Source organism: Bos indicus, chromosome 7 (assembly GCF_029378745.1).
Source record: "Bos indicus isolate NIAB-ARS_2022 breed Sahiwal x Tharparkar chromosome 7, NIAB-ARS_B.indTharparkar_mat_pri_1.0, whole genome shotgun sequence".
Lineage (NCBI taxonomy): Eukaryota > Metazoa > Chordata > Mammalia > Artiodactyla > Bovidae > Bos > Bos indicus.
Genome location: NC_091766.1, coordinates 68,218,347 through 68,290,435, shown reverse-complemented (window position 1 = coordinate 68,290,435; position 72,089 = coordinate 68,218,347). Strand labels below are relative to the sequence as shown.

Here is a 72,089-nt window from a genome sequence, read left to right as displayed (position 1 = left end):
GGGTTTGGTGTGACTTTGGGCAGCCTGTATATTGAAGCTCAGGGCTATGTTCCTGTGTTGCTAGAGAATTTGTTTGGTATGTATTTCTCTGGAGCTGTTGGCCCTTGGGTGGTGCTTGGTTTCAGTTTAGGTATGGAGGCTTTTGATGAGCTCTTATTGATTAATGTTCCCTGGAGTCAGGAGTTCTCTGGTGTCTCAGGATTTGTACCTAAGCCTCCTGCCTCTGGTTTTCAGTCTTTTTCTTACAGTAGCCTCAAGACTCCTCCATCTATACAGCACCAATGATAAAACGTCTAGGTTCATGATGAAAAGTTTCTCCACAGTGAGGGACACCATAGAGGTTCACAGAGTTACATGGAGAAGAGAAGATGGAAGAGGGAGATAGAGGTGACTGGGAGGAGAAAAGGGGGAATCAAAAGGGGAGAGAGCAAGCTAGCCAGTAATCATTTCCTATGTGCTCTCCACAGTCTGGATCCCTCAGAGATGTTATGGAGTTACACAGAGAAGAGAAGAGTGAGTAGGAGACAGAGGTGGCCAGGAGGATAAAAGGGGGAATCAAAAACAGAGACAGATCCAGCCAGTAATAAGTTCCTTAAGTGTTCTCCACAGTCTGGAACACAGAGGTTCACAGAGTTAGGTAGAGAAGAGAAGGGGGAGGGAGGAGATAGAGGTGACCTGGTGGAAAAAAAGGAGAGTCAAAAGAGGGAGAGAGCGATCAGGCCAGTAATCTCACTCACAAGTAAAAAATAGGTACTGAAGATTGGATTCTTAAAGGTACAAAATTGATAACAAATACCAAAAAGCAAAGATTAGAAATCTAGAGTAGAGGTTAGATTCTCAAAAATACAATATTTAAAAAAAAAAAAAAACAGTAACAAAAATTATAAAATACATGTATATGAAGTTTGCTTTAAAAATAGGGTCTTTTTTTTTGCAAGGTAATAGTAGGTTATAAAAATGAAAATTAAAGGAGTAATAGAGGACTTTAAAATAAAAAAAAATTAAGAAAATTTATAAAATGATAATAGTAAAAAGTATATCTAGGACTTTCTCTGGAGCTGTTGGGGACAGTGTGGGGTCAGTTCATTTTCAGATAGTTCCTTCATCCAGCTTATACTTCTGAAGATTTATAGACCCCCTCCTAAGCAGTTGGTGCTAACTACAGGGTTTTAATCTATTGCACCTGTCACTTCCAAAGCAGTTCCCTCTGTTTATTTTAGCTTCTTCTGTTTGCTGGCCTCTTCAGTGTCTAATTTCTGCCCTGACACAAGGGGCCGGTGGAGGTCACTTTTTTTAGGCTCACTTGTTCAGTCGTGCTGTGGGGAGGGAGGAACACTGCAAAGAAATATCACTGGCATGTGTGGGGTGTGCTCACAGTGTCTCGGCCACACTGGGTTTGCCCCTGCTCACAGCGTGTGTGCTTTTCCAGTCTACACTGCTCGGGCTCTAGGTTGCTATGTGGGGAACTGTCTGTGGCAGGCCCTGGGTTGCAAGCACTTCCCAGGTCTAAGCCACTCAGGTTCTCGGGTAGTCCACAAAGGCTCAGACTTGGTTGGGCCTGCGTTTTGTGCCCTTCCCAGGTCCGAGCAGCTCAGGTGACCAGGTGTTTGTTGAGCTCAGTTCCCACCCCACCCCGCCACGGCCCCGCCATTGGAGGCTGCGTCTTATCACCTCCCCTGTCCCAGTCGCTCAGTTTTCTGGATGTACAAAGGCTGCACCTTCTCAGGTATGCTATCTGTGTCTTCTGGGAAGCTGATCTCCGGTTGTGACCCTCCCAGTGGATGTCAACCACCCAGAATCCCAAGAAGTCTTGGAATGCAGTGAAGCTTGCTTGCAGTTTGGTAGAGGATGCATCTCTGGGATCGCAATTGCCCTCTTCCGGCTCTGCCTGCCCTCGCCTGCTTGTCTCCAGTGGGGGATGGGCCAGTCCACAGCTGGCTAGTACTGCTCAGTCCTTTGTTCTTGAGTGGTGGTGTCTTAGGTTAGGGCTTTTTGCAGGATAGCTATCCCACAGTCTGATTTGCTATCTCAAGCTAGATCCCTCAGATTGCCCTCAAGGCATTCAGGCCCATTCCTTACCCAAAGCAATGCAGCCTGAGCTTCCCTGTCCAGCACCTGCTTGCTGTGGCCAATGCGAGCATCTGGGTTGCTTTTCTGCTGGGAGTTGCCGTTAGGCACGTAATCTCCTTCCAAAGAAAATGGGCTGCCTTTCTGGGTGCTTGATGTCCTCTGCCAGCAATCAGAAGTTTTGTGGAATTTGCTCAGTATTCAAATGTTCTTTTGATGAATTTGTGGGGGAGAAAGTGGTCTCCCTGTCCTATTCTTCTGCCATCTTAGGACCACCTCCCAAATTTTTTTTCCTGGCTCTGATTCTTAACTCTGGTGGTTTAATTCTCAAATGAAAGTTATTTGATGGTGCTTCTTTCTCCCTATGATAAGGAGCTGTTAATATAGGAACCAACCCAAAACTAGGTATTATAATTATTAGGTTTAATGATTAGAATGAATACTCTTTAGTCCTTTCAAACCACAGGATTAATAATAGCTCGTTTTTATTCAGTGCTTACTATGTAACAAGCATGTTTTTATATTTATCATCGTCACCATCTTATAAGGTAAGTAGTACTGTTATCCCCATTTTTTACAGCAGAGGAGAGTAACACTTAGAGACGGTAAACTATCAAGGTTTACGGAAGGTTTCAGAATCAGTAAGTGGCAAAGCTGGAATTCAGAGTCAGGCAGGTTGATTCTAGTACCTGTTTTCTTATTTTGTAAAAAACATAAATCTTTTAAATTCATGAATCAACAATCACTTCTTTCTATGCATTTTCTATCTTATTTATTTCTTAAGTGTGGTTCTTTAAAGATAGGTAGCAGGTTCCTTTAACCCTGGGTCATGGTCAAGGTTGCAGTATTTGTTATTTTCCTCCATTGTGGCACTCAAAAAACTTTTTGCTTCTAAGTTGCTTATGTTTATTAAAAAAAAAGTATAATTTATATGTGATAAACTGTATATTTAAAATGTGTCCAATTTAATGAACTTTTGTAGATAATTTCACTTAGGAAACCATCACCAAAATCAAAGACCAAACACTTCCATCACTCCAAAAACCTCACATACTTTAATAATTGTAATATACTCTCTTCTCTTTGGGGCAGAGGCCAAGGCCTTATACTGCTATTATTTTAGTAGCCTTTCTTACTCATCTGTAAACATTAACTGTGTGTAGCATTACAAACTATTACAAAATTTCCCAGGACTGAAGGGGATGGGGGTCTGAATATGTGGGTTTTCAGTGCTAAAACTGGGACAGTCCAGGGAAAACTGGGATGAGCTGCTCATCCTGTGTGGCTTATGTGCATTATGCTTCCAAGTGCTTTATGTGCATTAACCCTCGTAATTACCCGGTTGAGAAAGATACTGATATTGTTCTCATTTACCAGTTGGAGAGCCATTGTGTTGAAAAGTTAAGTAACTTTTAGTCCAACGTGACACTGTTAATTGATAGAGGATTTGAAACCAGGGCTATCCTGCTTACCTTTTTGTTATTCTGCCTTTAATGGTAAATGAATTGCTCAGAGGAAGAAGCTACTCACTCCCACTTACCCAAGTTTATGGAGAGGTAGCAGTGGAGTTTGAGAATTGACCACACAAATATGGAGTCTACAGGTTGATAAGGAGCAATGATAACACCCACTTTTTGAGTTCTGCCAAAGCCTGGATATTAGGGACCATTATGGTTTGTTTAAAAGGGTGTGGAAAGAGGTTGATGAGGAATAGAAGTCATGTTTTGTACACACATATGATTACTGCCAAAACTCAAAACATGACTACTTAGAAGAATAGATGGGAAAGTTGTGTACAATTTGCAGTCTTTCCCCTAGAAGCTGCTAGAGAAAATCACACAACGAGGGTAACAGGTTCTTAATCATGACATCAAAGCCATAAATTGGCACTCAGAAATGTGCAGCAATCTTGTATCTTCCTAGTGCAGTGTCTGAGATGAGCATCACATATTTCACTGCTGCTCAAACCTCTCTCTCTTCTCGCTGCACTGATGAATTATTAAAAGCCTGTTTCACCTACTTTGCCATAGCCATGACTTCTTTCTTCCTTTGATCGCTTTCTCCAGAATCATCTCTTTCTCCATTCCTATTTATGCTTTTTTATTAGCATAAAAATAAGATCTAGTTCACACATTTCTCTCCAGCTACTCCCGTTTCTCTCCTCTTCTTCACAGGCATATTTCAGATGAGTTATTCCTACATTTCATTCCTCTGTACTCTTCAAACACCCCCAGCCCCATTTAGCTTCTACACCTGAATTGCCATGGAAGTAGTTTTAGTTCAAGCTCAGTGATCTCCATTTTGATAAACCCAATAGATACCTCTGTCTTCATTGCAGTACATCCATCTTTCAGTAATATTCAACTAAGTTGACCCTCACTCATTCCAAAAAAGTCTTCCTTCTCTTGACTTCTGAAACACCACTCTCACTTTGGCCGCTCCTTTTCAGTCATTTTTATAATTTTCTCTCCTTCAGCATGATCTTTAGGTGTTGAGATTCCCCAGAGCTGGTGTTTTTCCTCTCTCCATACCCTCTGGATGATGATAACCTATATTTCCATAGACTTAAATGTCATCCTTAGTTTCTGTCTTCAGCCCTCAAGGGTGTTGGTACTGACTGTACAGCTGTTCAGGTGTTATCTCCACTGATTTGTCTCCCACCTTACCGTGTCCTAAAAGGAACTCTGGAGTCTATATTCCACCTTTTTAAAACCGTACCTCCCCTCGCTGGGTCTTCATCATAATGTTTCACTACCACCCAACTAGTTGCCTGAGCTAGAAGCCCTCCTTGAATTCTCTTCTTCTTCACTCCTAACACACAATCACAACTACACACAATCCAGCTTCACTTCCTGCACTTTTCCCAAAACATATCTAAAATCCATTCATGATCTGTGCCTCTCTGTCACTACCTTACTCTGAGGCGGTTCATGCCTTACCCAGTCTCTTTTTCATACCTCCTTTTAGTTCATTCTGCACATAGCAACCAAAGTGATTTTCTTGAAACCCAGTTATATCATATTTCTGGCCTTCAATTATTTCTTATGTCTTAGAATAAAACCCAAGCTCCTGATTATGACTTCTAGGGTCCTATAGTATCTAGCCCAGCCTCCATTTCAGATCTTATCTTGTGCCACTCTTTTATTCCAGTCATGCTTTCAGTCTCAGCCACTTATCACCATCTTTACCAGGGCTTTACTCGATCCAGATGCTCACCCTGGTTCTTCATTTGGCTGACTCATTCTCTTCTTCCAGAACTGAGCTTAAAGATCATCTTAGTGGTATGTATCTGTTCATTCCATACTCCTAATTCATCTCTGCTCCCCTCTCCCCTTTGGCAACCATAATTTTGTTTTCTGTGTCTGTGAGTCTGTTTCTGTTTTGTAAAGCTATTTGTAATGTTTTTAGTTTTCGCATATAAATGATACCATATTTGTTTTTCTCTGTCTTATTTCACTCAGTATGATAATCTCTAGGTTAATCCATTTTGCTGCAGTACTTTTCCTTCTGTCACATCACAGTCTGAACTTATTTTATTTTTTCTATTTAATTTTTTTTCTTAAGTGCCTCCCCACTGGAAGACAAGCTTAATGATGTCAGGGCTCATAATTCATTTTTTGTGTCCCTGGTGCTTAACATACTACCAGATATGTAGTACGCACTCCCTATATTTGTTAAATATGAAAATACATCTTTATTACTTTCTACCACAGTTTATGTAATAAACCAAGACACACATCAGTGGTTTGATGTAATTCAATCTTAACTGGTAGACCAGATTTCCCTAAACAATCTTGCCTCCCGTTAGCCTGTTTTGTTTTTTACCTCATTTATTTTATTAAAGCATTTTAAATGGACTTTTCTTTGCCTTTCTACTTAGGGTATTCTGATAGAAAAGAGAAGATACAAAATTCAAGGTAAGAATCATGAGTAGGGTAGGATAAGGTGGGGATCTTGAGTGACCCTACAGCTGATTTAGCACCTACTCCACCCAGGTTCTAGGAGGCTGTTGGTTACAGAATTGAACGAGAAGCTCAGCATCTACTCTCAGAGCTTTTCATAACCCAGCCTGGTTCTCCTGAACTCTGTCTGTTAGAATCATCTAGGGCACTTAAACATATTTGTCTACCCCAGAGCAAATACTTTAGAATCTTTGGGGATGAGATCTCATCATAGTGAAAAAGTGAAAGAGTTAGTTGCTCAGTTGTGTCCAACTCTTTGTGACCCCATGAACTGTAGCCCGCCGGGCTCCTCTGTGCATGGAATTCTCCAGGAAGGAATACTGGAGTGGGTGTCAATTCCCTTCTCCAGGGGATCTTCCCGACTCAGGTATCAAACTCAGGTCTCTTGCATTGCAGGTGGATTCTTTACTATCTGAGCCACCAGGGAAGCCTTTATTGTTCAAGAAACTTTCTAGGTAATTGTACAAACAGAGCTGAAAACTGCTTGTCTTTCATATTGCAGAATTAGTCTCCATTCCTAATTACACTACACTACACACACACAAAGGTTATATAACTTTTACTGGGTTACTATGACATTTGGGACATGGGCAGAATGAAATATATTTTAAGAAAAAAATGATTCTGTCCACTGAATACTATCTGAACCACTAATAATTTTAGACTAAGTCTAGGTGGTGCTAGTGGTGAAGAACCTGCCTGCCAGTGCAGGAGACATAAGAGATGCAGGTTCACTCCGTGGGTCAGGAAGATCCCCTGGAAGAGGGCATGGCAACCCACTCTTGCTTGGAGAATCCCATGGACAGAGGAGCCTGGAAGGCTACAGTCCCTAGGATCGTAAAAAGTTGGACACGACTGAAGTGATTTAGCATTCTCACACACTAGATGTTGTAATTATGAAGACAAAGTAGTCTGCAGTAAAAAAGTCAAATAAGACCAAATAGAACATCTAATCATCATGGCTCTATATGATCTATAACCAGTATTTATTAGAGCTGAAACCTGAAATATTATAACATCAATAGGTAATATTTACATTTACATTTACTACTAGTTCATTCTTTATGAAATTATTGGCTTAGTGTTTTATCTCTACTTATAAATGTAAACTCCATAGAAAATTAGGAACTTATCAGCCACATTAACAACTGTATCCCCTAGTGCACACCTGATTCTTCATACACACTTCATAAATATTTGAGGATTGCAGCCTTACAGCAATCCTCACAGCAGCCCTGTGAGAGAAGAGTACTTATTCCCATTGTATAGGTGAGGACCCTAACACCCTGAGTTTACTAATATACAGCCTCCAGGAGCTTTTTGTGTTTTGTTCACTGTTACATCTCTTGATGCATGGGCTCAGTGTGTAACACACTAAATAGTTTTTGAATGAATAAATGGAAAAGGCAAATCTGACTTAGCCTAGATCATATGGGTGGTAAGCAACAGAGGTAGAATTCAAACTCAAGTCTCACTGGATCCATAACACATTCCTTTTACTTTTTGGAATTGTTTAAACCCACATAATAATTTAAATAACAATGCAATTTGTGCATGTTATTTGATATTTTGTCACATTTACTTTGTTTCTCTCTTTACATATACAATTTTGTTTTTTTCTGAACCATTTGTATAGGTGTTTCAGACATCTTGACACTTCACATAAACACTTTAGTCTGTACTTACTCAGAATAAGTATATTCTCGCAGATAACACAATTCCACTTTATACCTAAGAAATTTCAGATTAATTTGAATTTGTACAGAATATTCCCCACATTATTTCATTGCTATTTTATGTTTTCCCTTCCTATTCAGGACCTGATCAAGGATCGTATACTGCCTTGGTTGCTAACTCTTCAGCAAAGCCCGTTCTCTCCATTCTATTACATGTTGTCCAGAAAATGCTTAACTGCAATACTTTATTTCCACAGCCTCATCACTTTGACCAACCTTTCTCCTTCAGGGTAGGCAAATACAGCAGCAGAGGGGATGCACCCAGAGGAAGACATCTATATCAATGAGGAAAATGTATATGAAGTGGAGGATCCATATGAGTATTACTGCTCCATCAACAGGGGGCAGCAATCCTAACAACCTCTGGGCTGCTGTCACCTTTCAATGCCACCAGATTCAACCACTTCATTTAGGGGCTTGGTGTTGTCTTTGAAAACATGAGATGGCTCAGCTGACTGATTTGAGAAATTCTGTGCTTGGCCACCGAGCAGAGGTTTTCCATATTTTAAAGATAACTAGCTCACTCGAGGATTGAGCTGGGACCTGTGTGGTAATACACAGGCATTACATTGCCTCTGCGTTCCATCCACTCAACTCAGAGACTGCTAACTGGGACATTAGAGCTCCAGTGGGCTTTTACAGAGAGTAAGAATTCTTAATATGGGATCTCTGGAAATCCAGATATTCAATTACATGGTGTGTCCATGAAAGTCCTGAAAATACAGGGGAAATTATGTGCTGAGATACATGTGTATATATTACACATATTATATATGTGTGTATATATTACTCTTTTTCAACACAGGAAGTTTAAAGGAGTCAGTGATTCTCAAAGAGCTCGGTGATCCATGGAATGGGTTAGGAAACTACTGGAGTAGGACTAGATGGTCTTGATTCCCTCAAAGCCTCAAGGTTTATACTTCTTTGAATGTTGACTCTCCAACAGTAAGTGCCAATGCACATCTCTCCTTGGCCTCAGTTAGGAAGATGACCCAGCAAGGCCTGTGGTGTGGCAGATGATCCTGGAGAAAAAGGAAGTACGCTCAGTGTGTGTTGACCAGTTTTGCTTGGGGGGTACTCAAAGGGGAAGATCTCTAACTGACCTCTCCATTCATGGAGAGAAATGGAGCAGTGTTTTTCATAAAAGAAGGAGCAGTGACTGGGCCACAAGTTCTGTTCCCTGGTGCAAAGTAGGTGAGGGTCTCTAGCCATCTTTATTTGTCAGAGTCAGACCCCTTCATGCTTTGACAATGGTCCTTAAGCTTCAGTGCCAAGATGGTGGAGAGTAGGTCCATCTTGCCTGTTCTTTTCCTCCCCAGTTATGGCACAACTCTGACACATAATAGAGATTTACTTAATATCTTTGCAGTGAAAAAATTAAATAAGTAGAAAGGTAAATTCCTGGAAAAACTTTTCCATTGGAGAGTTCAGATAGAGCTCTGTGCCTTCACTTGTGGGGAACTCAAAAATACTCTTAATCCTCTGTTTCTGGTCTTGTCCAGCTCTTAGTTTTTCAGCATCTTCTTCCACCTCACACCCTGGAAGTCTATTACTCTCCTGTCTTCTTTCTCTTTTCTGCTGAATGAATCAACAGTAGAGACCTGCCTGAAAACGGCCTTCTCGGGGTGATGACTAAAGTGCTACTGTGTTGCATACAGGAGCTGTTGGTCACCAAGGATGCAGGCCTCCTGTTGGTTACAGTGTTCAGGCTGCATCCAGATAGGATTGGGAAGCATTCCTTTTCTACTGGAGATCATTTTGCAGAGTTCCAGGCAGTGGCTTTTAAACAAGTTGGAAAATTAATCTTAAGTGTTTTTAATTTATGAAATTCTGGAGGGAATCAGTTTCAGAACGTATTTATACCAAGTCAATGACTGCACCACAAAAGGGATTCTTATCCTAAAAAAATCTTTAAACAAGTATATATATATATAAACAACTATTGCAACAGTGTTTGTGAGAGACTTTTTCCATGAATTGGGGAATAGCTGATTATTATGGTATTGCCAACACATTGGAACAGTTAAAAAAAAATTAGGTGGTTTCATCACTGAGTTGTTTTGCTAGTTCAACAGATACAAGTGCTTACCTTGTGGCAGGTACTCTGGTGCTGGGATCACAGAGACCAAATAGACACATCTCTGACCCCATGGAACTTCTGACTGATCTGACAGGAAGGAGGATCTCATTCATTTATTCAGTGAACATTTTTTGACACCTAAAATATGCCAGCAAATTTGGAAAACTCAGCAGTGGCCACAGGACTGGAAAAGGTCAGTTTTCATTCCAATCCCAAAGAAAGGCAATGCCAAAGAATGCTCAAACAATGCCACATAATTGCATTCATCTCACATGCTAGTAAAGTAATGCTCAAAATTCTCCTAGCCAGGCTTCAGCAATATGTGAACCATGAACTTCCTGATGTTCAAGCTGATTTTAGAAAAGGCAGAGGAACCAGAGATCAAATTGCCAACATCTGCTGGATCATGGAAAAAGCAAGAGAGTTCCAGAAAAGCATCTATTTCTGCTTTATTGACTATGCCAAAGCCTTTGCCTGTGTGGATCACAATAAACTGTGGAAAATTCTGAAAGAGATGGGAATACCAGACCACCTGATCTGCCTCTTGAGAAATTTATATGCAGGTCAGGAAGCAACAGTTAGAACTGGACATGGAACAACAGACTGGTTCCAAATAGGAAAAGGAGTACATCAAGGCTGTATATGGTCACCCTGCTTATTTAACTTCTATGCAGAGTACATCATGAGAAACACTGGACTAGAAGAAACACAAACTGGAATCAAGATTGCTGGGAGAAATATCAATAACCTCAGATATGCAGATGACACCACCCTTATGGCAGAAAGTGAAGAGGAACTCAAAAGCCTCTTGATGAAAGTGAAAGTGGAGAGTGAAAAAGTTGGCTTAAAGCTCAACATTCAGAAAATGAAGATCATGGCATCCGATCCCACCGCTTCATTGGAAATAGATGGGGAAACAGTGGAAACAGTGGAAACAGTGTCAGACTTTATTTTTCTGGGCTCCAAAATCACTACTGATGGTGACTGCAGCCATGAAATTAAAAGACGCTTACTCCTTGGAAGGAAAGTTATGACCAACCTAGATAGCATATTCAAAAGCAGAGACATTACTTTGCCAACAAAGGTTCATTTAGTCACGGCTATGGTTTTTCCTGTGGTCATGTATGGATGTGAGAGTTGGACTGTGAAGAAGGCTGAGCACCGAAGAATTGATGCTTTTGAACTGTGGTGTTGGAGAAGACTCTTGAGAGTCCCTTGGACTGCAAGGAGATCCAACCAGTCCATTCTGAAGGAGATCAGCCCTGGGATTTCTTTGGAAGGAATGATGCTAAAGCTGAAGCTCCAGTACTTTGGCCACCTCATGCGAAGAGCTGACTCATTGGCAAAGACTCTGCTGCTGGGAGGGATTGGGGGCAGGAGGAGAAAGGGACGACAGAGGATGAGATGGCTGGATGGCATCACTGACTCGATGGACGTGAGTCTGAGTGAACTCCCGGAGTTGTTGATGGACAGGGAGGCCTGGCGTGCTGCGATTCATGAGGTCGCAAAGAGTCAGACACGACTGACCAACTGATCTGATCTGATCTGATCTTGTGCCAGACAGTGTTTTAGTTCCTAGAAATATAGCAGTGAAGGAAACAGAGAAAATCCCTAGTTTCACAGAGCTTGTGTTACTTATCAAAGGAGAAATCTATATTGCTAATAAAAAGAAAAAGATTCTAAAATAGTATAGGTAATTCTATTTTTTTCTTTTACTGTAAAATATTCCAGAAGCATATTCCAAAGTTAATATGGTTATTCCACAGGGGCAAATAGTCAAGAGTTTCACTTTTTCATTTTATGTGCTTCTATAACTGTTTGAATCATTTTTTCCATTTTTTTGTAACAAAGAGATTGATTTAAGTATGATCACAACGTTTTCCTGTCCACCCTCCTCCTCACAGAAAGAAATGAAGACTTTGGATAAGCTCAGGTCACAGCCAGCGGTAGTGTGCAGCATCACTCTGGACGTGTCAAGAGTGGTTCCAGCAGGGATTGGGACCCTGGTTTTCATGGTAGGATCAACTCTGAATCATTGATTTGTAATGAGGAAGATGGCAGAAAGATAACAAACTATCAAGGAACCCCCAAAGGGTCTGGGTGATGACAAGTGGTAACTTAATTAAAAACAACATACAAAGATTGATTGTGTGGGTTTTCTCTTAGAAGTGCCTTAGAAATTTTTCTTCTAGATCTCTGAGCCCAAAGAGGCTCCCTGATCTTTTCAGACTGAAAATTTAAGATCTTGCCATGTTTTATCTGCCTATCACTTTTAGTGTTAGAATTTCCAAGGCAGAAATTCCAAGCGGTTTGACTTGTCATTCATTTATTTGGGAACATCCCCTTATGCTTATTTCCATTTAAATTTAATTTTCACATAAGTTTTTTTGAACTGAATACAAATTAATTTTTTCTCCAGATTTCTACTGAGAAAGTCTTTCCAGAGATAAGTAGAGATGCCCTAGATCTGTAATTTTAAAGATTTTCATCATTCTTTTCTGGAACTCAGCTGGAAAGGGGAAAAGGAGAGAGAGGCAGCTAGGACACTTGGTTAGAGATTTCTCAAGCTTAAGGGGAGCTCAGATTTTAACCAGTTTTCAGTGGAAAAGCTGTGCAGTAGAGAATGCATCAGAAATGTGACTTTCAAGATTTTAGATCCTCTACATCTTTTTTTCAGTTGTATTGCCTGTAATTATAAAGGTCACTCATTTACATAGTAGCATTTTTCTTTCATAATTCTTAGTTAAGCTCCTTCTGCTTATGGTGTGACTCTTTTTCCAGAGAAAGTAGTGATGTTTTAAAAAATGATTTAAGCTCTGCAGGTGTGGTTGTGGTAGTAGAATGTCTGTTTAAATACCCACATTATTTTTAATATACTTGTTTTGTCGGTGGGTCACCTTTGGAAAATATTTTGTTGCAGCTTTATACTTAACAACATGCCTTATGACAATCTGACATGTTGTCCTTTGTAATTTCTACATTTCATGCTTTTTAAACCTACTTCATGTAAAATGAAAGTATTTTACACTCCAATGCAGTGTTTAAAATTATCTTCATTTGGCCAGTTCTGAAATAGCCATGTATCTATATATCTATATCAAATCTGTTTTAAATTTTGTTATCCAGTTTTACCTGCCATTCCTACTCATTTGCATGCTGAGTTTAGTTCTTGTTCTGGAAACCTTTAAGTAAGTAGTAACACCTGCACAAATATAGGTGAAGGTTGTTATACTAATAATATTGATTTTTGATTCATTTTTTTAATCTCAAAGTTCACGATGAGATCTTAGCAAAAACCTCTTGACCTTAGTGTTGGTTTAGTCTGAGGGCTGAAGCAAGGAGCCGATGAGGGAGCAAGGAGCAAGTGAAGGGGCTTTGAAAACTTCTAGCTGCCCAGGCCTCAGTGAAGTCCTTGGAGAGGTGGAAGCTTTCCTCTTCTCTGAGCAAGCCTCCTACTCCAGCAAAAATCCCTGGTACCTAAGCAGCAGCCAGGCAGCTTCTAATCACCAAGCGAGAAGGGAGTTTTCTGAATTGATGGAATTTCAGGTGGGAGCTAAGGAATATGATATTTAGTAATCCTAGCTGCCTTGTTTCAAGCAAACGTGTTTACAAGGAACTGTGGGTAGGTGAGTTACTTTACAGTAAGTACTTTGAGACTCCAAGTAAGAATCTCTAAGCAGAAGATACATCTTGTTAGAGTGCTTGTTTCCCTCAGTGTTGTTTTTTTTAGGTTTTTATTTTTAAATACTTTGAGATTTGCAGAAAAATTGCAATGATAGTACAGAGTTCCTGTATTCAGCAGATTTTTTTGGTTTTATTTTGGTTAACAGCTTACATAACCATGGTACCATTTGTGAAAACTAAGACATTAAGACTGACACATAATATTAACTAAATGATAAATTTTGCTTGGATTCCTACTCTGATTTTTAAAATTTTAAATTAAGTGCTTTCTGAAAAATAATTAAAAGTGGAAATCCCCATTCCCTGTCCTCTTCATCAAAAAATTTCCCCAGTCCCACTCCCCAGGAACAGTCCTAGGTCAGTACTGTCCAGTAGAAATGCAGTGTTTTTGTTTTTCCTTAGTGTTGTTATATTTTTTTTTTCTTCATTATGTCTTTACAGTTCAGTGAGTATTTTCCATTTAGAGGACATCTCCATTGTGACTAGTCACTTTTTAAGTGCTCAATAGCCACATGTGGCTAGTGGCTCTAGAGTTAGTAAAGTTCTGGGCTATTCTCTTGTTTTCTCTCTCTCTTTTTCACTCACACACACAGACACACAGTAACCTAATTTTTCCACTACTTACAAAAGCTCATCATTCCCCGTGAGAATGGGACAACAGCCTTTACTTAGACAGCTATGTAGTACTAAGTATAACAAATGTGCTTAATCTATTAAATCACTTCCCCACAGATAGATGTTTAGGTTTTTTTATTTTTTCCCCCATTTCAAATATACAAAAACCTATGTGCATTTGTATACTTCCAACATTTATGCTTGTGGACATGGAATTGTTGTGTCAAAGGATGTGATTGTATTTGAACTCTCATGACAATAGAACAGTAGTATATTTTTAAAGAAATATACCATTCAGTGTATTACTAAATGTATGTTTTTTTCTCAAGGCAGTCAGTTTGGAAAGCAATTTATTTTGGTAGTATTCCTTTCACTAGAAATAATTCATTTTTGATTTTTGACGTTTGAAGTTTTGAAATTTTAAAATGTCAACATTCTTTAGCAACATAGCTAGTTAACAGAGGGTTCTGTTATCAGTGTGCTAAGTCCCAATGCTCACTACAAATGCAGTGCCTTGACAAAACTTTTGACAAAGCTCAGCATACATTTTGAATAACTTCTGCTAGCACAGGAGTTCAACTGGTGCCCAAGTCTTGCAGTGGGCTTGGTTTGGAAGAGTACTGAGTCCTTCAGAAGATTCCCTTAACCTTATCTGATGAAAGCCAAGTGCTATCATGCTTTTTTTTTTTTTTTTCTGATCCAATCATCTTCCCTCAAATGGATGCAGAGGAAATGACTTACAATCATGTGACAATGCAGCAAGGCACATAGCTAAAAGTGAAAGTTTTCATCCCCAAACAAATCTCTGATGTCAGTGTTTTTAAGTAGAAAACATTGTTTTGGTTTTGGGGATGAAGAAAAAGGACCCATCGTTTCATAAATTGGGGAGATGTTCTGTTTTACACTAGGCAGTGCCCTCTAGCTGTGTGAACAGGAGCTCACTTAGCTCACATTCCATTTTCTGACATCCTCTCACTCACAGCTTCGAAACCTGGAACATCAATGGATGTGGTATTACATGTGAGAGAGGTATATAAATTATATTGGAGCACAGTGTAACTCGACTCCTTTATTTTAAATTGAAGTGCAGTTGATTTACAGTATTATGTTAGTTTAAGGTTTATAGCAAAGTGATTCACATGTGTGTGTGTGGGGGTGTATTTCTGATTATTTTCCATTATAGTTTATTGCAAGATAATGAATATAGTTCCCTATAGTGTGAAATGTAAGTCACTGAGTCTTGTCTGCCTCTTTGAAGCTCCATGGACTGTGGCCTGACAGGATCTTCTGTCCATGGGAAGAATACTGAGAGTGGGTAGCCATTCCCTTTTCCAAGGAATCTTCTCAACACAGGGATCTGCCCTGGTTCTCTTCCTTGCAGGCAAATTCTTTACCATCTGAGTCACCAGTTTCCTATGCTATACAGTAAATCTTTGTTGCTTGTTTATATTATATATCAATTGAACTGTATCACTTCAGTCGGCCAGTCGTGTCTGACTCTTCAACCCCATGAAGTGCAGCATGCCAGGCCTCCCTGTCCATCACCAACTCCCAAAGTTCACTCAGACTCACGTCCATCGAGTCAGTGATGCCATCCAACCATCTCATTCTCTGTCTTCCCCTTCTCCTCTTGCCCCCAAACCCTCCCAGCATCAGAGTCTTTTCCAATGAGTCAACTCTTTGCATGAGGTGGCCAAAGTACTGGAGTTTCAGCTTTAGCATCATTCCTTCCAAAGAAATCCCAGGGCAGATCTCCTTTAGAATGGACTGGTTGGACTTCCTTGCAGTCCAAGGGACTCTCAAGAGTCTTCTCCAACACCACAGTTCAAAAGCATCAATTCTTTGGTGCTCATCTGTCTTCACAGTCCAACTCTCACATCCATACATGACTACTGGAAAAACCATAGCCTTGACTAGATGGACCTTTGTTGGCAAAGTAATGTCTCTGCTTTTGAATATGCTATCTAGGTTGGTCATAACTTTCCTTCCAAGGAGTAAGCGTCTTTTAATTTCATGGCTGAAGTCACCATCTGCAGTGATTTTGGAGCCCCCCAAAATAAAGTCTGACACTGTTTCCACTATTTCCCCATCTATTTCCTTTGAAGTGATGGGCCCAGATGCCATGATCTTAGTTTTCTGTATACTCCTACTTTTTCTCCCACCTTCCCCTTTGATAACCATAAGCTTGTTTGCTATGATGACTTCCTTCATACTGAAAGTGGTGGCTTGTTTTCCTAAACTTTCAAGGGTGGAGACTGTGGGTTTGCTTTATCTACTAAAATGTTCCATTGCTTAGTATGGGATGCTTGATGAATATTTGGTGAAATAAATGGGAATTCCCTGGCAGTCCACTGGTTAGGACTCTGAGCTTTGATTGCAGAGGCTGTGTGTTTATATCCCTGGTTGGGGAACTAAGATCCCACAAGCTGAGTGTTGCAAAGAACAACAACAAAAAACATCGGTGAAATACTGTTTCTTGAGGAAAAGGAACAGTAGAATAGGGGTAGGTGAACCTGGCTTTCACTTCTGCATTGGTTGAGTGACTTCTGTGGGTCCTCTCGTCTATTTCTCTCTGGTCCTCAGTTTATTCACATAAAAATCAAGAGGTTTGGCCCCAGGTAATTAAAGTCCCTTCTTGTATAAAGAGTCTCAAAATTCATATGACTTTTCAGGCCTAAAGTCTGACCCTAAATCAAGACCTGTACTGAGTTTTTAAAAACAGCCTACCTCAAAAAGAAAAATTTCCTAGAATAAAACTGCCTAAGGAGGCGAGAGACCTGTACTTGGAAAACTACTGAAGATAATATGGATGGAAAATTATACCATGTTCTTGGATTGGAAGAATTAATATTGTTTAAATGACTGTTAAAATAATTAATATTTTTAAATATTAAATTTAATATTTACTAATATTTATATAAATTTACATTTTAAAATTTATATAAATATATCAATATTCATATATTTTATATATTATATAATATACATATAATGTCGTATGTCAGATCAGATCAGTCGCTCAGTGGTGTCCAACTCTTTGCGACCCCATGAATCGCAGCACGCCAGGCCTCCCTGTCCATCACCAACTCAAGGAGTTCACTCAGACTCACGTCCATCGAGTCAGTGATGCCATCCAGCCATCTCATCCTCTGTTGTCCCCTTCTCCTCCTGCCCACAATCCCTCCCAGCATCAGAGTCTTTTCCAATGACTCAACTCTTCACATGAGATGGCCAAAGTACTGGAGTTTCAGCTTTAGCATCATTCCTTCCAAAGAAATCCCAGGGCTGATCTCCTTCAGAATGGACTGGTTGGATCTCCTTGCAATCCAAGGGACTCTCAAGAGTCTTCTCCAACACCACAGTTCAAAAGCATCAATTCTTTGGCGCTCAGCCTTCTTCACAGTCCAACTCTCACATCCATACATGACCACAGGAAAAACCATAGCCTTGACTAGACGAACCTTTGTTGGCAAAGTAATGTCTCTGCTTTTGAATATGCTATCTAGGTTGGTCATAACTTTCCTTCCAAGGAGTAAGCGTCTTTTAATTTTGTGGCTGCAGTCACCACCAGTAGTGATTTTGGAGCCCAGAAAAATAAAGTCTGACACTGTTTCCACTGTTTCCCCATCTATTTCCCATGAAGTGGTGGGACTGGATGCCATGATCTTCTTTTTCTGAATGTTGAGTTTTAAGCCAACTTTTTCACTCTCCACTTTCACTTTCATCAAGAGGCTTTTGAAATCCTCTTCACTTTCTTCCATAAGGGTGGTGTCATCTGCATATCTGAGGTTATTGATATTTTTCCTGGCAATCTTGATTCCACCTTGTGTTTCTTCCAGTCCAGTGTTTCTCATGATGTACTCTGCATATCAAATTTTATATTAATAAATTATTATTACTAAAACATTTTATTAATATTTAACAATAATTAATATTGTTAAAATTACCCAAGGCAATTTATTGATTCAATACAATCCCTATCAAAATACCAATAGTATCTTTCAAAGAACTAGGAACAATTTTAAAATTTATATGGAAATACAAAAGACCCAAAAGGCCAAAACAATATTGAGAAAGAGAACAAAGGTGAGGAATTCACACTCCCCAACTTTAGACTATATTACAAAGCTATGGTAATCAAAACATTGTGGTACTGGCTCACCAGACACACAGATCAATGGAAGAGGATGGGGAATTCAGAATCATATACTTTTGGTCAATTAATCAATGACAAAAGAGGCAAGAATAGACAATGGAGAAAAGACAGTCAAAAAAAGCGGTGCTGGAAAACTGAACAGCTACCGGTAGAAGAATGATAGCTCAGCAGGTAAAGAATCCGCCTGCAATGTGGGAGACCTGGGTTTGATCCCTGGGTTGGGAAGATCCCCTAGAGAAGGGAAAGGTTTCCCACTCCAGTATTCTGGCTTGGAGAATTCCATGGACTGTATAGTCTACGGGATCGCAAAGAGTCGGACACGAATGAGTGACTTTCACTCCCGCACTTAATATCACATACAAAAATAAAATGGGTTAAAGATATAAATAGACCAGAAACCATAGAACTGCCGGAGGAAAACATGGGCAGAGCACTCTTTGATATAAAAAGTAGCAGTGTTCTTGTTCAAGAACCATGACCACCTAGAACAGCTGAGTGATGACTGAGGTTGCAAGACAGTCTACGAAAAGTTCCTGATGCAGCTTCTGGCCATCAAGGGCATGCTACAGAAGTTCATGGATGCCTTCTTCCAAACCATCTTCAGCATCACTGGGGCTCAGCCCTGCTGATGGCCATCGAGTACATGTTTGATTTCCTGGATGAGCAGGCCGATCGGCACCAGGTACATGATGCAGATATGCATCACACCTGGAAGAAAAACTCCCTGTTCCCGTGCTCCTGGTTGAACATGATCAAGAACTGACAGGTTCTATTCAACATCTACAAGAGCAGCAGCACTGATGTCTGGCTGTCAGTGGTAGCCTAGGCCTTCATGGATTCCTGCTCTACATCTGAGCACAAGCTGGGCAAGGACTTTTCCTCCCAGAAGCTGCTCTACACCAAGGACATCCTTAGCTACAAGAACTAGGTGGAGATTAACTATGCCTACATCACCAAGATGGCCTGCCATCAGCTACCAGGACACAAGTGCATATCTCATGTTGGACCTGAGTCAATTCAATAGCACGAGTGTCCTGCATGAGATCTACTCTTACATCACCAAGTACAAGGGAGAGGCCCCAACACAGCCCTGGAGAAGGATAAGCAGACCTGGTGGCAGCTGCTTTGGAGCAAGCTGGAGCGAGTAGTACACACCATACCCCTGAGTAGCTGAGTCATTGGCCTATGACCATCTGACCAGGGGGACTTGAGTGAATTTGGGGCCGGCCCTTATTTAGCAGCCAGAGCTGGGAGATCTGTAGAAGAGGCTTGGTCCGAACTGTGCCAGGTGCCCTTTGCTGGGGGCCATGTGTCCAGTCCCTGTCTGCTTGGCACTAACCTTCCCCTTGGAGCCTACCAAGGTGCCAGTTCTTAATTGGTGTGGATGAGACAATGCCTGAAGCACCCTTCATGCCCAGAATTGCTTGCCATGGAGTTGGGGAATCCAGGTATGATCAGGGTCCTTCTTGGGACAATAAGGTGACTGTTAAGGCCCTGGAGGTGAGGCTGGACCCTCTGGAAGGGAGAGACCAGTTTGCCAAGGACAGGACTATGCCCAGGGGCTGGGAGGGTTCAGCTGTGCCTGGCTTCCTGGCAGTGTCTGAGGACGGGGATCTGGCTGATGGCCCACGTTGGGAGAGTGAATGCCCAGGGTTCAGTCATGAGGAGCTAAAGTCTGTCTAGGCCATCACCACACACCTGCTATGTTTCAGCACCCCTATGCTCACTACTACACACCCACAACCACCATCCTCTTGATTCACCACATGCTGTCCATGGCTGAGGTTGGAGTGACACATCGACCTCACCCAGAGAGAGGCCCTGGGTCCATCCTATGGAGGGGTTGCAGGATGGTTCCACCCAGGGCCCAAGTGACTTCCTGTTCTGTCTTCAGGGCTGTGCCTCTGGGAGCTTTGGGGGCCTAGGGCTCCTGGTCATGAGTGTAAGTTTATCTCATTTATTCCCCCTCACCATGCCCACCATCCCCCACACCCTGCCTCAGGCTGAGCTCTCAGCTGTAGAGGTCCAGGAGTAGTCATGACCACACTCCTCCCCACTCCCTGACCTGCCACCAACCTTTCAGAGGCTTCAGTCTGGCTCCCCAACAGCATGCTGGCCCCTTGCAGCAAGGGAACATCTGGGGGCCATTGTTCATTTTTTAGGGGAACAATGGACTCCTGCTTACTTTGTTCAGGCACCTGGCAGTGTTGAGGTCTCAGGTCACACCCAATGGCCTGGTTGGCATCAGGATGCAGTGACCAGAGGGTCTGGAGGTTGGGTTTTACCATGTTGCAGTCAGCCAGCAAGAGAATACATGTTGAATTACAAAACCTGTACATTAAAAAAAAAAAAAAAAGTAGCTATGTTTTCTGGCATCTGCTCCTTTTAAAGCAAGAGAAATAAAAACAAAAGTAAATGGGAACTAATTAAACTTAAAAGCTTTTGCACAACAAAGGAAACCATCACAAAACAAAAAGGCAACATAATGAAAGGTAGAAATTACTTGCAAATGATATGACTAATAAAAGGCTAATATCTCAAATATACAAATAGTTCATACAACTCAATGTTAAAAAAACAACCATGTTACAAGATGGACAGAAGACATGAGTAGACATTTTTCCAAAGGGGTCATGCAGATGGCCAACAGGCACATGTTTGACATTGCTTCTCTTCAGGGAAATGCAAATCAAAATGTCAAAACCACAATGAGGTATCACCTCACAGCTGTCAGAATGGCTTTCATAAAAAAGAACACAAAACCAATTGTTGGCAAGGAAATGGAGAAAAGAGAACCCTTGTACACTGTTGGTGGGAATTTAATTTAGTGCAGCCTTAGTGGAGAACAGTATGGAGGTTCATAAGAAAACTAAAAATGGGACTATGACTCAACAATTCCACTCCTGGTTATATATCCCCCCCCCGCCCCCCGCCAAAAGCAATAATTCAAAAAGATACATGCACCCCAATACTCACAGAAGCCTTATTTACAGTTGTCAAGATAGGAAAGCAACCTAATTGTCCATAAACATGAATGGATAAAGAAGTTACAGTGTGTATACATACATGCACAATGTTGCCATTTGCAACAGCTTGGGTGGGTCTGTAGGGTATTATGCTTAGTGAAATAAGTCAGAGAAAGACAAATCCTGCATTACTCAAATCACTTATATGTGGAATCTAAAAGATAAAACAGACTAGTCAGTATAATTGATGAGGAAATAGACTCACAAATATAGAGAACAAGCTAGTGATTACCAGTGGGAGAGGGAATGGGGGAAAGGAAACAATGGTAGGGGGTTAAAAGGTATTAACCACTAGGTATAAAATAAGCTACAAGGATATACTGTACAACACATATTGTACAACAGCCAAACTTTATAATAGCTGTAAATGGAGCATAGCCGTTAAAAATTGTGAATCACTACATTATACACCTGTAACTTCTTTTTTTGTTTTTTTTGTAACTTCTATAATATTGTACATCCACTGTACTTCAATTAAAAAGTAAAAGCAGCCTGCTGCTGCTGCTAAGTCGCTTCAGTCGTGTCCGACTCTGTGCGACCCCTAGATGGCAGCCCATCAGGCTCCACCATCCCTGGGATTCTCCAGGCAAGAACACTGGAATGGGTTGCCATTTCCTTCACCAATGCATGAAAGTGAAAAGTGAAAGTGAAGCCACTCAGTCGTGTCCGACTCTTAGCGACCCCATGGACTGCAGCCTACCAAGCTCCTCTGTCCATGGGATTTTCCAGGCAAGAGTACTGGAGTGGGGTGCCATTGCCTTCAGAGAGCAAATTCTATTCCAGCTCACTAAAATCTCCCGGTAATCTATTTAGTGACTGGATTAAACCCAGCAAAAAGACTGGCAGACTAGAGAAGTTTAAAGAGACACAGATGTACAGAACAGTCTTTTGGATTCTGTGGGAGAGGGAGAAGGTGGGATGATTTGGGAGAATGGCATTGAAACATGTATAATATCATATAAGAAATGAATTGCCAGTCCAGGTTTGATGCAGGATACAAGATGCTTGGGGCTGATGCACTGGGATGACCCAGAGGGGTGGTATGGGGAGGGAGGCGGGATGGGGGTTCAGGATGGGGAACATGTGTACATCCGTGGTAGATTCATGTTGATGTATGGCAAAACCAATACAATATTGGCTTGGGATAGAAGGAAGGGTGTGGCTATCTTGGGAAGTCTCTTTTGGGCAGTTTTTAGAGTTTCAACTTTGGTCTTAGAAAATGCCTGAATGCTTTAAGAAGGGGAAGATAATTGATGGGATTATTTAAATACTGGAGAAGATTTAAAAAATAGCTATCCTCTGATGTGGGTTCTTCCTCATAGTTGGCAATTGCAGACAGCTGGAGAGCATTGGCCTCCTGGGCTTTGCTTTCATGACCCCTTGGTTTCCAGTGGCACCTCAGCACTTCCAAATGGTCATGTTTGAGTCCCTCGTCCGTTTGCTCTCCAAGATGTGCTATCCCCAGTCATGTCTCGGTAGAATCCCCTAATTGGACAGTGAATTCTGTCCCTCTATTGCTCCATGCATTTTTTCCTTGCCCAAATCAATTCTTCCACTCAGTCATCTCCAGATCATACAAACATGCTGTTATTTTATCATCTGTCTCTTAACCCTACTTCCAAACTCTCCCTTCATTTTATTTTTTGTTACAAAATTCCTTGAAAGAGTTCTCTGACTTCAATTTTTAATTCTCTTTTGATTTTCCCTTTCCTTGTAAACCCTTTTCTTGAGATGTAACATAGATTGGGAAAGTGAACAGTCATTCAACTATTCTTTACTGAAGCTGCTTTTATTAAGGTCATTAATGATCTGCAGGTTGCTCTGTCCTACAGGCAAATCTCATTCCTTGCCTTTGTGGCGTTTGATTCATGATCATTGCCTCTTTGTTAATGCATTTGTTTCACTTGGCTGCAGTAGGATCCCATTTACTTTTACCTTTCCTCCTGCTTCATTGGCTTGTTTCTATGTGTGTGATGGTGCCTCTTCCACCTCCTACATTTGCACAAGGCCCCAGGGCCTAGTCTATAAACCAAGGACATTCCCTGAGCATCAACTCTAGTTCATGGCTTTAAAATCCCATTTGTATGCTGATGTCTCTGAAATAAGTATTTTCAGTGCAGATCCCCTCTCCTGAAAAATTTTCACTTGGGTGTCTGAGAAATCTGAAACTCAATGTGTCTGAAGTCCACAATATTTCCTCCAAAACTGTTACACACAGCTACCCCTTTCTCAGTTGGTGGCATCTCCACCTTTATGGTCCAACTCTCACAGGACTACTGGAAAAACCACAGCTTTGACTCTATGGACCTATGGTAGCAAAGGGATGTCTCTGCTTTTTAATACACTGTCTAGGTTGGTCATAGCTTTTCTTCCAAAGAGCAAGTGTCTTTTAATTTCATGGCTGCAGTCACCGTCCACAATGATTTTGGTACTCAAGAAAAGAAAATCTATCACTGCTTCCACTTTGCCCCCTTCTATTTGCCATAAAGTGACGGGACTGGATGCCACGATCTTCGGTTCAGTGTCTCAGTTGTGTCTGACTCCTTGAAACCCCATGGACTGCAGCACACCAGGCTTCCCTGTCCATCACCAATTCCCAAAGCTTGCTCAAATGCATGTCCATCAAGTCTGTGATACCATCCAACCATCTCATCCTCTGTTGTCCCCTTCTCCTCCAGTCCTCAATCTTTCCTATCATCAGTCTTTTCTATTGAGTCAGTTCTTTACATCAGGTGGCCAAAGTATTGGAGATTTAGCTTCAGCATGAGTCCCTCGATTGAATATTCAGGACTGAATATTCATTTCTTTAGGATGGACTGGTTGGATCTCCTTGAAGTTCAAGGGACTCTCAAGTGTCTTCTCCAACACTACATTTAAAAAGCATCAATTCTTCTGCACTCAACTTTCTTTATGGCCCAACTGTCACATCCATACATTACTACTGGAAAAACCATAGCTTTGACTAGTTGGTCCTTTGTTGGCAAAGTAATGTCTCTGTTTTTTAATATGCTGTCTAGGTTGGTTATAGCTTTTCTTCCAAGGAACCAGTGTCTTATAATTTCATGGCTGCAGTCACCATCTGCAGTGATTTTGGAGCCTAAGAAAATAAAGTCTGTCACTGTTTCCATTGTTTCCCCCAACTATTTGCCAGGAAGTGATTGGACTGGATGCCATGATCTTCATTTTTTGAACATTCAGTTTTAAGCCAGCTTTTTCACTCTCCTCTTTCACCTTCATCAAGAGGCTCTTTAGTTTCTCTTTGCTTTATGCCATAAGGGTGGTGGTGTCTGCATATCTGAGGTTATTGATATTTCTCCCAGCAATCTGGATTCCAGCTTGTGCTTCATCCAGACCAGCATTTCACATGATGTACTCTGCATGTAAGTTAAATAAGCAGGGTGACAATATACAGCCTTGATGTACTCCTTTCCCAATTTTGACAATCTTAGTTTTTTCATGTTGAGTTTTTATTAATAGTATTTTAAGTTTGCCAATCTATGGGATGCTAATGTAAAAGACAGTATGTAATTGCTTGCTTCTCAGTTTTCACTAGAGATTAAGATTTTTGAAAGTTGATAATTCAGGACTTCTCTGGTAGTTCAGTGATTAAGACTCTGAGGTTTCAATGCAGGGGCCTGGGTTTGATCCCTGGTCAGGAAACTAGACCCCATGTGCCCCAACTAAGAGTTTACATGCTGTGACTAAAGATCCTGCATGCCCCAATGAAGACACAATGCTGTCAAATAAATAAATATTTTTTAAAAATTGATAATTCTAAGTAGTTAGACTATAAAGTTAATATGGAAAATATATTTGTATGCAAGTAAGAAGAAGATATAAGAAATAAAAATGCATTTTTTAAGGAAAAAGAAAATAATTTTGTTCTGATGCTAGTTATTTCTAAATATGAAAGAAGAGACAGATTATTATAAGTATAGAAAACTGTAGGTTTGAGAGGAAAAAGAATCTTTAGAAAGGATTTTATGTTTGGGCAGAACTAAGGTTAGAATTAATTTAATTGAGCAAATGAATTCCAATATTTTACCTTTTATAAAGGTAAAATGGTACAAAACCTGAATTTGGTTTCTCTCTATTAAGAGGGGAGAGTTTTCTTAAGAATATTGATCAACTTTTTGTAACAGATTGTTAATTTTTTTTGTATTTTAAGTAATTTTTTATAACTTTCTGTATTTGCCTTTGAAATACTTTATTGTTTCTTGGTTAAGTCAATAAGTATTGTTTCACAGTGACCTGTAATGCCACCTGACCAAGTGTTTTTTTAAAGCCTTTTGATATTTTTGGCAAACTTGCCAGAGACCAAATTCTACTTGAAGTTCATTTGACCTTTAGCTTACTTTGAGATTTTCCAAAAGGTCCTGAAACACCTAAGGGAATCATTTTCTCTCTTTATCAAAGATAAAAATATTAAACTAACTAGGCTTATGTTAAACTGCATGGGAAACATTTCAAAGGGATGGTGATAAACATCCTTAGGCTATATCGTTTTAGATACTCTAGAAATTATTGGAATTCCTAAGAATCTGGTATGTCATAGTAAAATGTTATCAGTCTTAATTCTGATTATCTTAAAATGTTCTGTCACAGCAGTAAAGAAGTTTCTTTGTCAATTGCATCACAATCGGATCTTTAATCATGTCTTTAATAATCTTTGTTGTTCACAGACAGTTATTGTTTGATCCTGATGCCTTTGCAAAAATGCTTCATTATCAAGAAGTTTCACAGAAAGGATTTTTGACAAGTGCAGGTTTTTAAAAGCTTTATAAAACTGTTACAAAAGATCAAAGATTAGTTACATAGGAATGAGTGAACTGATGAACATGGTTATAGATTTTATGGTTTTTCTGGTTTGAAATATTACTGCTTTTTAATCTGTTTTCCAGATATAAGGAAACCTTTCCCCTTAAACTAATTATGACTTACAGCAATTTGGATAGTGCTACAATTGTAAGCAAAATTGAAACATGTATCTTTTCTTTCTACCTGATCCCTCCAATATTGTAAACCCTTAGGTTGCTAGCAGACTTATCAAGTAAATAAGAAAGTCCACATCTTGACAGTTGTGGGAATCTGAAGACACTTTGGAACACTGAGAAGAGAGAAATTAATCCAGATCTTTAGGTATCACAGGTGGGATCTGATGGCATGCCCTTGGGATGACTTTTCTCACTTTCAGAAAGAAGCCTTTTAAAAATTCAATCTGAGATTCTTTATAAAAAGGTCTACCTAAACCAATATTTTAAAGGATTGTATGTTCAATTACACTTATATAAGTAATCAGGCCAAGTTTACTGAAAGCAGACTTATTTTTGCAAACAAATTACTCTTAATTTGATAGAAGTCAGCATAATTTTAGAGAGAAAAATTATATATATGGATATTAAATTCTAGTATTGTTAATTTAGGTCTGTATTTACTGCCCAAGACTCACTTCTGAGATAGACCCCTGTTGTTAGGTTACATTATTGTAGAGTTTAATTGAATTACTAAAAGGACACTCTAAGTTTGTCTGTGAAGCTTATTTCTGTATATTCGATGCCCCATGACCTATAACCAGAAGATTATGCATTTTGGAAAGACATCATTTAAAGAACTGTCTCCAACCTACATCAAAGGGCACTTGTCAGATAATCTTGATTAGCTCATGCACAGAACAAACAAAAGAAATTGACTTTCGGATTTGTATTTTCCACTTAGAAAGAATTCTTGCACTGGAGCCCTTAGCCTCACCTTAAAACAAAGTTCAAACAGAGGAGAAACTACACTCCCACCAAGACAAAGAGAAGACAACATCAGAAGTGGACAGCTATCCCTAGATTCTCGATGTGACCTGTATGATTAGTTATACTACTTTCAGTATAATAGTTACATTAGATAATAATGTCATATTATATAATTATAATTATAGAAATATGGATATAATTATAATTATTTTTGATAATTTCTTGGACTTTTTCATAAATCCAAGTTTTTCTGTCATGGTGTAAATCTTACACAGAATTTAAAAATTAATCCAATTGTTAGGCATATGATTAGTTACCTACATCTAGTACTTCTGGGTTACCTTGGTGGATTTCTCCTCTCCACGGGTCTAATTGGATGACCCTTAGGAAATTTATTCCAGAAGAGAGCTATAGTTCTGTTTGAGCAACTATTGATATTATTAGTCTTGACTCCCTCACTTGGCCAATTAATGGTGCTTTCTCTGCCCATGGCTATAGCATGAATTTTCTTTTAAAGTTACTCAAGCTCGATGATAACAAACAAAATTTCAGTCAGCAAATCTAACTTCCTGATTATTAGGAGGGAGCCTCCTTCAGTTACAGGGTGGATTTATATGACTCCCACCAGATTATTTGAATCATTTAAGTTTAAAAGCTCCCTTACATTGGGAACAGTTAAGCTAAGGATTATCAGCCTAATAACACTAGAGAATTAGGCTGGATTCCTTTGTGAACAATACAAGTATTTCATTACCTTTGAGATAGTGATTTGTACAGGACAGATTGAGTCAGATGAGCTGGTAATATACTGGATCACATCTAATTAAAACTCTTGGCCTAAATATTTACTTATGACCCTATTAATGCTACTAGCTATGTTACTTGCATTTGACCTATTTTACAAGATTGTGATTTCTGGCATTACTAAGTGTGTGACTAAGCCTCTGATAAAAATGATGACTAAGCAACTTGCACATATATATTTATTTAAGAGCTGTACATGTATATATTTATTTATGAACTCAAGATTGTAATAGTGTAGCTCTACATATGGGAAGAAATAGCACAGAGTATTTTGCTTGGGTCAAAACAGATTTGAAAGACATGTGGTCCAAGACTTTTGGCTACTATTAGCAGTGCCTAGGATGTGGAAAAACAGACTGGTTCTAAATAGGAAAAGGAGTACATCAAGGCTGTATATTGTCACCCTGCTAATTGAACTTATATGCAGAGTACATCATGAGAAACGATGGGCTGGAAGAACCACAAGCTGGAATCAAGATTGTGGGGAGAAATATCAATAATCTCAGATATGCAGATGACACCACCCTTATGACAGAAGGTGAAGAGGAACTAAAAAGCCTCTGGATGAAAGTGAAAAAGGAAAGGGAAAAGTTGGTTTAAAGCTCAACATTCAGAAAACTAAGATCATGACATCTGGTCCCATTACTTCATGGCAAATAGATGGGGCAACAGTGGAAACAGTGGCTGACCTTATTTTGGGGAGCTCCAAAATCAATGCAGGTGGTGATTGCAGCCATGAAATTAAAAGACGCTTACTCCTTGGAAGGAAAGTTATGACCAATCTAGATAGCATATTGAAAAGCCAAGACATTACTTTGCCAACAAAGGTCTTTCTAGTCAAGGCTATGGTTTTTCCAGTAGTCATGTAAGAATGTGAGAGTTGGTCTGTGAAGAATGCTGAGCGCCGAAGAATTGATGCTTTTGAACTGTGGTGTTGGAGAAGATTCTTGAGAATCCCTTGGACTGCAAGGAGATCCAACCAGTCCGTTCTGAAGGAGATCAGTCCTGGGTGTTCTTTGGAAGCAATAATGCTAAAGCTGAAACTCCAGTACTTTGGCCACCTCATGCGAAGAGTTGACTCATTGGCAAAGACTCTGATGCTGGGAGGGATTGGGGACAGGAGGAGAAGGGGATGACAGAGGATGAGATGGCTGAATGGCATCACTGACTCGATGGATGTGAGTCTGAGTGAACTCCGGGAGTTGGTGATGGACAGGGAGGCCTGGCGTGCTACAATTCATGGGGTTGCAAAGAATCGGACATGACTGAGTGACTGAACTGAGCAGAGTCCAGTAAGAACACACTGAAGATTATCAAAATACTGGCCCGACTGAGAAAAAGGTATTCTCTACATTATGGGATCGGAGAAGGCGATGGCACCCCCCACTCCAGTACTCTTGCCTGGAAAATCCCATGGACAGAGGAGCTTGGTAGGCTGCAGTCCATGGGGTCGCTAACAGTCGGACACGACTGAGCGACTACCCCTTCACTTTTCACTTTCATGCATTGGAGAAGGAAATGGCAACCCACTCCAGTGTTCCTGCCTGGAGAATTCCAGGGACAGGTAGCCTGGTGGGCTGCCATCTATGGGGTCGCACAGAGTTGCACATGACTGAAGTGACTTAGCAGTACACTATGGGATAAAGTGGCCATGAACTGCCTCCTAAATCATGACTGAATTTACAACCATTAGGGGGCACTGCCAGCTAAGGAGTGTCCCTAGCCATCTTGTTCTGTAAGAATTAAGTCACTAGCCATTGTAGTCACTGATACTCAATATACCCTGAAAGGAATTCAGTGCAGTGATCCAAAATGAAGCACTCTGTGCTCTGGGAAAACTGGTAAAACAAGCCTTCAGATAGATGTTTACAGGAGAAAATTTTATGAATCCAAGTTTCATCTTCTTGTACTTAGAAAAACGCTAAAGGCATTAATTGAGCTATTTGTTTCTTGTACCTAGTGGCAACCTCTACTGAGACATTTGATTGTACTTCTCCAAAATCACATATAAGCTTATCTCTCCAACCCTCTTGGGTGTGGTTCATCAGAGCTATCTGAGAGGCAGTCTCCTGAGCCATAAGTAAAACTCACAACTCTCAGTTCTTAGTTCAGTGGACATTTGATAATTTGACTAAGGCTGGGGACTAGCCGTTCTGACCACAAAGGAAGAAGTACCCTCCTCTCACCAGAAAGCCAGGTGACTCCTCTTCAAGGCTAAGGATAAGTGTGCCTTTGCCATGGGAAGTCTGGCCTTTGCTCTGGCTTTCCCTGCTAAGCCTTCCTCTTATTTCCTTTGTGTTTGCTCCCTCATCTCCTCTGTCAGCACCTAGAGTTAGTTTGGACTCTAGGTGTAGGAAAGGAGCTAGGTAAGTAGGCACTGTTTCAGAGGACAGCTTTGCCTGTCTGTTGGAAGGGGCAGAGCTCTCAGTCACCTGGAGCAGACAGAGAGCTGAAGCATTTGCAAGTGTGCTCCTGCTTCCTGCAGGCAGGCTTATGTGATTCACCCTGTAAGGGTGAAAGGAGAAGTTGAAATCTGAGAATTAAGACTTGTTCTGATACCATCTGATTGAGGACCACACCAAGCAGTCTGCTTTCTCTTTCCTTCAGGCCAATAGCATCATGCATCCTTGGGTAGCCATCCTGGGCCTCCTACTCCTGCCAGGTAAGTGAATAGGTGGATTGTGCTTTGGAACCCCAAGGATGTAGGGGGTGTGTGGGCATGGTAGAGGGGGGCTTTGTCAAAGGTAATGGGATCAACTAGTGAGCAAAGAACCAAGCTGAAAACTTAAGCCAAAGGAATTGCTTAAATTCTAAGAATTAAAAAATCTATGGGTAGGTTTATAAGGCATGCTGCAGTACAGTACAGCTTATGCTGCCTTTTGTGTTTAAATTAAAAAAAAAAAAATAGTAGGTAGATGGTTGTGTATGCATGAACTACTCAAGTATATGTAAGAAAGAGTAACCGTGGACGAGGGTGGGAGGAAGCAATGGGGATGAGTAGGAAGGAGATAAGTCCTTTATTGTACCATTTTGTGCTTTTTGATTTTTTTAACCATGTGTAACTGTTTCTTTTAAGAAGAAAATATTATAACTTCCCTGGTTTTCCAATGGTAAAAACTTTGTGTTTCCAATGCAGGAAGCATGAGTTCTATCGCTGGTTGGGGAACTAAGATACCACATGCGGTGCCATGTGGCCAAAATTTTTGTTTTAATCAATAAACAAAAAATTTAATGTTTAATAGACAAAATTATTTAATTTATCTCATATTTTAACATTCTATGAGATAAGGGAAATTTTTAGGAACTGACATAATCCTAAATTTAAAAAAAACAAAACTCTCGAAGTAGGGATATGAGGAAAAGTACAGTTTTAAATTATATTCTGTAACAAATTTATATAATCAGCATAAATTACCTTTATAATTCAAAAATGATATTAAGCAAAATTAAATATAATCAGAATTTTGGTAATAAAAACTAGACTTGTTTTATATAACAATGAGTGTTTTATTCCCAGAGCATTTCCCAGACTTACAGGCCAGTTCTAACTATGACTGGTTTTTGAATCTCAGATTTTTTTAAGGACCACTCAGACTTCATTTGGCAATACAGTTTTTTAAACCACTGCTGCAGGAGACAGTTTTCCTGCATGTTTGTTTTTAAGAGGTAAAGTTTAACATTTGATTGAATATTGTCCAATTTTTTGGTTTCACCTGGCCAACTGGACAGTGCTCCATTGCAGGACAGTCATCAACTCACAAGAAGGGATCCCTGCTTGAATTTTTTTAATCGATCCTAAATTCCAGGATGGGCTTCCCAGGTGGCTCAGTGGTAAAGAATCCACCTACCAATGCAGGAGACATGGGTTTGATCCCAGAGTCGGGAAGATCCCCTGGAGAAGGAAATGGCAACCCACTCCAGAATTCTTGCCTGTGAAATTCTATGAACAGAGGAGTCTGGTGGGCTACAGTCCATGGGGTGGCAAAGAGTCCAATACAACTAAGCAACTAAACAAAAACAACAAAGCCCATTATAAGTCTCAGTTCCTTCTGAGAGTACTATAAACCCTTTTTTCTAAAAACTGATTTCTAAAGACTTTACTAGACTTCTGCCTTCTAGCCAATGATGCTGAAAGTAGGGTATTAGCTGTTTTTTCTTTAACTTAGAGAAGATTTGTGAAGTGAAATTTTTTGTATCGTCATTTTAAAAATTGCAATAAAATTGAAAATCAAAATTTTAAATGCAACTCTGTTTTAAAATCAGATTTCAACAGAGACAGTGACTGAATCTAGGGGAGAGGAAAAGCCACCTGTGTGTATTAACATTTAGTAAGCAGATACTTGTCAAACACAGGATAAAATGCACACACATTGATGGATTACTGGAGTGTCACTTGTTTCAAACCTTTTGGAGAGGAATTTGAATCATATTCACCAAAAGACTGAACATATTTCTGCCCTTGATCCTTGTCACGTGAGTGTATGTTCCTCGGTTCTTTGTCTCGTCACAACAAAGATTTGCAGCAACGGACATTAAAGCCCTCGGCGTGTCACAGCTCTCAGGTCTTGGACAAACCATGCTACAGCTCTTAGGCAAATCAGTGTTACACCTCTATTTTATTTAGAAGATAGCAAGAGAGAGAGAGAGTGAGAGAGAGAGAGAAAGAAAAGAGCTCATGCATGCGGGAGAGAGTCCTTGAGAAAGTGCTTTGGCTCCTCCTTTTATATGTTTTTCCTCCACCTGGGCCTGCCCTATGCAAATTGGGCTTAGCCAGGAGTGCTGTTTGTTCTGCCTGAAGTCTTCACTCTGGTCCTCAGACCTTCCTTTGACCTTCCTTGTCTTTTAACCACTGCCATTTTGGACTCCTTTTCCTTATTCTACCTACCTAACATTCCCCCCTCAAGACATGGGAGGCCCAATTCTTTGGGAATAGGGGTGTCGAGGTCTTTCTGGCTACTTCCTGCTGAACTGGGACAGTGAGGGGTATTGCACCTCCCCCTCTTGCTAGTCTCAAGCCTCAGAGTCCTTATAGCGGTGTCCAAGGGTGTGTGATATTTTCCATGGTCGGCTGTAGTTTTATAGCTTTGTTGAACTGGCACTGCATGTTGTAGCTCGTTGACTTCGGCAGAGACAAAACAGGTTAGCCAATTGACAGTACATGGAATAATCATAAGCATCATGAATATAGCATAACAAGGACTAGTAGGGACATTAGTCAATTTTAAATTCACATGTCCAGGATGGCTCAAGTCCCTCCTTGTTCAGGGATCAGAAGATATATCTCCTGTCTGTTTTGGAGTACAGTCTCTGTCAAGCTGTGTTGGCTCTTTAGAGTTATCCTGAGAAATTTTATCCCCAGAAACCAGATTTTGGGGGTTTTCATTAGAATGACACTCATTTATAGTTCTGAATAGGTATCTGAGATGTCCCAGGGGCTCACAGGTGTATTGAGTGTCCTCTTCTGTTTTCTTCCATGGCTTGACTCGTGAGTAGTGAATTCAGGAGTCATGTCCTGGTACCTTGACTGCTGTGGGGGTAGAAAGTATTACAGGGTAGGGGCCCTTTCATGTGGGCTGGAGTTGAGCCTTTGGGGACCCATCTTTCCAGACTTTAATTAGGACTTGAGTCCCTGGAGCATATAGTGGTGACTCTTTAGAATCTTTTGGGTCCTGGTTCATACCCCACAAGCATATATCCTGTTGGACTTGCCCACTGGCCATGGTATAAGACTGGAGGGTCTGAACCTCTGGATCTAGGAAGAGGTCATTGACATAAACAAAAGGTCTCCCATATAGCATCTCATAAGGACTAAGACCAACCTGTTCCTTAGGGGCAATGCAGGTGTGGAGGAGAGCTATTGGTAAAGCCTCCTTCCATCCCAGGGAGGTCTCCTGGGTTATCTTTTTTATCACTGATTTTAAGAATTGATTGGCTCTTTCTACTTTTCCTGAAGATTGAGGCCTCCAGGCACAATAAGTAATGCCCAATGCTTTCGAGACCGCTTGGGTAACCTTAGAAGTAAATGATGTCCCATTGTCACTTTGTAATGACCTGGACAGACCAAATCTTGAAATGATTTCATGGATCAGTTTTTTTTACCACCTCCTCAGCCTTCTCAGTTCGGGTGGGAAAGCCTTCAATCCATCCTGTGAATGTATCTATCATAACTAATAGGTATTCATACCCTTGAGAAACTGGCTTCTGAGTGAAGTCCATCTGCCAGTCCTCTCCTGGGTAGTCCCCATGTCGTTGGATGGCTGGGCCAGCTGGGGTCTTCGAGCTCCTTGGGGGTTGTTTAATTGGCAAGTGGGACAAGAGGAGACCACCTGTCTTATAGTTGTTTGGAAGCCTGTTCCTCTGAAGGACCTTTCTAGTAATCTGTGGAGGGCCTTTTCTCCTAAATGAGTAGTTGCATGTAGGGAGTTAACTAACTTCCATTGGAGGTTCCAGGCAGAAAAAGGAGTCCCTCCTTTTGGAACCACCCCATATGATCTTCTTGGAAGCCCTTGCTCTTAGCTTTAAGAGTCTCACCTTCAGTACATGAAGGAGTTTCTGGCAAATTAGTCTGTGGAACTAAGGTGGCAATCCCTATTAGGTCATGGTTCTGTAATGCTGCTCTCCTAGCTGCCTGATCAGCTGCTGGGTTCCCTCGTGCCACTTCCGTGTTCCCTTTTTGGTGTCCTTTACAGTGGGAGACTGAAACCTCAGTGGGCAGGTGGACTGCCTCCAAGAGTCGAAGAATCTGATCACCATATTTGATTGGGGACCCTCGGGTGGTCAAGTGGCCCCTTTCTTTCCAAACAGCCGTATGTGCATGTAGCACCAGAAAGGCAAACTTGGAGTCAGTGTAAATGGCTATTCTTTTTCCTTTTCCCAGCTCTAAAACTTGAGTCAGGACTATGAGCTCAGCTAATTGGGCTGAAGTACCTGGTGGCAGAGGCTTAGCCTCTATGGTCTCAAAATTGGAGACTACTGCATATTTGGCTCTTCTTTTTCCATCCAAGACAAAGCTGCTTCCATCAGTGTACCAGATTTCCTCAGGATTGGTCAGAGGATCTTCTGACAATCCCTCTCGGGGTTTTGTCCAGTGTTCCAAGGTTTCTAGACAACAGTGAAAGGGGAGAGAGCCCTCGGGGGTAGGGAGGAGGGTGGCTGGGTTAAGAACCTCACAAGGGGATATAGTGAGGCCTGGATTTTCCACCAGCATTACTTGATATCTGAGGATTCTTTGATCAGACATCCATAAATGGCCTCTCCCATTTAGGAGTTGTTTTACTTGGTGGCTGATAAAAATAGTTTGCCCACAAAGGAGAGTTTTAAAGCATCTTCTATCATGATTGCAATAGCTGCAAGATTTCGAAGGCAGGGGGGCCAACCTCAGGTAGTTGGATCGAGCCTCTTGGATAAGTAAGCTGCAGGTTGGGGCTCAGATTCCAACCTTTGAGTTAACACCCCCAAGGATATTCCCTCTCTTTCATGGACATAAAGTTGGATGCTTTTTCTGGGTCTGGCAACCTCAAGGCAGGTGCCTGAGCTAAGGCCTGTTTTAGTGTAGCCTCTGCCTTCTTTTGAGGAGTTCCCCACATCAGTGGGATTGAATCATCTCATCCCTTTAAGCTTTCATATAAGGGCTGGGCAATTAGACCATAATTGGGTATCCAGATTCTACAATAACCAGTTAGCCCCAGGAAAGCTCGCAATTGTTTTCGAGTTATGGGGGAGGGCAACTGGAGCATTCCTTGTACCCGATCAGAGGACAGCCTCCTGGACCCGTGTGTAATCTGAACTTCCAGGTAAGTGACCTTTGTCTCGACCATCTGTGCCTTAGCACGGGAAACTTTATATCCCCTTTCTGCCAAGAAGTTTAGAACCTGAATTGCATGTTGTTGGGCACTTTTCTCATCTGGAGAACAAATTAGTAGATCATCTATGTATTGTAATATTTTCCCATTAGGTCCCAGGTCCAGATCTAGGAGATCCTGGCTAAGGGCCTGTCCAAACAGGTGGGGGTTATCTCTGAACCCCTGAGGTAATACTTTCCAAGTCATCTGTTGGTGTTTTTCTCCTGGGGCCTCCCACTCAAAGGCAAAAAGATATTGGGATTCTTTAGCCAGTGGTATGCAAAAAAAATGCATCTTTGAGATCCAAGACTGTAAACCACTTGGCACTGGGTGGGATTTCTCCCAAGATTACATAGGGATTGGGTACTGTGGGATGGAGGGGGACTACAGCTTCATTTATGATCCAGAGACCTTGAACCAGTCACCAGGTTCCGTCTTTTTTCTTTACTGAGAGGACTGGGGTGTTACATGGCGAACTGGTGGGGACCAATAGCCCACAAGCAAGGAATTTATTTATTAAAGGCTGTAGTCCCTCCTGAGCCTCTCTTTTGAGAGGATATTGTTTCCAGTTAGGAAACCGAGTGGGATCTTGGAGGACAATGATGACCGGTTCAGCTTGGTGGGCTCGTCCAGGAATCCCCTGGTCCCACACCTGGGGGTTAATCTTGTCTTCCCATAGTTTTTGGTCCCTCTCTATTGAAGGTGTAATGGGTTCTTCAGCAGTAACCAGGAGCTGTAGAGCTCTAGGGGCTGAAAAACTTCCCATCACAAGGGTGGTCCCCAGTTTAGTGAGTATATCTCTTCCCAATAAGGGAGTAGAACACTCAGGGACCACCAGAAACTGGTGGGAAAATATGTGTCAACCAAGAAATTCTCGGACCTACCTGCCACATCCAGTTGCACCCTTGGCTCCAGCCCCATGATGGTTATCTGTGACAGGCTGGCTGGAGCGGGCTGCTTCAGTCCTCTTGAACCATCGTGAGGGTAGGCTTGTTGCTTGGTTTGAGGCTCTTGGGTTCCCAGGTCAGAGTGCTGCCCAATGTCCCAGTTGATGGCATTTGTGGCAAGCCATTCTAGGAGACTTGTCACGGTTTGGACACTCTTTGGCCCAATGCCCCGCCTGTCTACAGATCAGGCATCTGTCTCGTGCCTTGTCCCTCAAGGACTCGGGGTTTGCCATAGGGCTTCTCTGGAGGGCGGCCAGCATCTGGGCATGGCTTGTCTCTTTCTTTCTCTCCTTCTCCTGGGCCTTGGCCTCCTTCTCCTGTTCTCTGTTATAAAAGGTATTGGTGGCCGTCTGGACCATCTCATCTAAAGAGGCAGCAGGGTCCTGCTGTTGTAGCTGCTGTAACTTAATTCTGATATCTGATGAACATTAGGACAGGAATTTGTCCTTTAAAATCACCCGTCCCTCGTAAGAGTCTAAGTTCAGGTTGGTAAACTTTTGGAATGCCTCTTTTAGCCTTTCCAGAAAGACAATGGGGTTCTCATTGGGCTCCTGAGTTATTGCTGAGACTGGGCACAGTCCCACAAGTAATAGGCTTCTTTATGTTTCCATGGGTGGACTTCCTTAGGGGTGAGTTTTTCTGAAGCTTTTCCTACCCAGAACTGTTGCAACCTGAGAGCCAGGCGTCCCCGGGTCAGGGTGCAGATCCCCAGGCAGGCTGAGGCGTGACAGCCTCCTAGAGATCGGATCCCCGGGCAGGTCGAGGGGTGACGACCTCCTGGGACCCCTGGGACTAGAGGATCCCTAAACAGGTTGAGGCATGACAACCTTTCGAAGACCAATCCCTAGGCAGGTCAAGGTGTGATGACCTCCTGGGATACCCCAGACTGGAGTTTGGGCATCCCCAAGATCTCCAGTGTGACCAGTATTGGGTAGGATTAGGGGGTTGAATATTACAGAGTATTTCCCTCCTAAGGCCAGCTATTTTCTGGTTGTCTCTCCAGAAGATTGTAGAGGCAACCTTGTGGGTCTGGATGGGGCTCAGGAAAAGAGCATGAAACAGGAGGGAAGGGGGCAGAGCACAACCTTTGAAAGAATGACATAGCACAAGGGTATAATGTAAACCAATTAAAATCAGTTGGGTCCAAGATGACAAATCAAATTCAAGTAAACCTTACTCCTCAATCTATAAGCCAACAGACACACCCAGAGGTGGCAGGACAGCTCCAAGTCACAAGGGAGGACAGAGCTGTTCCCCAATGGCTGGGATGATTCTCTCACTTATTAGCATATGAATTCCATCCCTTCACAAAACCTAGCCAGGCCTAATTCCATGGCCCCAGCCCTTGCCCTCCGCAATGGTTCACACCCTGAAGAGTGGCTTTTCTCTGGATCCTAACAAATCCATCTCTTATCGCTTTTTTTCTCAATGAATTTTTGCAATGAGACATCAGAGCCTGAGTTTCATTAGTTTTGGCTGGGCTTGAGTCCCGGTAGAGAGCTGAAGGACAGGAGGAAAAAGCAGTGGGAAAAACGTGCCAAGGAATCCCCTTCATAGCCCACCGGAAGATTTGCTAAATATCTGACCTGTGCTCACACTTTCATTGGTCTGATCCTTGGCACAGAGAAGAGGAAGAACAGAAGAACCCCCACCGGCTTGTGTAACAGCTACTGGGGCTCAGCAGATAGCGCCTTTGGGACATGCTGAGGAGTAGCTTCTCCAGAGTCCCTCAATTGTGTCTCCTGCTGCCCGCCTATTCTCGGGAGGTTTGAGGAAACAAGAAATGAGAGATTGTAAAAGTCCCTCCAGCCATAGGAGTGAGGACCTCTTACCTTAACCGGAGGTCTTCTGGAATCTGAGACTGGACCTCGTGAGCTTTCTGCTGAGTTCGTTTTTCACTGTCCTGGTTTCCAGCACGATGGGCCTTCTCCTGTGCTGGGTTTCTTCGCCTTCCACTTCTAGCTCAGGAGCTTTGCTGAGTTGGGCTCCTGTTGTGCTTGGCCTCTTCCATGCAGAGGTTGTTTCAGCTAGGTTAAAACCGAGTCATGGCACCATAGATGTCACGCGAGTGTATGTTCCTCGGTTCTTTGTCTCATCACAGCAAAGATTTGGAGCAATGGACATTAAAGCCCTCATTGCATCACAGCTCTTGGGTCTTGGACAAACCGTGCTACAGCTCTTAGGCAAATCAGTGTTACAGCTCTATTTTATTTAGAAGATAGCAGGACAGTGAGAGAGAAAGAAAAGAGCGCACGCACATGGGAGAGAGAGTCCGTGAGAAAGCGCTTTGGCTCTTCTTTTTATATGTTTTTTCCTCTACCTGGGAGGAAAAAACATATACCTGCCCTATGCAAATTGGGCTTAGCCAGGAGTGCTGTTTGTTTTGCCTGAAGTCTTCACTCTGGTCCTCGGACCTTCCTTTGACCTTCCTTGTCTTTTAGTCACCGCCATTTTGGACTCCTTTTCCCTATTCTACCTACCTAACATCCTGATACTTTCTCTCATAAATCTGTCCTATTAGGAAGTAATCCTGAATACAGAAAGACATTTATCTGATGTTTCATCCTCAAATATATCTGGTTAATAATAATACTGCTAAAGAATATGTTTACCAGAAAAATGCATATGTTAAATTTACAAACTCAAGATATAGTTAGATAATTTCACACAGCATAAACTATATAAAGAACAAAATGAAAATAAAATAAAAGCTAAAATTTTGAGACCTTATGCTCTGGTTTCTCTTTATTTACAGATGGTGTAACCTCTTACCATCAAGTGACTGGAGTGGCGGGTCAGAGTGTCACTCTACCCTGCTACTATAATGGAGAAGTCACAAGCATGTGTTGGGGCCGAGGGTCATGTCCTTGGTTTAATTGCGGAACTAACATCATCTGGACTGATGGATACAGAGTCACCTATCGGAGAGATGGACGTTATCAGCTAAATGGAAATATTCGTGGAAGGGATGTGTCTTTGACCATAAACAATGCTGCCGTGTCTGACAGTGGCTTGTATTGTTGCCGAATTGAGGTGAGAGGGTGGTTCAATGACATAAAAACCACCCTAGAGTTGAGGATCAATCCAGGTGAGCTTATCTTCCTACTTCTTTGATCACTTCCTGTGGGTTCCCAGAGATAAGAGTTTTCTGTTTGATATTAACTTTCTTTTCCTTTAGTAGGGAAAGAAAAGTTTCCTATGATCTTGTTTTCAAATAACTCTTCAACAGAATATCTTGTATTTGTGTAGATGCTGCTGTTGCTGCTGCTCTAAGTCGCTTCAGTCGTGTCCAACTGTGCGACCCCATGCACTGTAGCCCACCAGGTTCCTCTGTCCATGGGATTTTCCAGGCAAGAGTACTGGAGTGGGATGTCATTGCCTTCTCCATGTTTTTGTGTAGAGTGAAGTGTTAAGACTAACCTTGATTCAAGACCGTAGGCTAGAGGATCTTCCCAGTCAGCAAACTGTCTCCTGAAGCAGTGCTTCAGGAACACTAGTTGGTTCATGAAAAAGCATTCACTGTTCCACACTGAAATATAGTGAGTATTTTTATGGAGCTGAATTTCTTCTTCTTGAATATCTGACCTTTTCTCTGAGGTCATTTATTTGGAGAATTTTCAAATGTTCTTTCTTAACATTTTAAGACTCATAGAGAGTTTCACACATATAAAACAGGTAATATAAGGTCCTGTCAAATAGATGTATTATTTGGTTTTGACAATTGTCAACTCAATTTTGTTGCATATACGTTGAAAGAGTCTATGTAGTTTCATCCCCTCCCTCTACCCTTGGAATTTTTGAAGCACAATTCACACCATATCATGGCTCAGCTGGTAAAGAATCAGTCTGCAATGTGGGATACCTGGCTTTGATCCCTGAGTTGGGAAGATCCCCTAGAGAAGGGAATGGCTACCCAGTCCAGTATTATGGCCTGGAGAATTCCATGAACTCTATAGTCCATGGAGTCACAAAGAGTTGCACACAACTGAGTGACTTTCACTTTCACTCACATATCACTAAATTGCTTGTTTAAAAATTAAAATTGCCCTATTGCAAGATGAGAACATTTTCATCTCAATAACTGTTCACTTTTGGCTTTTAAGAATTTTGTGAAATCCAAAAGTCTGGGAAGTTTATGTGTTTTTATCTTGATGTAAACATTTTAATTTTTCTTACCACTTGGTGAAAGGAGCAGGTTCTAAAGGATTTCCTGGTTTCTGGTGCTCTTTCATAGTAAGTATTCTCCAACTAAAGTTTCCAATGAAAACAGAACCCAAATCAGAGCCTATATAAATCTCTTTTTTAGTTTAAATGAACTTGATATTTTAATTTGATAATTTTTCCTAACTTCATCAAGGACACTTAGCTTATTTGATGAAAGCAAGTAAAATCAGGTCAATTGTGATGCAGAAAATAGCTGACTCCAGGAAAACATCTAGGAGGCAATTTAAGAAAGCCAAAAGATGCTGGTGCTATATACATGTGTGTGGAGGCAGGAGGCTGTGTGTGGGGAAGAGATTATTTTTGGAGTTGTGAAATTATATGATTGGTCTGGAGGAAGAAAGAAATTAATGGGGACATTTATAGTGCTTATAAATTCTTTAATAGATGAGTATTTGCAAAGTCACTGCTCTGTCCAGTGGGAAACGGGTTCATAACTGAGTCAAAGTGACTCTCTGCCTCCAACCCAATACTTTACTTGAGCTTTCTTAAACTTTTCAGAGAATGAGCTTACTTTCAACCTCTCTCAGGACTCTTTCTCAGCAGTTTTTCCTAGCCTTAGTGTCCTAGCTTCTTCCTTAGGAAGTATTTACTCCTGAGCAAGACACATTAGTGAAACAAGCTGATTAAATTTCCTCCTTGTTATACTCCTTTGATCAGATGTTTTTCTTGCTTCCTCTTTTCCTTAGGTTTCGTTTCAAACTGAAGGGAGGGGATTGAGACAGCACTGTTCTTCAAAATCTTTAACTACACTATTAGACCCAGGTTGACAAACTGTAGCCATAGGACCAGATCAGATTATAAAATAAGCTCACCAACAGTTTTTTTTTTTCAATGAATAAAGGTTTATTAGAACACAGCCTCATCCATTCATGTATATACTATCTATGACTGTTTTCAGGGCTTCCCAGGTGGCATATGGCATCTGTGTTATCCAGCGTATGTTAATGATGTGGATTAATCCACATTTAGGATGCAGATATGTTGGGAGGGTGCCCTTAGAACTGACAGAAGTGAATGCTATTTATTTGGTCAATATTCTGGCTCTTTGGAACTACTATTTGGGTTCTAGTCATGTACTGCTCAGAGGACAAGACAGCTTCAGGCTCTAGACACTTTCCCCTCCTTCACAGATGCTTATGAAGATATGTAAATCTGATATGTATGACTAGTCTTTACAAACTGCTTCAACACAAATCCCATGTGTCATTTTTGAATAGCAACACCTCCCACAATATCATCCTTTAAATGCCACTGTTGCCTTGTTGTGACCATGTCTTCACTCCCTCCTCAGTCACAGATTCTAGTTGACCCATGACAAGAACTTGGAGTTCATGGGAAATAAGTGCCGAGTTCTGCCTGGGGACAGTCTCCGTGGTTGTGTTGGTGCACAGGCCCAGCACGAGTCTCTTGTTTCCTGCTGCTTGATGAATACCTGCTTTCATGTTGATTTCTAGCTCCACCTACAACGACAACGACCACCACCACTGCTACTACAACAACAACTACCACCACTACTCCAACAACCACCACCACTACTCCAAGAACAACCACCACTACAAGAAGGACAACTACCACCATTACTCCAAGAACAACCCCCACTACAAGAAGGACAACTACCACCACTACGCCAAGAAGAACCAATAGAAGAAAGAGAGCTGCCACCACTACTCGAAGAAGAAGCAATAGAAGAAAGACAACTCCCATCACTACTCTAAGAAGAAGCAATAGAAGAAAGACAACTGCCACCACTACTCGAAGAAGAAGCAATAGAAGAAAGACAACTGCCACCACTACTCCAAGAACCACTACCACCACCAGCACTACTCCAAGAACAACCACCACTACGAGAAAGACAACCATTACTACTACCCTAAGAACCACTATCACTATTCCAACAACCGCCACTACTACCCCTAAAACAACAACCACCATGACTCAATCAACCCCCCCCAACACTACTCCAAGAACAACCACCAGTACAAGAAGGACAACCATTACCACTACTCCAGCAATGACTGCCACTATTCCAACAACCACCACTACTACCCCAAAAACAACCACCATGACTCCAACAACCACAACCACCACCACCACCACTACTCCAAGAACAACCATAACTACAAGAAAGACAACCATTACTACTACTTCAACAATGACTACCACTATTTCAAGATCCACTGCTACTACCCCCAAAACAACACCCACCACAACTCCAACAACCACCACCACCACTACTCCAACCACAATGGTCACCCCTGCTCCAACAACCACCACCACTGCTGTGCCAATAACAATCAACACCACTACTCCAACCATGACAGTCACCACTGCTCCGGTGACAATGAGGTCCTCTACTTCTGCTCTTCCAATGCCAGCACCCACAAAGGACCTCCAGCCAGGTAAACAAAACTATGTCTAAGTGCAGAAGTTTTTAAAGTAAGGACACACCATCCAGGGCACTGTGTTAAGGCATATGGACAATCTAGGGTAGGGATTCTTAACAGGTTTCCAAACTTGGCTTCACAGAATCTGTGAACCACCTGCACCCTCTTATATTCATCTGTTGTATCTTTAAGCATTTTCAGAGTGAGAGGGACCTAAGATTTTTATTAGATTCTCAAAGGAATCATTAATAGCAAAAAAAAAAAAAAAGCCAGACCACTGCTTGTGGACATCTAAGAAGGATGATGCATTCGGCCCTGTTTAACATAGAATTATGAGGAAAAAATAAGAGTGCCAGAACAGGGCCAAGTGAATGAGACTCTGTCTTACAAGGAGCTTTGAATAGAGATCATCTAATCCATTTTGAAGCCTAATCCAACACTTGAGGATATGATTTCGGTGAAGTTAATGCTTACTCTGTTTCCTGTGTCAGGAAACATGCTAACTGCTTTATAAGTATTAAGCCCCTTAATTCTTATCACAACCCTAGGACTGATGCTAAAGCTGAATCTCCAATGCTTTGGCCACCTTGTGCAAACAACTGACTCATTGGAAAAGACCCTGCTGCTGGGAAAGATGGAAGGCAAAAGGAAAAGAGGGTGGCAGAGAATGAGATGGGTAGACAGCATTGCTGACTCAATGGACATAAGTTTGAGCGAACTCCAGGAGACAGAGATGGACAGGGAAGCATGGCATGCTGTGGTCATGGAGTTACAAAGAGTCAGACATGACTTAGCAACTGAACAACAAAAGAAGTATAAAAAGTGAAATAATTCTGTTGTTAAGCTCTCAGATCATTATCTAGATCAGATTTATTCATGATAATGAAATGCCTTCATAGCAGGGTAATACCTCAAGGACATCTATTAATATATTTCTAAGAAAGAGTCAAAGGATAATTTCTGATTTAGTTTTGTTTGTTCTTTCTGCTGGGGGTGTAAATTTTCCTCCACTAATTGAACACCACTTTTCCATTCTTGTCATTCCTATAGCTTCTTTATCTTCTCCAACTCAGACAGCAGAAAGCCAGCCTACTACCCTGTATGAAACAAACATAACCAGCTCACCATGGCACTCTTGTTCAACAGGTAACTTCAGTTTCTTTCCTCAACACCTGGGAGCATTCAAATTTTGATAATATTAGCACATTGTTCAGAGCACATATTCTGAAATAAGACAAGCGTGACTTGAATGCCAACAATGGCTATTCCACTCAGCTATGCAGTTTGAACAAATGTCTTATTACCCTCTTTGAATCTGTTTTTATTCTTTGGAAAATGAAGGAAATATTCTTACAAGCATTATTTGAGATAAAGATCTGGGGACACAGTTACAAGGTAAGTGATAGAGTGGCAACTATGACTGTTACTTAGAATGTCCAGAAATATGTACATTTGAGTGACACAGGCAGCTTGTATGATTTGGGACCATCCACATACATATCCACATTTTTCTAAATACAGTGAATCAGCCTTGTCTTTAAACTTATTTCTAGGCATACTTCCCTGGACAGAGCCTTAAAACAATTAAATCCAAACTAGTTCAGATGGAACTGGTCACCTGTTTATGCTTCCTCTAAGCCCCAGACACTACACAGAGCTAGGAGGCTCCCCTGCTGCCTTGTCGAGCTTTCATTTCACATGGACACTTTGAGTTGGGTTGAGGACATGGACACCAGAGCCAAAGAGGCAGGTCCCACTAGGATTGTGCTATTCCACTCCCAAAGACTCCAGTTCTCCCTAGTTTGGGAAAGCCCATATTCTTTTGAGATGTAAGATTAGTCTGTTTTTCTTATAATGGAGAAAGATGATATTGAATTGTCCTCTTTCCCAACTAACTCTGTTACTCATGGTGGTAAATTTGGAGAGTGCCATATGTGAACCCCTTTGTAATGCACAACTGGCTTCTTTGTCCATGTGCCTGTGAAGAATCCAACAAGGTCAGATTTTGTAAGATTTTGTAAGACTTGTGTGTATGATTCATCATGCTCAGGAGTTGCTAATCTGTAGCAGACACCCACAGAGAAGGCAATGGCAACCCACTCCAGTACTCGTGCCTGGAAAATCCCACAGACAGAGGAGCCTAGTAGGCTGCAGTCCATGGGGTCGTTAAGAGTCGGACACGACTGAGCGACTTCACTTTCACTTTTCACTTTCATGCATTGGAGAAGGAAATGGCAACCCACTCCAGTGTTCTTGCCTGGAGAATCCCAGGGACGGGGGAGCCTGGTGGGCTGCCGTCTATGGGGTCTCACAGAGTCGGACACGACTGAAGTGACTCAGCAGCAGCAGCAGACACCCAGGGTGGCCTACTTTGCCAGTCATTCAAGGAAGCTCTTAACTGAAAATGTACATGCAGCAGGACTCAGAGAGGGACCAATTTAATTCAAATTAGCTAATAGTGACATTTGATTTTGAAAGTGGAATCCTTGGTGTGAAATGTTTCTTGGCACAGAAACAAAGAGAAGGCAGATAAAAATACAAATAAGAGCAGTTGGGGCAACTGCACCCCACACTTTTAGGCTAAGAGGAAGAACAAAGTAGAAAATGGGAAATTGTTATCTAAAATATGTCACTAAAACCTGGTCAAGTAGACTTGGCAGCATGGAACAGACATTGCAGCAGCTGTGTCCCCATGACTTCTGTGACTGCTGCCGTCTTGGCAGCATCTCTGAGGCCCTTAAGCCAAATCCTCACAGTGCCCGAGTCACATTTCAGTGGGTTAAAGCCTCACAAAGCCAAGAATGTTAGTCCAGGAGGAATTTTGATTTTCACAGGGCCTGCACCTACCTTTTCAGATGCATGTGCCAGCAAATTGTTGTGCATTATCTTATTTAATTCTTTCAGGGCAGATTTATTTCTTGCCATTGCCAGACTGAGGAGGACATTTAGTTCTACTTTGGAGACAAACAGCTTCCAATTCAACTCCCCGCCAATGGCAGTTTCAAGCTGCACGCCCATGGGCAAGTTGTTTCATTCCTCACTACATGTTTGTAAGGAATGAAGGACATGGTATTTGGAAGATCCATTTTATGATGTCCCTTCCCCTTTGCTCCTATTGTTATAATAGCAACATAATTGTGATACCTGATATTTGTTTAATATGGTGTTAAGCACCTTACATGCATCATCTAATGTGATAACTTTATGAGACGGGTGCTATCAAGAGCTTGTAGTTCAAGGTTACCCCAGCTAGAAATATAAATACATACATTTACATGCATATATATGTAATGTGTATGTAAAGGACATTGATCGAGGTCACATTGGTAAGTGACATGTCAGCACTGAAGTCAAGTTTCATCTGACTCAAGTCCTTTTTTTTTTAAAAATCACTCTGGCTTAATGAAAAAAAAAAATCACTCATTCTATAGCTTAAGCATTTAAGGTTATAACATAAGTCATACTCAGAGACTAGATTGTAGACACTGTCTTTGTCTCTGGAAGAAGTAGTCTTGGAATGTTTAAATTGTAGATACAGTTATGTAAATGGTTAAAATTTAGGGGGATATGGTTAGTTCATGTTCACTACCATTAGAAAATGATGGTTTTATAGCTCTGTCAGTAGTACGGGAATCTCTGAGACCTGCAGAATTTACATTGGATGGGAATATAGTGTGTGCGGTGGTTATGAGCTGAGGCTGTTGTCCTTTAGTAGAGTTGGAAACTTCAACCATTTCAGCACCTCATCTAAAATTTTGGATCAAGAAAATTGGTATAAGGATGTAAAGTACTTGTGTGTAATATTCAGTAAAGAGAGAATCCTGTATTTGACCTATAGTTGCTTAGAAGGGCCAACAGTATATGTTCTGTGGGACAAAAGAGATATTTCAAAACACTATTAAAATTTGGACATTGAAAACTTTAAGGCAATGTATCCTTTTATATTGGGAGTTTAGGTAGTATAAGGTATACTGGTCTTGGGAGTGATGTAACATATTTTCTAAAGCACATTTGGATCAGTGTCTGGGCACACTGGCATATAATGTAGGAGTTGGATGCCACCTGTTTGAGGTATCTTAGTGCATTTCACTCACATTTTGAATGTAAAACCAATGTAATGTTCATTTTGAACAGAGTGGTTCTGCTCTTTGGATGTGTAATGACCTCTGAGCACTCACTGGAAGTTTCTGAGCTGCCATGAAAATACTGATTATTTATCTGTAAGTGGTAATTTTTAACCTAGTTCTGACAATGGGCCACTCTGACTTGTCTAAAGTTGTCAGTAAATTTTCTGTGAGCATGCATTTTTTTTTTTTCTCAAGGGAGAAGAAAAAAGTGTTCATTTTCAAAGGGTCCATGACAAAATGGTTAAGAAACATAACCTTACGACTTAAATTAATAAATTTTATTAACTTGGTATTATTCCTGGGATGCCTACAGCATTAGGCCATATGATTATTCAATGTTCCCTTCATTACCAGAAGGCAGTGTGAATATATTTGGTGTTTGCAGGAAAGTTCAATATCTTTTTGTAATTCTTATTAATTTTCTTTCTTGTTGAGCAGATGCAAATGGCACTGTGACCCAGTTTCCAGATCCCCATTGGCATAACAATCAAACTGTAAGCATATTCCTTCCTATTTTATTAGCCTGATTCACTTATATGTCTCTTCTGGAATCAAGTTACATTTAGAGATTATTATTGTCAGACTAGTCCACAGATTGATTCTTTCTAATTGAAAAAAAATAAAGGAAGAAACACTTTGACTCTTAAATAGGGATAGTTTAATTAATTTTAAAAGTCTATATAAATACACTACCTTGTTAGAAATAGCTGAAAAGTTATATTTTACTTTAAACACACATATACACCCAGGACAGAATTTCTCCTGACTAGAAAATAAGAACAAAAGAGTGAATTAATTCAGGCATAGTGACTTAACATTATATACCAAGAAAGACTTAGATCTTTGTTAGAGAAATAACATGACTTGAATTGATGTAGTGGAATGGGGGCCATCCCCATCAAAAATATTATGTCAATGAAAGTGTGGTTCCTTAAACATAGGCCCCCTGATATCCTTTTCCAATCTAATTTTCCTCCTATAGAGAAATTTTGAGGCCACTGCTTACTCTTTCTATATATAATCCTCCCCATATGATGACATATTAAGGTCCTAAGGTCTTCAAACTCTTTGCTTCTGTAATTTGTTCTTGCACTTTTCCCACAATTGGCTTGGGAAAAAATCCAAGGGACTAAAGTCTCATGATGTTCATCAAAGCCTTATCTTTGTGTGTAAATTAGAAGAATTTATCCGTGAGATTTTTCACTTTTGGCTCCCTTGGGTGAAACAACTTTCCTTTCACTATGTGCAAATGACTCATAGAAGAAAAAAACATGAACAGATTCAGGTATGAGAATAATCTTGATTTCAAGTGGTGAGAAATTGTAGCATGGACATTATAAGAGAAATTCAAGTTCAAGCAAAGTGGGGTTAATGTGACATCAAATGGCCTTATGCCGCATAACTTAGGGACAATGAGAACACTACCACATAGGAATGATATGAAAGATTTTAATCACTCTTATGATATGGGTACTGATTGATCTGATGGATATGGGCTGAATTTGTTGTGCTTGTTAAATAGCAGAACTGCCACCATGTAAATGTCATGTCAGTCAGACTTGTGATAGTTTAAAAAAAAAGAAACAAACACTCTGAATGAGAAGATTGTTTTGACCTCAGTTACCTGCAGGACAGGTATATTCAGTAGCAATTAATCTCTTCTATATAATGTAAGCAATATAGAAGCAAGTTCACAATAGGTGGTAGCATAATTGTGGGCTTTTTGTGTCTTGACCGTGAAGATATCAAGTGTCTCTCAAGTATCTTGAAACCAAGCAGCATATATTTCCACCCAGTAGGTCAACTTCTCGAGCTGCATCTTAAGGAGAGGATGAACATATACATGACGATGTATAAAACAAGATATACATTGCTGCTGTTTATAATCATGAAAATGTTATAAACAACCTCAATGTTCAATAATAAGAGATTAATAACTTATCAATTAAGCATGCCCATTTATTGCCACTAAAAGTGTTGTCACAGCAGTGTACTTACTGCCATGAGAAGACAGTGTCAATTGTTAAATGAAAAAACTAACTTTTCAGATAGCATTGGGACCTCCCTGACAGTCCAATGATTAAGACTTCATGCCTCCAATGAAGTAAGTATAGGTTTGATGGCTGATTAGGGAACTAAGATCCCACATGCCATGTAGCATTGCCAAAAATGAAAAAAAAAAAAATATATATATATATATTTATTATATATAGGTTATAGATACAAGGTAAAATGATGTATATACTGTAGTATACATTGGATACGGTAACTGTGTCTGTTAAGAAAACTACTAGAAAGATAAAATTCTAAAAGAGTATGTAAAGAAAAATGGTAATAGTAACTCTTTCTGGATGTTGAAATCATGGTTGATTTTTGTTTTCCTCTCTTTATCCTGAGCTGCACACTCTAAAATGAACTTTCAGTTTTTATGTAACATAATATTTTTTAAAAAGCAAGGAAAGATGGCTTCCTGTAACCCTGTGGTCCATCTAACTGCTTTCCCTCCCACAAGTAAGGTGATACAGCTTTTCCCTCCCAAGGCAGTGACTGTTTTCCGTTTAGGCAAGGACACTTCAGAGCTAGTCACCCTCCTGTGTATTCCTCATAGTATTTATCAGGAGGTACCTGAAGTACCTTTCCCAAGAACCCTATTTAATCTGCATTTGACAGAAAAAGAGGTTTGGAGAGGCTAAATAACTTGTTAGGGTCACAGAGCAACTAAATAAAAGTTAGTCTGGGATTCTGACTCCAGAGATTAAACTCTTATGCAAGAGGAGACTTGAGACTTAATCTTTTTCTCTGATTTTCACTTCCTTTCTGTTAAAATACCTACCTGGTAGGACATCTTTAGAATTAGAATTGAGCTACGTAAAGGAGGCAAGCATGATGACTGGGTATATTTTGGGTTTACTCTAGGAAGTGATGATCTGTCACACTAGGAATTTTTTTCCCAATTGCACAGCATTTTAATTGTTAAGCAGAGCCATGAATCTGAGCAGCTACTTTCATGCCCATTTATAGAGATATAGAATCTTGAATTCTAGTTCAAAAAAGTGTTTTAATTAATGGCCAGTTTCAGGAACTGAACACATTCAAATAGCACCACCAAGGCAACTCATATAGGAACCAAAATTGTTTTTGAGTAGTATCATAAGAGGATTATTTATGAAAAGAGATTATTTTTTATAAAATATATAAATTAATAAAGCACACTCATTTGAAGCGTAGAGTTTGAGTTTTAACAAGTCTGTACCCTTCTCTAAATATCACTGCAAGTAAGATGTAAACATTTCCACCACTCCCAAATACATTTTGAACTTTGTGTTGTTTTAGAATTTCATCATAAGGCTATAACTTTACATCATTTGGTCTTACTCTTCATGATCCAGAACTAGCCAGGGGCCAATAAACAATAATTTGTCTGGGTATGTTATTTTCTGAAATGTTTTCTGCCTGTAACTCTAACAAGATCGCTTTATTTTTCTGTTTTGTGTTTGATCTGCTGATGTTTCTGTAGGTTGCGGTGCTGGCACAGGAAACATGGATGAGCACCAACAAGGGAGTCTACATTGGAATCTTGGTTACTATTTTGGCATTGTTGGTCATGTTTGTGGTATTCTTGGTTAGGAGAAGTAAGTCACCTCAGGACTGAAATATTCAGAAATATTCTTGAGCCCACAGAAGTATTCTTGAGCCACATGTTTTCAGTTTCATATAACTTTCTTGGTTTTTACCTTGTTCTTTTTTTTTTAATTTATCTTAAATTTATTGTTCTACAAACATGATATTTAAATTCTGAGAATTTAAATATGGAGAAATAAGCACTGGTTGTGTAAAGTTGAGATTTGGAAGTCAAAAGCCACTGTAATATACAAGATTTGTTCCCTCCCATTTTGTTCTTTTTGCATTCCCTCAATAACAATATTTTATCCCTATTGGGAGTAAAACTGTTGATGGTTTTATAACACCCACTTAATAGAAGAAGCACAAGAGACATTAGGTGGGTACATGATTTCAGAGCTAGGAGAAGAACATAGGGTTTCACATAACAGTCATCCATACCTTCTAGTCTCCTTCCACCAGTTGTGTGTGTATGTGTGTGTAAAGCCTGTCTTCTATGGGAGAAGTGCAATATTCAGGGTTTCTTTTCAGTGAAATGTAATGGCATTAAAGTAAGCTAGGGCATGTAGGTCAATACACTAAACCTACAAATCACAAGATACACTATACCAAGGGGCTTACTTGGCTCCTAGAGATTCAAGAGAAGTTACCTGGAGTTATCAGGTTAGGGTCCAGATTGATTTTTTTTTTCTCCTTCTTTTTAAAAACATTCTTTCTTCTAAATTAATTTTTTTTAGACTCTGAGAGCTGTACTGATTTTGCTTATATTAAAGTAATAATCATAATAATATATGGGTGTGGAAAAAAATAAAAACTCTTTGGCTTGCATGTTTAATTTTCTCTTCATTTTTTCCTCAATTTAGGATATTTTTGCCTGGGTAGCAAGGCGGAGCTACTACGGTAAGTTTGAAATGGTTTGTGTTAATAATGCCTTTTGATGTTCTTACTCTAGTAAACATAAGGAAAATTTCTCTGTCCTTCTCCTCTTTTCCTTCCGAGTTCTCCATTTTATACTCTGGATCCTGAAAAATCTACTATATAGAACACCTCCATTGCTGTTCAACCTTCCAGTGATGACTTTAGCATCTCTATGCTGCTGCTGCTGCTGCTAAGTCACTTCAATCGTGTCCAAATCTGTGCGACCCCATAGAAGGCAGCCCACCAGGCTCCTCCGTCCCTGGGATTCTCCAGGCAAGAACACTGGAGTGGGTTGTTATTTCCTTCTCCAAGCATCTCTATATTTCTCTGGAATTGTGTCATAACTGCTATAAAAACAACACCTCAAACCTTATCTCTTAGAGCAAGAGAACTAAATTGCAAATATTGTTTCAGGGATCATTTGAATGGGTTGTTTAGTTTGTTATTTGATTTCATTCAGCGCTTTATTTATTGCATGCCTATGGAATCTCTATTATATTCTGAAAAGATGAGAACAGACAGAAAACATATAAATGAATAAGCAGGGCCTTATAGAACTTCCAGAGAAATACCATGGGGAATACTGGAGCAGGGCAGTAGGCTATGTGAGTGAGCCTCAAAGAAGCAGAAGGCAGCTCTGCAAAAATCTGCAGGAAGACACCTCCAGGCTGAAGACCCGCAAAGGCAGTGGGTAGGGACATACCTCCAGCTCCCCACAGTTCCCACCATCCCCTATTATTCCATACCCAGACTGCTCTGTTCATTTACATTAGTTGTCTGGCCTCACAGGCATTTCAATTTACAGTTTTTGCAAGTTTACCCCTTCATCCAGTAAAAACTTAAATCTTTGTATGCATCACTGCATTCATTTCCCCAAGCATCTGTAAAGGTAGGAAACCACTACCTACTTCCAACAAAATAAACTTCTTCATCTGGTCCAGCTTGGGTTTTAAGCAAAGTCTTTCTTTGTTCTGAATTCATCCCTCTTTAACTGCCATCCATTATTCTTAGTTCTCTTTCATTGGATGTTTGTAGCCAGTCTTTCCTACATCTGAGTTAATCACATGAGCCAGTCCACAAAATACGCCTTGAATAATCTCCAGCATATTGCAAGTGTTCCATAGATGCTGGATTTTATTATTGCAGACATGCCCTTCACAGCAATAAACCTGTGAGACAGGCAGTAGTATTATTCTCAGTTTACAAATTATAAAACAGGTTTAGAGATGTTAAGTGCCATCCATCGTCACACCACACAGCAGGTCTCTTAGAGTCCAAAAACCAGGCCTTTAGGAGTTTTTGACTGTCAGCTTCCAAGAGTGGAAAAAAAAATAAGTGCTCCCTACAGACAAAAAAGCATGAATGATAACATCCTTTTAGTTCATTTTTGTTCTTTCAATGTTTACTTCTTTAAAGTTTCAGTTTTCAATCATCTAATTAGAAAAGAAAATATTTATTGTAGAAGATGCTGTATAATATAGAAAAGCAAACAAAACAAAAATAAAAGATGTATTTCCTCATGATGTTATTTTTGGAGGCAGCTATATCACGTTGACTCATTTTGAGCTACTGATACCTAACCTGTTTCCATGCATGTATAACTAATCTGTTTAAGGATCAGAGCAGAGTGATGATTCATTGCATTTCATATCACTTCTGGGCGGGCTTAGGTAATAAAAATAGTGCCTACAGACAACTCGTAAAAAAGCATTGATATCAAAACTCCACAAATGACCTTTGTGTACACCTGATGTGTGAGCATTCATGTTATAAAACTCATCTAACCCATGACTTTCTAATTTTGACTGTTAAGGCAGGGTGTGATTTTTGACTCTGTGATCTAGAACACTCTTAGGTGAAGCAATACTATTTTATTGCATCTGATATACTCTGATATTTTTTATCAGTTCAGTTCAGTCACTCAGTCGTGTCCGACTCTTTGCGACCCCATGAATTGCAGCACACCAGGCCTCCCTGTCCATCACCAACTCCTGGAGTCCACCCAAACCCATGTCCATCAAGTCAATGATGCCATCCAACCATAACATACTCTGTTGTCCTCTTCTCCTCCTGCCTTCAATCTTTCCCAGCATCAGGGTCTTTTCCAATGAGTCAGCTCTTAGCATGAGGTAGCCTAAAGTATTGGAGTTTCAACTTCAGCATCAGTCCTTCTAATGAACACCCAGGACTGATCTCATTTAGGATCAGTCTGTTTGGATCTCCTTGCACTCCAAGGGACTCTCAAGAATCTTCTCCAACACCACAGTTCAAAAGCATCAGCTCTTCAGTGCTCAGCTTTCTTCACAGACCAACTCTCACATTCATTCATGACTACCGGAAAAACCATAGCCTTGACTAGATGGACCTTTGTTGGCAAAGTAATGTCTCTGCTTTTTAATATGCTGTCTAGGTTGGTCATAACTTTCCTTCCAAGAAGTAAGCATCTTTTAATTACATGGCTGCAATCACCTTCTGCAGTGATTTTGGAGCCCAAAAAAATTAAGTCTGTCACTGTTTCCACTGTTTCCCCATCTATTTCCCATGAAGTGATAGAACCAGATGCCATGATCTTAGTTTTTTGAATGTTGAGCTTTAAGCCAGCTTTTTCACTCTCCTCTTTCAAAATATAGGATACATACCACTAAATAACATTCGCTAAAAGGTCACAGTCCTCAGCTAGAAAAACACCAGCCAAACCATTTCCTGGCCATCTTTGAGACTGTGCATACTGGTTTAATACTTCAATTTGATGTGTGATATTTGTCTTCTTAGATTATAAATTTTTGTGTTCTATTGCATGAGTGTCTTGAAAGAGACCAGTGTGAGTTTTTTGAAACTAGAACGTGTGACTTTCTACCTCCTTATTAAAAATAATTTCCTGTAACTTCATATTCACAATTCTGGAAGCTTCTATTCATTTCATAGGATGTTTGAATGGGGCTCAGAGAAATGCAAATACCCAGGCTTGAATGAACATAAACAAATATGCTGCTCATACTTGAGAAGTGATCTTCTTTTCTCTTACTCATGTTATTGTTTCCACAGTATGATTCCATTGAAAGATACTCGCATTGGAGCTTTGAAAAATGCAGCTCTGAAGCCTATCCAAGCAGAAGACAATGTCTACATTATTGATGACAATCACTAAGTCCTGGATCCAGATTCTAAAGTGTTATGCCCTTGACTGTAGCAGACAGTGACCAGATACTGTGTCAGAGTGCTTTCAATCAGCTGCAAAATTTTTCAGTCAGTTTCCCATGGCATTCCTATGAGTCAGGGCCACTGGGTAGAGTGATGCTAGCTCAACTGTGTAAAGTCAACCTCTGTCACAGAGTCCTAATTTTTTATACTAAATTGGCTCAAACTTTCTGATCATTGCAGCTGCTGCTGCTGCTGCTAAGTCGCTTCAGTCGTGTCCGACTCTGTGCAACCCCATAGCCCGCAGCCCACCAGGCTCCCCCATCCCTGGGATTCACCAGGCAAGAACACCGGAGCGGGTTGCCATTTCCTTCTCCAATGCATGAAAGTGAAAAGTGAAAGTGAAGTCGCTCAGTTGTGTCTGACTCTTAGCGACCCCATGGACTGCAGACCACCAGGCTCCTTCATCCATGGGATTTTCCAGGCAAGAGTACTGGAGTGGGGTGCTATTGCCGGAACATTGCAGAGGTCTCTTCAAAACGTGAAACATACTTCCTAGAATTGTACATTCTCTTTAGACCTCGTGAATCCTGTTTTCCATCAAGAATTCTCATTGGCAAGATAGAAAAAAAACACCTATACCTCAGTTACCAAGGCTGTCAAGAATACTTGAAAACAACTTAGAATTAGGACATCTAGTCTGGGACTTAGAGGACTTAACATGGAAGCATTTCATGAATGTCCCCCCCCCCCCTTTTTTTTTAAAAATAAAGTGACTCCAAATGTGATATTGCGTAGGGTCCTCAAGGTTTCAAATCATGGTGTGTACAGGTTTTTATTTATCCAATAGAAAAATGGAGGTGAGTGTGATTTTTCCATTATAGACAAATTTGGTTTTTCAGGGTTCTGGAAACACAAGGAATTAAATGCTTTCTTTGGGAGGAGGATGGTATTTTAGCAGTTAGAAGAAGCAATGGTATTGAGTAGACTATGAAGGCACCAGAAGAAAATCAATAGCCATATAATTTGTGATATTTTTGCTACCTCAGTGCCACAGTTCTAGGTACTTATATTGACAACTGGCAGGCTCTGATTTTTAGAATGAGTCAGGGCAGAAATAAATACAAGGAAAAAAGAGAAGGATGGAGTAGCAAAAGAGGCTTTCTGTTTTAGAAAACAGAGTTTGCAAATATAATAATATTGTTTGACAGTGTTACCAGTTTCTACAAAATGCTAAATTGTCCTCAAACCACTTTGATTTTTAGAATTGTTTTGGAAGGATAAAAGGTCTTTTTCATATTGAATCAATACCTGTGTTATATTTGTTTTTCACAACTCAATTACATTTTGGTTTTCCCAGAAGAACTAGACAAAGGCTAAATGTAAGGATAATTTTAATCATTTAGAAGCATTTCTACATGAACAGTTAAAATACTGGAGATTAATTTCACTTTGAGTAAACCCTGAAATAACTCATGCTTGAGTAATTTGGGGGACATTCAGAGCTACTCACACCAAAGTGGTCCATGAGGGCTGGATGCTTGTTTTTGAAGGCAATGTTTTTTGACACTTTTGTTAAATTCTTGGCAATTAAAACAGGACCTCTGAATAAAGGTTATATGGTCAAAGAAGATTGCTAAAGAGTGTTTACCAGGAGAAAGCAGGTGGTACACAGAATTAGAGACTGTCCCTGAGCTCTAATTCTAAGTCTTACCACGAATGTTAGATGACATTAGAGAGCTGCTGCTGCTGCTGCTAAGTCGCTTCAGTCGTGTCCGACTCTGTGTGACCCCATAGATGGCAGCTCACCAGGCTTTCCCATCCCTGGGATTCTCCAAGCAAGAACACTGGAGTCGTTGCCATTTCCTTCTCCAGTGTATGAAAGTGAAAAGTGAAAATGAGGTCACTCGGTTGTGTCTGACTCTTCACGACCCCATGGACATTAGAGTAGGTCATTCTTTATGCCTAATTTTTAATATATTTTTAAATGAAGTATAGTTGATTTACAATGTTGTCCTGATTCTTTTTTAAACCTATTAGAAATATTTCCACACATACATTGGTGTAGTAGTAATTCCAGTGACATGTTATTTGAGAGAAAAATAGAAGTAAAAAAAAAAAAAAAGAAAGAAAAACACTGCAGAAATTCAGATTGTGTCTGTGTGTGTGTAGTTTGTAGTGATAGGAGATCTATCATCAGGGGTCAGTATATAATTTCTGTGGTATTGCATTCAGAGGTCTCTTGCTATATGGTCCCTTATTATTTTTCTGAAAAACTGTATCTGTTTTAGAAAAGTTGATAATGGCTAATGTGGCTATCATAGTGTAGAAAAATGTTTTTGATAACTGAGGGGAAGAATGGCTTTTCAGGTAGTGTTAGTGGTAAAGAATCTGCCTGCCAATGCATGAGACTCAAGAGACACAGGTTCCATCCCTGGGTTGTGAAGATCCCCTGTTGTAGGAAATGGCAACCTGCTCCAGTATTCTTGCCTGGGAAATCCCATGGACAGAGGAGCCTGGCGGGCTACAGTCCATGGGGTTGCAAAGAGTTGAACACAACTCACTGACTGAGCACACACACGCAAGGGGAAGAATGGGTTAGAAGGAAGGAAGGCAAGGTATTTAGTTAATATTAAATTATTTTCTGTGGATATGCCAATAATATAGAATGTATTGACCTTCATTTTTGTCTTTTGAGATCATTGAGATTACATTTCTACAATCTGCTTATGACATTAGGATCCTGGTATAATTAAAACCAGGGCTATCCTGGTGGCTCAGTAGTAAAAGAATCCATCTGCCAATGGAAGAAATGTGTGTTCTATCCCTGAGTTGGGAAGATCCTCTGGAGAAGGAAATGGCACCCACAGTAGTATTCTTGCCTGAGCAATCCCATGGACAGGAGCCTAGGGGGTTACAGTTCCTGGGGTTACAAAAGAGTCAGACACAACCTAGTGAGTAAGCAACAACAACAACATAATTAAAACCATATATTTGGACTTAGAAATTTTGCACATTTTTAAAAGTAGAGGAACCAATCTTTCACTGATGGCTATAAAGATAATGTTGTGAGTGCATGAAAGCATGAAGAACTCCCAATCATGAGTTTCATTTGTATGCACACTCATTAATTGAACACATTTTTGTTTTCATTTTCTAAAGTGACATATTTTCTTATGCTCATCATTTACTTGAGGTCAGTTATCCTCAACTTGCTGTGGGATCTCAGGACAAGGATAAATGGGACCAGATTTGACAGTCAAGGTGCCTGGCACTCCTCTAGGTGCTGAAGTGAAGTGGAGAACAACCGTGAACTCCAGTTCCCTAGGAACTCTGTTCAGTAGGAAAGAAACCCCAACACCATCAGTTCTGGTGCTGATGATGAGAAGCAAAAAACACAATACACTGATAGAGCTGAACTTCTCAAACATGGCATTTGGGTCCAGATAATGCATTGTAGGAGGGGACTGTACTATGCATCATAGGATTGTTTATCAGCATACATGGCCTCTGTTCGCTACAGGGCACTTGTTTCCCCCCTACCCCACACCCAGCCCTAGGTAGTGACAACTGCAAAAGTCTGTAGACATTACCGATGTCTCCCTTAGAGGAAATATCACCCTTGGTTAAAAACTGCTGTGATAGAGGATACCTGGAGGGCATGGGGATGTGGAGAATTGGTGTAGCTTTAGCTGGATTGGTTAGGAGCTGCCTCTGGGAAAGTGGGGAGTTTGAGTTGAAACCCAAGGAATGTGTAGATGGCAGACATGTGGAAGAAATCCAGCAAGTGCAAAGGTACTGAGGTAGGAAGAGCTTGTATATTAAGAGGGAGAAAGTAAGGTGTGTTCTAGTGTGGCTGAGGCAGAGTGACTGAGGAAGACTGAAAAGAAATGAAGCTGGAGAATCATGTACCATTTCAGATGCTGATGCAAAGGGCTGTATGAATGTATCTGTTTGAGGAAAAACCCATTCTTGGAATAGAAAGCACTTTTGCTATCAAGGGTTAAACCTGCAGAGTATATATTAACATTTATTAACATGCTTTAGGTGATACTGTCCTAAGTTCAGAAGTAAAAATCCAGTTTGATTGGCATGACAGGAGAGGGTACATAGGGAAAGACAGGGTAGAGTCCTGGAAGTGTGGGCCTTTCCATAGGACTGTGTGAGGATGCCCAGGCCTAGGAAGGTGGGTCCTGGAATAAGAGGGCCAAAGTTTGACTCCAAAGTTTGAATCACATGGACCTGGAAGCAGATGACCCAGTCTTCCCAAACTTACACCTTTGAATCAGTAGAGTGGAGTAGGTGCTGCCTTCAGCTAGTTCATGATGGATTTTTAAAATAGTTATGTGTTTTAATTGCATTTTTAGAAAACAATGCATTAAAACTATGATTTAATGGATATTATTTAGGATGACTACAATTTTAGTTAACCTAGAACAACTTGAGTGAATAATGGCAAAAGGACAATGTGAGTTTGGCAAAGGTTATGCCGATGCCTGAAGCCTAGGAGACAATGAGTTAGATTGGGATCCCCAACCTCTGGACCTTGCACTGGCACCAGTAGGAGTCCTGTTAGGAAACTGGCCACCCAGCAGGAGGTGATTGGCAGCAAGGTTCATTTGCTGTTCCCTATTGCTCCCCATGAATTGTATTGCCACCTAAACCATTGCTTTCATTACTGACTAAACCATCCCCTGCCCCTCCTCCACAGAAAAATTGTCTTCCAGGAAACAGGTCCCTGGTGCCAAAGGTTGGGGATTCTTGAGTTAGATCAACTGGGCACTCATTAGAATACAGATTCCTGGGGTCTGCTCCTGGAGATTCTGATTCAGTAATAAAGGTGGCATCTGGGAATTTATTTCTTATTGTTTAAATTATAGAAGATAACTTTAAGTAATAATTTAACAGCAAAGAGCCTGAAAGAATAAGCTTTCTTTAGCAATGCAGCTCCAGAAGTTTCACTTCTTCCTCTTCCTTTTCTCTTTCCTAGCTAGAAATCTCTTAAAATACTTGGACCCTGTTGAAAAGACCTTTTATATTAGAGTGGGGGTAGATCTATTGACAGGGAAAGAGCCAGTTCAGTAACCATCCACAATGACAATGATAAAAATTTAGTCCACTTCTTCTGTCAGAGTCCATTTTCAAATTGTCTCTGTGCTGTCATATGCACTAAACTTTCTCCTTTTGAGTTCTCACAAAGAATAACTCTTCTCAAAGCCTCTTTGCTAGAAAAACCAATAGAATAGGAAAATCAATCAGTTCAGTTCAGTCCAGTCTCTCAGTTGTGTCCAATTCTTTGCGACCCCATGGACTACAGTATGCCAGGCCTCCCTGTCCATCACCAATGCCAGGAGTTTATGCAAACTCATGTCCATTGAGTCGGTGATGCCATCCAACCATCTCATCCTCTGTCATCCCCTTCCCCTCCTGCCTTCAATCTTTCCCAGCATCAAGGTCTTTTCAAATGAGTCAGCTCTTCGCATCAGGTGGCCAAAGTATCGGAGTCTCTGCTTCAGCATCAGTCCTTCCAATGAATATTCAGGACTGATCTCCTTTAGGATGGACAGGTTTGATCTTCTTGCAGTCCAAGGGACTCTCAAGAGTCTTGTCCAACACCACAGTTCAAAAGCATCAATTCTTCAGCGCTCAGCTTTCACAATAGTCCAACTCTCACATCCATATATGACTACTGGAAAAACCATAGCCTTGACTAGACGGACCTTTGTTGACAAGTAATGTCTCTGCTTTTTCATATGCTGTCTAGGTTGGTCATAACTTTCCTTCAAAGAGGAGCAAGCATCTTTTAATTTCATGGCTTAAATCACCATCTGCAGTGATTTTGGAAGCTCCAAAAATAAAGTCAGCCACTGTTTCCCCATCTATCTGCCATGAAGTGACGGGACCAGATGCCATGATCTTAGTGTTCTGAATGTTAAGCTTTAAGCCAACTTTTTCACTCTCCTCTTTTACTTTTATCAAGAGGCTCTTTAGTTCTTCTTCACTTTCTGCCATAAGGGTGGTGTCATCTGCATATCTGAGGTTACTAATATTTCTCCCGGCAAGCTTGATTCCAGCTTGTGCTTCTTCCAGCCCAGCATTTCTCATGATGTACTCTGCATATAAGTTAAATAAACAGGGTGACAATATACAACCTTGATGTACTCCTTTTCCTATTTGGAACCAGTCTGTTGTTCCATGTCCAGTTCTAACTGTTGCTTCCTGACCTGCATACAGGTTTCTCAAGAAGCAGGTCAGGTGGTCTGGAATTCCCATCTCATTAAGAATTTTCCACAGTTTACTGTGATCCACTCAGTCAAAGGCTTTGGCATAGTCAATAAAGTAGAAATAGATGCTTTTCTGGAACTCTTTTGCTTTTTCCATGATCCAGTGGATGTTGGCAATTTGATCTCTGGTTCCTCTGCCTTTTGTAAAACCAGCTTGAACATCTAGAAGTTCATGGTTTACATATTGCTGAAGGCTGGCTTGGAGAATTTTGAGCATTACTTTACTAGTGTGTGAGATGAGTGTAATTATGCAGTAGTTTGAGCATTCTTTGGTATTGCCTTTCTTTGGGATTGGAAGGAAAACTGACCTTTTCCAGTCCTGTGGCCACTGCTGAATTCTCCAAATTTGCTGGCATATTGAGTGCAGCACTTTCACAGCATCATCTTTTAGGATTTGAAAAAGCTCAACTGGCATTCCATCACCTCCACTAGGCTTTAATAGGTCATTATTAAGTATTTCAGTTCAATGAAGTATTCAATGAAAAGGCTGGAAGAGAGATAACAGAGCAAAAGGAATTACTGAAATGTTCAGAGATCACATTGCACACACACACACACACACACTTTGAGAGAGAGAAAAGGAACAATTAGAATAATGGGCAAAGATAAGTCAATTCACTGAAGGGAAAACATAAGTTTAATATGTTCACTTATGTTACCATTAAGTGAAGAGATGATTAAAGTCAACAGAAGTCAGAGAAATCCAAAGGGAACACAGTAGCACATTGCATCTGTCAGCATAGCAAAAATTCTAGAGGGATCATATTGTTAGCAAGGTTGTGGGGAAACAGAACTCTGAAGCACAGCAGGTAGGAGTAAAACAGTGCAGTTGTTCTAGAGAGAGCTTAAGAACCTGTTGAAGTTAAGTGTGTGACTAACCTACCTAACTTGAAAATTAGCAACTTGTTTCAACAAATTGATGTCTAAACTTGAGTTATTTGTGAGATCCTGCAAATGCGCCTTGACCTTATTCCAAGGATATTCAGTGCTATCATAGGGCATGTTAGTCAGACAAAAAGAAGTAAAATTCCAGTGACAGCGTATACGTGTTCGGAAAGTCAGTTGCTGCATTTGATCTCCTAAATAGATAACCACAGTTTGTAACTCATTAATTCATGTTTGTAATTGCTGATCTATTTGAGCTTGTAGAGTCCACAGATCATGAGAGTCTTTGTGCCAAGCAGTGATAAAATCATGATTTTGTATAGAATTATGTAAAGCCATATCAGACAAAGTTCCTACAGTCATAATGGAGATAAGACTTAAGATGCCTGTGATAATCCACCCAATGATGCGCTTAGATCACCTAAGCCCAGTTTTCAACAATACAGAAAGAAATACAGAATCAGTCTAAGGCTCAGTTAAGTTTACAGGAAGCCATAAACTTTGTTTAACTAGCGCAATGCTAACATTGTGATATGAAATGGTGTGATTAAGGCAGGTATACAATACACATTCAGTACAATTGACAATCTTGGCTGATAAGTCAATATCAAAATGCCCTACAGTAAACAAGTACGGAAGGTGAACACATGACTGAATATAGCCAGTACTATTATATAGGAAGGTATAATTAGAAGGACGAAACATACCTACAGTCCCATAAACACTAGCGAAGTGCTCTAAAGCTGCTGGAATTTTCCAAATGTGCCATTGCTCCAGCCCCACAATGGGGACAACAATCCTGGATCGTGGGGGTGATAAGCCCCCGTTATACCAATTCAGCAGTATGTCCTTATCAGTCCAGAAACTTGTCTTAGATTTATGAAAGCCTACAATGCTTGATCTATTAAACCAGGAGCAGTTATGATGTTACTCTTGCTCTTCAGTGTTTGCTCAGCCTGATGAGTCATGTTTTTCACTTGAGCCCATGTCGGGTAAGGATTCAGATGATGGCATTTCCTCATTGGCTCCTCCAGGGTCATTGATGAGACCCTTTGCGTCAACTTTGTCACTTCCCGAGGGACTCCGGTCTTGGGGTCCCTCTTGGCAACGGACATGGCGAAAGGGAACCCAGATTTCCCTTCCATCTGCAATGACAAGACCATAACCCTTGCCAAGGAGTCGTAAGATTCCTGGAAGCCACTGATTAAATTGCTTATACCATATTGGTGTATTGGTTTCTAATTTGCTCTTTTTGTCTTCTGCAAAATGTCTATCTGCATGAGTATCAGAATTATTTTTTGTTAAGTTTAAAAAATTCAGGGAATAAAGAGTTAAAGATAATAGTAATTGAGGGTTCATGGGATAAGAAGTGTATCTCCTCCTCCATATTCCCCCTTTCTGTTTTAGTAAATGAGTTTTTAGGGTGCGGTGGGCTCTTTCAATAATGGCTTGACTTTGAGGATGATAGGGTATTCTTGTAATGTGTGTGATGTTCCATTCTGATAAAAATGAATGAAAAGAATGCGAGGTGAATGTAGGTCCATTGTCTGTTATCAAGACAGAAGGAATCCCTATAATGGGGAAGGTGAGTAAGAATGCGGAAATGAAGTGTTTATTGGATTCTGAAGAGATAGGTACTGCCTAGATAAAGCCTGAAAATGTATCAATTGAGACAAAAAGCAAAGAAAACTTTCCTAAGGAGCAGTGAGTGAAATCAGATTGCCAAAGGGAGTTAGGCTGTTGCCCTCGGGGATTAATTCCTGAAATCGTAGTACGTATGTGCAGAGGGGCGCAGACATCATAGGTTTTAATAATATACTACGCTTCAGTGAGAGGAATATGGTATTTAGAGTGCAATCTGTTAGCACTGGTATGAAGATTAGCATGTTCGTCATTGGCAGATGTAAAAATGGGAGCTACGAGCCTGTCAACAGCATCATTTTTTGCGAGCAGAGGGCCAGGTAAACCTGAATGAGCACGTATACGTGCAATAAAGAAAGGTTCCATACGTGAACGAATTAAAGCTTGAGTCTGTGAAGAGAGAATATATAATTCTTCATCTAGGTTGTATAAAAAGGCAGTAACAAAATCAGGAAAAAGGGAAGCAAGGTATTTGGAATCAGTATATATGTTGAAGGATAATGGTTGAAGCAACAAAAGAGCATATAAAGCATACAACTCCACTCTTTGCACTGAAGAATAGGTAGTGGGTAATTTCTCTTTGATATCAGGGCCAACAATCCCTGCTATGCCTTTCTTGTTGCCATCAATGAAATAGGTGGGTGCATTGATAATAGGCTGGGATGCAATGATATTAGTTACAATGAATTTAGTACATTGTAGAAAGTCCCATAATTTTCCTTTTGGCAAATGAAATGAGATAACATTCTGAAAATCACTTAATGCCATTTGCATGGTCAGGTTACACTATAAGGCAATTTGCAATTCCTTTTTTGTCAAGGGAACGTGTGTTGCATATGGATCAAATCCAGTCAAAGTCTGTACATGGCTTCTTCCTGACATAATTAAATGCCCTATTTTCTCAATATATGATACAATTTTTTTAGACTGTTCAGTGTGTAAATATACCCATTCTATTGGGCTATGTTGAGTTATAATTGCTGTGGGTGAATGTTCTGTGGGAAATATATATAAAGAAACTGGTTGATCATAATCTAGCCGAGTTGAAAAAGATTGTTGAATGTGTTTCTCCATTAAGGCCAGTTCTTCTTTGGCCTCTTTTGTTAGCCGCTTAGGGCTATTAGGGTCGGGGATCCCTCTAAAATTTTAAATAGATTTTGTAAGGCATAGGTGGGGATGCCAATAGATGGCTGCAGCCAATTAATATCTCCTAGCAATTTTTGAAAATCATTCAGTGTGCATAGAGATTGCATAGAAATTTGAGTTTTTTGAGGTTTGATTTTAGATTCTTTCATAACATGTCCTAAATAATTAAAGGGTGCTTTCCATTGAATTTTATCTGGTGCTACAAGCAGGCCATGATTTTGAAGAGTAGTAATAACTTAATTATATAACTGTTGTAAACAGAGTTAAGATTCCACAGAGAGAAGTATATCATCCATATAATGAATTAAAAATGCAGTAGGATACTTATCTCTAATGGGTTGTAATAAAATAGATATGAGATATTGGCAAATGGTAGGGGAGTTCATCATTCTCTGAGGTAGCACCTTCCATTGAAATCTTTTAACAGGAGCCATGTGATTTATAGAAGGAACTGAAAAGGCAGAACATTTTCTATCTTTAGGGTGCAACGGTATAGTAAAAAAGCAGTCTTGGAAGTCAATAATAACTACAGACCATCCTTTTGGTACCATAGAAGGGGAGGGCAATCCGAGTTGTAAGGGCCCCATAGGTAACATGGTATTATTAACATTTCTTAAATCTATCAACAATCGCCATTTTCCTGATTTCTTTTTTATTACAAAAACAGGGGAATTCCATGGGGAAAATGAAGGTTCTATATGAGCTTTTTGTAATTGTTCATTAACTAATTGTGTAAGAGTTGCCAATTTTTCTTTAGTTAGGGGCCATTGAGGTGTCCATACTGGGGTATCAGATTCCCAATCGAGGGGCAGCGGTGTTAACTCAATGGCCCCCATTAAAAAGGTTCATTTAAAGAAATTGTGGCTTTTGTTTGCTCAAGAAAATTCAGTCCCCATAAATTGATAGGGATATTAGTAATATATGGTTTAAGATAAGCTACAATTTGATCAGGGCCATACATTTGTAAATAGGATGCATTGACAAAAGTTTGTGTGGTATCAGCTTTATCCACTCCTTATAGTCTAGAAGGAGCCACAACCTTACCCCAATCGAGGGGCCATTCTGCAGCTCTAATGATTGAAATGTCAGCTCCAGTATCTAACATGCCTGTGAAATTCTTTCCCCCTATGTGTAAAGTAAGCATGGATTTCTGATGTTCCTTTAATAAGGTGGATAGTGCAGCAGTAAGGTTGGTACTGCCAAAGCCTCCTTGCCGAACTTTATCAGATGCCTTCATTGGTTTAACTTATGGCAAAAGTAAAAATTGTGCAAAATGTCCCCCTTTTTGTAAGTATATATTTCCCATTTTCACAACATTTACCATAACATGTATTTTCCCTTCATAATCTTCATCCATAACACCGGTCAAAACCATTAAACCTCTCATTGTGCAGCTACTACGTTCCAAAATCAGTCCCATTGTCCCGGGTGGAATCAGGCCATAATATCCAGTGGGAATTTTGTGGGGGTTGTATAATTCTTTTAGTTCCATATCATAAGGACTAGGTATATCAATGCAAGCATTCTTAGATGTAGCTGCTTGTAGCGTCATAACGCTAGGTCCTCCTTTTGTAGTGGGGCTAGAGGATGGCCCCTTTATTAGTTTCCCTGTTGTTTTTGTTGTGCATTGGGGTTCAAGGTGTTTCCATCCTTATCAAATTTAGAATGACATTCACTCAGCCAATGAAACCCCCTTTTACATCTTGGACATACTCCTGGGGGTCTCTTCCTATTAGAAGTAGTATTATTTTTTCTGGCCTGTGTTGGCAGGTGACATTGTTTTTTCATATGGTTGGGCTTTCCACAGTTAAAACATTTGGCATTAGCAGCTTTTTGTACATTAAAGGTTTCTAATGTTGCCAATTTTGCTCTATGGGAACTAGATCTGATATCTCTATATGTTTTCAAATATTCCATAAGAGAGCCAGTCTCTCAAATAGGTCTGAACACGGATCGACATTCCTCATTAGCATTTTCAAAAGCAAGTTGTTTTAAAATAATATTTTGTAAAGTCACATCCTTAATAGATTTTTCAGTTGCATCTTTTAATTTTCCTATAAATTGAGAATATTCCTCTTTATGTCCTTGAATAATCTTAATAAATGAACCATCAGAGTTACTGCTATCAACCTTTGCTTATGCCCTGCAGGTAGTTTCGTTACTGAAATGTAACATCTGAGGGGTAATACTAGCTAATTGTGCAATCATATCGGCCATGGCTCTTGTTCCAGTGAGTATATCATAGGTTACATTGGCAGGGTTATCATGAGATTGCTGGTCAATCATCAGCTGTCGGGCCTCATAATTAACCCACATTTGCCATTGCAGTAATTGTTGAGGATTTAAAACCATCTTTGCTACTTGAAAAAAATCATATGGCATCCAATGGCCAGCCCATCCTCTGAGAAATTCTATATAGTAGGAGAAGTAGGTCCATACAGAGTACATGCTTTCTTAAAATTAGACAACATGTTAAAATCTAGATTAGCCCAAGTATTTTGGCCTTGGGCAGGTTGATCAAATTGCATTGGGAAAGCGAAAGTGCAAGCAGGCATCTCCCGAGGAGGAGTGAAATGATTAGTATGAGCAAAGTTAGCAATTGCTGTTACAGATGGAGCAGAAGGAAAAGCCTCAGATTTGGGCTGTCCGTTGAATGAAATGACCTCCGTTCTAAGTGGCTTCAGTTTTGACATATCTTGTATATATATGTCTCTAAGTTGTTTTTCTAAGGATTGTGTCTGATTGAGCATAACATTCTTATATGTCAAAGTACCTTGCATATCTTATTCCTTAAGCTCATATTCATGTAAAGATTGAATAGTTTTTACTTCCAAATCAATGTTATGCCCTTCAATTTGTTTTATGACAGCCCGTATGAGTGACCAGGTAACCCTTGCTGACATGCTCTCAAGACATTATTTTTAACCCTTTTCTATATGTCTAGATTGAGTGTCCCCTCTTCTGGGAAACATGAATTGTTCCAGTACAATATGATAGCAGTCATTCAACTGATCTCTTGAAACATTAACACCGTTTTGTTTCAAAAAATGATGCATTATAGAAATGAAAGAAATTTTACTGCTATGTTGTCCCATCCTGCTTGCCTCTTTCTGCAGGGGCTGGTCGCTTTGTTTAGCCTTCCTCTCAAGTCCCTGTTCGGGCGCCACTTGTTGGGGATTTTTCTCCCCGGGACTTGGAAACGACGAACCTGAAAGAATGACACTCGGACAGTTTCTTGCAAGGACTGACAAGTTTATTTCTGCAGTCAAGCTTTTTTATAGAATCAGGAACAAAGAGCTTAAAGTACGCGGCCAGCAGAGCGCATACGGAGTTAACACATAATCAGTAAAAAGATTTCAAGGACAGCGCACTCTAAATGGCTCATGGGCTTCTCCCACAACCCGCTCTCACAAGTAACATCCCTATTCATTATTAACTCTTGGCGCTGAGCATAACCAAAGGCAGGAGATGTTTTTCTGTCTGCAGTGCAAAACCGGGTATTTCTGGCCCTTCGCCATTTTCCCAAGGACTTTCTCCTTTTACGGCTATTTTGCACTATGCTTCCCAACAGGAGCTTTTAGGAGCATTTGTTCTCTTACTTATGTCTCTGTTTTACAAAACCAGCCCAATCTTTATTGTTCAGAGCAAGCTGGCCTTTCCATAGAATCAAAGCATTCTCAGAGGGAAAAGTGGCTGGAGATGAGATTTTGTATCTTTCTATTGGCATTTCATATGGATACATGGAAATAGGTCACATGATACTTGGTAAAGGCCTTTCAAATCTACGATTCATTAAACATGGCTAGTTGCTTCTCTGTGCAGGGCCCAGAGCATATCAAAATGAGGAAGTCTTGACCTCTGTCCTTGAAGTTGGGGGCTGGAGAGACAGATTTGTGCAGAACAAACAAGCATCCAGTGAGATTTGTTTTGGGGTAGAAGTATGAAGAGGTGCCTTCTTTGGGTATCCAAAGAAGGGAGAGAAGAGTTCTAACTGGGAAAGGAGGGCCAGGATGATTTCTCTCAATTATCCTTGAATTGGTTCTTCATGGATGAGAATATTTTATTGAGCAGAGTGAACAGTCAGGGAGAACAGCATGATTAAAGACAAGGGGACTTATAAAAGCATGAAATCATTGGCAATTGTTTAAGAGCCTAGATTAATCTAATGGAGGCAGGAAGCTAGGAGTGGCCTAGGTTCTTAATAGACTGGTTAATGGAATGAAGAATTCAGATTTCATTACAGGGTCATAGGAAGCTTTCATGTGTTAATAGTAGGAAATGGCACTTTTTGCTTTGTTCTAGGAAAATGCTCTGTAAAAAGTGTTTCAGATGACTAGAAGGTGAATAAGCCGGGAGGCAGAGAGCCTCCCCAGGAGGCTCCTGCAATAATTCAGCTGGAGAGGAGCATCTTAACTAGGAAAATGGTAGCAGTGGCAGCAAGGAGTCAGAGCCATTAGGACTTGGAATTGAGAGGACATGGTGGCTGGAGTAAGAAGGAAGGATGACTGATTCTCTGTACTTAGGAGATTAGCTGATGTGGGTTCACTGGTAAAGGAACCCCAGGAAGAAGAATGAAATTTATTTGGGTGATCTTGAGTTTGAAGTGCTCCCTAGGAGATGTCTAACAGGCAATTGGAAATGTGGGACTAAAAGGATATACAGATGCCTCGGTGGTGATTGGTGTCTGACAATTGTCACCTCCCTCTGATCAAATAATCATTACTATGATGATACAGTGTATTGTGTTGAATAGAGACTTGCCACTATACCAAAACTTTCATAGGTATCATCTCATAGGGGAGTGTTCAAGGCTATCACTATTATTCTGGGAGTCATTGATAATAATAAATAACAGTTACTGAGTGCTTATTATGAGAAAGGGCTGGGCTTGATGCTCTCAGTGCATTATCTCATTATGAGTCATCGTCCATATGTTTGAGGAAGATTCCATTATTACATTCATTTTCAGTTCAGTTCAGTTGCTCAGTCGTGTCTGTTTGCGACTGCATGAACCACAGCACACCAGGCCTCCCTGTTCATCACCAACTCCTGGAGTCCATCCAAACCCATGTCCATTGAGTCGGTGATGCCATCCAACCATCTCATCCTCTGTCATCCCCTTCTCCTCCTGCCCTCAATCTTTCCCAGCATCAGGGTATTTTCCAACGAGTCAGCTCTTCACATCAGGTGGCCAAAGTACTGGAGTTTCAGCATTAGCATCAGTCCTTCCAAAGAACACCCAGGACTGATCTCCTTTACGAAGGACTGGATCTCCTTGCAGTCCAAGGGACTCTCAAGAGTCTTGGCCAACACTACAGTTCAAAAGCATCAATTCTTCAGCGCTCAGCTTTCTTCACAGTCCAACTCTCACATCCATACATGACCACTGGAAAAACCATAGCTTTTACTAGACAGACCTTTGTTGGCAAAGTAATGTCTCTGCTTTCTAAATATGTGGTCTAGGTTGGTCATAACTTTCTTCCAAGGAGTAAGCATCTTTTAATTTCATGGCTGCAGTCACCATCTGCAGTGATTTTGGAACCCCCAAAAATAAAGTCTGACACTGTTTCCACTGTTTCCCCATCTATTTCCCATGAAGTGATGGGACTAGATGCCATGATCTTCGTTTTCTGAATGTTGAGCTTTAAGCCAACTTTTTCACTCTCCACTTTCACTTTCATCAAGAGGCTTTTTAGTTCCTCTTCACTTTCTGCCATAAGGGTGGTGTCATCTGCATCTCTGAGGTGATTGATATTTCTCCCAGCAATCTTGATTCCAGCTTGTGCTTCCTCTAGCCCAGCATTTCTCATGATGCACTCTGCATATAAGTTAAATAAGCAGGGTGACAATATACAGCCTTGACGTACTCCTTTCCCAATTTGGAACCAGTCTGTTGTCCCATGTCCATTTCTAACTGTTGCTTCCTGACCTGCATACAGATTTCTCAACATTCATTATAAAGGAGTAGAAACTGAAGTTTGCAGAGGTTAAGACAATTGCCAGAGTTAGAAACGTGACATTTCAAAATGAACGACCCTCTATGTGTGAAACCTGAAATAATTTCTCCATAGCGCCATGATGGTCCCAGATGCACGATATAGGATCAAAAACTTCCCCACCTGACTTGTAGGAGGAGCTAGTGATGGAAAACTCAGACAAAGAAGGTGGTCTTCTCCCCCCTCTCTCTTCCTTTGATTATAAAAATGTAACCTACTAAGTACCTGGGGCAGCACAACACTCACCTACCAGCTGTAGGTCTCACACACATCCTATTCTAATAAATCTTCTTACCTATCCATTTTCAACCTCCTGCTGAATTCTCTCTGTACTGAGACATAAGTGACCTGAGCTCCTCGGAGCCCCCACAATACCACCTAGCTGTATTGATTCTGATACCATACAGTTGGAGGGCACACTAACCAGTCTGCTTTCTCTTTCCTTTAGTTCAATAGCATCATGTATCCTTGGGTAGCCATCCTGGGCCTCCTACTCCTTCTGCCAGGTAAGTGAGCATGTGGTCTATGATTTGGAAGCCTTGAGCTTGGGAGGGTGTAGGGGATGTGTGGATGTGATGGTGGAGAGTAGATGTTCTTGGGTTTTCTTGGCATAAGAAAACTTCCCTGGGTTTTCTAGTGGTTAAGACTCCGTGCTTCCAATATAGGGAGTGTGGGTTCAATCCCTCATTAGGGAATTAAGATCCCACATGTCTGCAGCATGGTCAAAATTGTTTATTAAAAAAATAAGTAAATCGAAAGAAAAAATTTAATTAAAAGCATTTGGTGTAACAAGGGAAATTTTAGGGATAGACATCCCATAAATTTCCAAAACAATCTCTAGAAGTGGGAATTAGGAAAAGTACATTTTAGAATTATTAACTTCTGTTACTTAAAGTTTTATAAATAGTATGTTTTACCTTTGTAGTACAAAAATGATATTTAGTAAAATTAAATATTATCAGAATTACAGGGAAAAAAATAGACTCTTACTTTATGTAATAATGAGCATTTTATTCCCAGAGCATTTCCCAGATGCACAGCCCAATTATAAGTATGATTAGTTGTT

General features: G+C 40.5%; 1 protein-coding gene across 2 annotated transcripts; it reads left to right on the top strand.

Moving 5' to 3' along the window:
- The first annotated feature begins 29,950 nt into the window (after positions 1-29,950).
- On the top strand, positions 29,951-56,699 carry LOC139184211 (hepatitis A virus cellular receptor 1-like). Of its 2 annotated transcripts, none has more exons than XM_070793905.1 (9): positions 29,951-30,237; positions 30,479-30,533; positions 39,415-39,747; positions 42,338-43,282; positions 44,318-44,413; positions 47,833-47,888; positions 50,912-51,026; positions 51,879-51,915; positions 54,979-56,699. In XM_070793905.1, exons 2-9 carry the CDS (start codon positions 30,491-30,493, stop codon positions 55,079-55,081), a joined length of 1,728 nt encoding a protein of 575 aa, XP_070650006.1. In that variant the 5' UTR covers positions 29,951-30,237; positions 30,479-30,490; the 3' UTR covers positions 55,082-56,699. The 2 variants fall into 2 exon arrangements, with proteins under 2 accessions (XP_070650006.1, XP_070650005.1); XM_070793904.1 differs by having other exon boundaries at positions 29,952-30,068.
- Positions 56,700-72,089: the final 15,390 nt, after the last annotated feature.

What these genes read in the sequence shown, in the direction of transcription:
- LOC139184211 (XM_070793905.1), top strand. Translation starts at nt 30,491, where the DNA reads ATGCATCCTTGGGTAGCCATCCTGGGCCTCCTACTCCTGCCAG. An exon ending in ATTGGCATAACAATCAAACT is followed by an intron (nt 47,889 to 50,911) that starts GTAAGCATATTC and finishes ATGTTTCTGTAG; the next exon opens with GTTGCGGTGCTGGCACAGGA. An exon ending in AGCAAGGCGGAGCTACTACG is followed by an intron (nt 51,916 to 54,978) that starts GTAAGTTTGAAA and finishes TTGTTTCCACAG; the next exon opens with TATGATTCCATTGAAAGATA.